This window comes from Notolepis coatsorum (genome assembly GCF_963971535.1).
Source record: "Notolepis coatsorum genome assembly, chromosome: 12".
Taxonomy (NCBI): domain Eukaryota; kingdom Metazoa; phylum Chordata; class Actinopteri; order Aulopiformes; family Paralepididae; genus Notolepis; species Notolepis coatsorum.
This window is the reverse complement of record NC_140176.1, coordinates 101,311,291-101,383,379: the sequence shown is the minus strand read 5'-3', so window position 1 is coordinate 101,383,379 and position 72,089 is coordinate 101,311,291. Positions and strand designations below refer to the sequence as shown.

Below are 72,089 nucleotides of genomic sequence, written 5' to 3'. Positions count from 1 at the left end.
GTAAAATTGTTATTTAAAAATTTGACCCTAAAAAAATATGTTTTGCCCCTAGATTTCTCATTTAGGGGCAAGTGTGCCCCTAGTGAAAAAGCTTAGCGTACAGCCCTGTATATAGGCCTATTCGTTCAACATGTTACTTTCCTGGCAAGAGTGTAGTGTTTGTTACTTTCAAAAGTAATGGTTACAACAAATTACATTTAACATGCATTCTTCTTTCTAGACTCCGTTGCCTTACAACTCTTTATCTGTGAAGAGGAGGTTCCCCCTGAGCAGCAGGAGAGGAGCCCCAGTCTGGACCAGGAGGAGCCAGAGCCCCTACAGATGAAAGAGGAACAGGAGGAACTCTGGATCAGTCAGGAGGGAGAGCAGCTTCAAGGTCTGCAGGAGGCTGATATCATGAAGGTCACATTCAATCCTGTCTCTGTGAAGAGTGAACACGATGAAGAGAAACCTCAGTCCTTGTGGTTTAATCAAATCCAGGACCCAGATCCCCTACAGATTAAAGAGGAACAGGAGGAACTATGTCAAGATCTAGAGGAGGCTGATGGGTGCAAGATGATCTTGCATCCTGTGAAATATGAAGAATATAGTGAGAATACTCTGTCCTCACAACTCAGCCAAACCCAGGACCCAGAGCTCCTACAGATTAAAGTTGAACTACATCAAGGGCTGGAAGAAGCTGATCGCTCCAAGATCACAGTAGACCCAGTGAAATGTGAAGATGGTGACAAGAATGATCAGCCTCTTCAAACCCAAAGGGAGAGAAACGGAGAAGCATACTCTTTACCCAGCACTTCAACTGAACAGATGAAAACAGAACCTGATGCTGAGGACTGTGGAGTATCAGAACCAGCCAGTAACATAGATCCAGCTGGTGATTTAGAACCAACTAGAGATAGCCAGCCTCTCTCTTCAGACTGTTCAGGAAATGAGACTGATGACAGCGATGATGACAGTTCTGAAACTAAGACTGATGACAGCAATGATGACAGTTTTGAAACTGAGACCAATGACGGCGATGATGACGGTCCTGAAACTGAGACCAATGACGGTGATGAATGGAAGGAGACTGCAGGGCCAGATTTCATGACTCTGAAACCAAAGAAGACACAGAAAATACAAAGTTTGTCTAACATCAGTCCTTGGTTCAGAAAGAAGGGAAATCTGAAGATACACATAAATAAGCATATTGGAGAGAAACCATTTAGTTGTTCGGTTTGTGGGAAAGGGTTCAGTATGAAAGGAAATCTTAAGACACACATGATAACTCATACAGGAGAGAAACCATTTAGTTGTTCAGTTTGTGGGAAAGGGTTCAGTATGCAAGGAAATCTTAAGACACACATGATAACTCATACAGGAGAGAAACCATTTAGTTGTTCAGTTTGTGGGAAATGGTGCACTTCAAAACAATATCTGAAGATGCACGCAATGACTCATACTGGAGAGAACCCATTTAGTTGTTCAGTTTGTGGGAAAGGGTTCAGTATGAAAGGAAATCTTAAGACACACATGATAACTCATACAGGAGAGAAACCATTTAGTTGTTCAGTTTGTGGGAAATGGTGCACTTCAAAACAATATCTGAAGATGCACGCAATGACTCATACTGGAGAGAACCCATTTAGTTGTTCAGTTTGTGGGAAAGGGTTCATTATGAAAGCAAATCTTAAGACACACATGATAATTCATACAGGAGAGAAACCATTTAGTTGTTCAGTTTGTGGAAAAGCGTTCAATAGGAAAGACCATCTGAAGATGCATGCAATAACTCATACTGTAGAGAAACCATTTAGTTGTTCAGTTTGTGGGAAAGGGTTCAATATGAAGGGATATCTGAAGAGACACATGATGACTCATACAGGAGAGAAACTATTTAGTTGTTCAGTTTGTGGGAAAGGGTTCAATATGAAGGGAGATCTGAAGACACACATGATAACTGAAAAAATAAATACTGAAAAAAGAAACATTCTGTTAAATTTAAGCTGGGATTAGACTTGAAAAGAGAGAACAGGTCCCAAAACACAGTCTGCAGTTTGCATAATAGTAACCTATTCTAAGCAGTATACTCAATAGGATCCCCATGTACTTATTTTAAGCAGTATACTCAATAGAATCCCCATGTAATCATACTATCATTAAAATCTTAAAAGGGACATGCATTATAAATGGCTTTGTGTTTAGCATGGTTTTATAGTAATAGGGGTTAGTATCAATGGGTCTGTCTCTAATTACCATATTGACTCATCAGTCTAGTCTCGAGTTCACGAGATCTTCCCTCATTCAACTAAGCGGTTTATGATTTGACGGTTTTGCTGACGTGAATATAGCACTGATTTGCATAACTAACTATGGTTGACAGCGACAGCAGAGCGAGTTTGCCTCCTCAAACAGAGCGGGGAGCTTCTGTTGGGGAAACAAAACCGCGCGCGGGGAAGCAGCAGTAGCACATACCCATTTACACACAACCTGGACATCGCGGGGAAGCAGCAGTAGCACATACCCATTTACACACAACCTGGACCTCGCGGGGAAGCAGCAGTAGCACACACTCATTTACACACAACCTGGACCTCGCGGGGAAGCAGCAGTAGCACACACTCATTACACACAACCTGGACCTCGCAGGGAAGCAGCAGTAGCACACACTCATTTACACACAACCTGGACCTCGCGGGGAAGCAGTGGAGAGATAACTTTATGCTCTGTGTCCCTCTCTTCCTCCCTCCCTCTCTCTATCTCTCTCTCTGTGCCAGTCGCAGACTGTGTGGATGACTGTCACTCAAAGTGCTTATGGGCGGAGCCAGGCCAACACAGCCTGAACTCCAAAGGGAGAACAATTTGGCTTTTGAGTACTTGATTAGAAATATCAAAACAATGATAAAAAAAAACTTACAGATGTGTACAATAGACTCACAGGAATTGTGTAAAGTTGCCCAAATAGTGCTAGGAATAGCAATGCATGTCTCCTTTAAATTGTACCATATGTCCCCCTTTAGACAACAGACCTAACGCTAGTGTTGCACCTTTGTTATGCTAATTTGTTAGCCAATCTCGGCCACTGTATTCAGGTGACGTCTCCTCACCTTTAATCCGGTGCTGACCCCTGGACTTGGGATTTGTAGTTCTGACATACATGACCTTTTCTGACATAACGTTTCACCTTTTAAACCAATCTACTGGACTACAGAAAAGTACTGTATGTAAGTTGATTTGTAAATAAAGGCACCCGCAGGCCATTTTCAGTTCAAAACCCAAATGTATATGTTTTTTTAATGACTTATTTTGGTTTCAATAAAAAAAAATTAATGGTAAATGTTTTATATTCATCACTGCTAACACTGAATGAACTACAACAACAGTACTGTCATTTATATTTACTAACAAACAAATACTAATCACAATCACTTGTCACTTGTTTTGAAAAATATGACACCTGACACAACAGTCAGCACATTTTATAAACAAACATAAACAATTGAAAACAATATAAACAATTTACAACACAATACACCATACATACATTTATTCATTCATTCTCATTCATCCAAACACCAATAGCACCAAAAGTGCTAGCTTGGTGCTATTGACCAGACCTGGGCTATTTACGGCCCGCAGGCCACGTCCGGCCCTTTGGGCATCCATGTCCGGCCCACGGTCAATCAGAACGGTGTACCCAACTTCTTTGAATCAGGAGCAAGTCCGCACTCCGGAAATCACCGGAATGCGTTCCGCTCGACACCTGGCTACTTTGCATAACAACAAGTGTTGGAGCCTCTGAGGGGTGTGGTCTGCGTGCGCGAGCGTCTGTCAGCTCAGTGTGTCTCTCTCTATCGTAGCTCTGAGCAGACAACAGCACACAACACAACACAGCGTTGGCAGCAGCTATCAATCGTATTGGAGAATTCTGTGTTCACGGCGAAGAGGACGGATATTAGGCCATTATTATTATTATTTTGTCTCTGTCTCAATGAAGACTGAGCCGGCGAGCGAGAGTGAATCCAATGATGACTTTGCCTAGCTAACCCGCACAGCACATTGTGCTAAGCTAGGCTAATAATAATAACTGGACTTTGGAGAAGTCAGCCAGTCTGAGCCAGATGGCTTTCTACAGAACGAGTCAATGAATGAATCACGAATCACGATAGAAATAAATAACGCCTACATCAGGGGCGGAGCTAGGGGGTGGCTACCTGGGCTCAAGCCCCGGATGTATTCTGAAAAGCCCCGAATCTATTTAAATTTTTTTTTTTTTTTTTACAATTCATCATTGTTACATGAAAATATGTTTGCACCAGATTTAGCAGAAGCTAATTTCCATCTGTGGTCTATCCAGCTGCTAACTGTATTTGAGTGAGTTAAGTCTTGGTGTTATGGTAGACTCAGACCTAAGCTTTAAATCACAATCAACAACTTGACAAAAACTTAATTCTTCCACCTTAGAAACATAGCTAAAGTACGGCCATTTATAAATCAAAAGGACGCTGAAAACCAGATCCATGCCTTTATCTCAAGCCAACTCGACTACTGTAATGCACTCCTTACCGGTCTCCCGAACAAATACGATGATAACTATTTTATTGCAATGCACTATTGCATTATTCTATTCTATTTTACTAACTATTTTATTGCACTGCACTATTTTACTTTGTATCAGTGAATCATAGACGCCTGGCCATAAGAGCATTCGGAGCATCTCTGCTCTCCCACTATTGAACTTGGGGGAGCAAAGGTATGATCTTGCTCCACCACTTTTTGATTATATGAAAAATATGATATATCCCCCCCCAATATATAAATCTAACCATAACTACGTTATGGTTAACTGAGTTTTATAGTGAAAAGAGCAGCTTTATTGGTCATGATTGAAGGCTCTATATTGCAGGAAATTGCACATACAGGTTCATTAAATTCAAAAAAAAATCTGTCCCTTGCCTGCCCAAAAAAAAAAAATTATAAAAAGATAAAAAATGGGGGGGGGGGGGCCCATCTGGGCTAAGCCCCGGATCTCCTACAATCCTAAATCCGCCCCTGGCCTACATGCTGGCTGTGTGTGTGTGTGTCTGCATTCAGTGCTATCTGGTTGCACGTTATTAGCCTAGCTCAGTGGTTCCCAAAGTCGGGGTCGCGACCCAAAGGTGGGCCGCGAGCAGCCACGAGAGGGCCGCGAGATAATTTAAAAAAAATAAAAATTTAAAAAATAAAAAAATTTTTTTTTTTTTATTTTTAAGGCCACTGAACTTAGAAGCAGGCCAGGACAGTGTTTCTAGTTGTATTCTAAAATTCTATTCTATTGTATTCTAAAATGTGACTATATGGTTTTATATTAACTTAATAAATAAACAAAAATTAAAAATCTACTTATTTCAACGAACATTTCAAACTAAATATCAGATTATGCACATAAAACGCTGAAAACAACCGAAGCAACAATAGTATTTTAATGAGGCTATTATTATTATCATTATTATTTTGCAACAAGTTAGCCCTCTCATAAATAGCACATATAAATGAATAACTAACTTGAATTAACTTAATAGGATTGAAGTGATATTTGGCTTAAAAAATCGGTCGCCTGGCAAAAAAAAAAAAAAAAAAAAGCCTGACGATGTGCATTGGGCCGCGGCTCTCTGACGCCTTATTTTCTGGGTCCCGGCCTGAAAAGTTTGGGAACCCCTGCTAACCGGCACTATCCGCTTCCATTCATTGTGCTAAGCTAGGCTAAAGTGATAAAGCCCAAGACAACACACAACTACTGTATTGCTTTTTGTATAAAGTTGTTCAATTGCATGTCTTTTAACATACTGCAAAACATCTCTTCAGTGTTTGTGAAGATCAACAAGTTGAAAATAATATGGAACACTGATGTAATGATTTTTTGTTTGTTTTTACTGTTTATTATTTCTATATGTTTATTATTCTGATTACCACTGCCCGTAGCAGCTCGTCAAAATATACAATCCCTCCTATAGTTACACATACACCGTCCTCATATCCCTCCTACTGTAGTTAGTTACTCATACAAGTAAAAATAACAAACAAATCTAAAGCATGTATTGCTTTTTTGTATAAAGTTGATCAATTGCATGTCTTTTAACATGCTGCAAAACATCTCTTCAGTGTTTGTGAAGATTAACAAGTTGAAAATAAAATGGAACACTGATGTAATGATTGTTTTAGTTTTTACTGTTTATTACTTCTATATTTCTATGTTTATTCTTCGATTACCAGTAGCAGCTAATCAAAATATATAATTTACTACTTTTTACAATGGGAGATAATGAATATTGAGCATAATTAAGGTCAAGTTATCATTGGTTCGGCTCTCCAACACAGTTCAGGTTTCTTATGTGGCCCCTTCTAAAAATGTATTGCCCACCCCTGCTTTAGACTCACGTAGACTAGAGGGCAGTTGGCCTGCTTGTTTGCCACAGGGGGGCAGACGCAGAACACCCACCTCCAAACGCGATTAAATATTGTTTAAAATAAAAAGCGAAATACTATTATTTTGTGTCATGTTTCCAAATAAGATTGGTCACAACGAAATGCTTTCTACTTCAATTTGTTGGTTAGAATAGATGACCTCCGTTGAAACTTCACTGACTAACACAGTCTATTTGTGCACTCCCGCACAGACGTGATGAAATTCAAGTTTGCGTTTTTATTGATCACATAGGCAGGCTACACATGGCGTATATAGGCAGGCTATACATGGCAGTGAGATTCATTGTTCTTGTATGCTCTTGTATTATTGTTATAGTATATGCTATTGTCAAGAAAGGAAGTACATTATTTTCAATCGCGGCTTTAATTTGTAGCCGAGAAGCAGTCTAGTCCTAGCAGCTTCATTAATCCCAACCCGTCTCAGCCACAGCATAACTGAGACGGGCTATGGAAACAAATCATAAATAGAGTACTGTAAATAAAATAGCCTATAACATTATAAAGGATAGGCTATATAGCAGGGGTTCCCAACCTTTCTTCCCCAGAGCCCCACGATTCCTTGGAGACTTATAGGAATATGATATGATATAAGGTATACTGGTCCGTCAGCGAGGAGATAGCCGGATAGCCATTAAATGCCATTTGAGAATAGGCAAAACGACGGCCTATAGCCTATACATATTATTTAATGTTTTCATAAGCGTAAAGATACAACAGCTAGATTAACGATCAAGTTAGTTTACTGTATGCAGGCTGTGCCATGTGTTATATATGTGAAAGTTACTGTTGCATAATGTAGGCTATGCTATTATACAGGGGCGGAGCTTCAGGGGGGGCTGTAGGGGCGGGGCTCCCCGGGCCCACGACGGTCGGGACCCAATGGGGGGCCCGGGCCTGTCGCGAGGCAGCAGGCTCCGCCCCTGAGATATCCCGGCGGGCCCCACCACTGAGTGCACTGACGTTTGTGGTCATATTAGGTGTAGACTTGATTACGTCACTTACCACAGCCAGCCGCCTGGCTATTGCTAACTTTCAGTCTCAGTTTACGTTGGGTGCAAGCTGACGGGTGTACTCACCCATATACCACTCCTGGGGATATCGTATTATTTATTATCACTACATTATATGCGCCGAATTGGCTGCAGGCTTGCGATTTATCTTTGTCATACTTATTCAAGTTAGCCATAGCTATATACGTGGTGTGTGTGTCAGGGCGGTGATCAACTGGCCCCCGCCCCTGTGTGTGTGTGTGTGTTAGTTATATGGAAAAGACAGGTTTGGTGCCACTATTCACCCTTATAAAATAACATACCCCATGGCCCAAATATTTGGCGTAGAACTCTAACCAAAGACAGATATCTTACATTCTACTGGTCTAAATAGGTAGTACCTGTCTCTTGAGGGGGTAGACTACAATGAGATTCCAAACAGGGGTTTAGGTGTATACACTGTTAGAAACCTGTCTTGTCTAACCAAGCTAGTTACATATATATGGCCACGTGTCGAGCATTTATTTATTTATTTTTGAATTATTATTATTATTACTATTATTATTTAAAAAAAAGATATATATATATATTTTTTTCTCTTCTCTCTTTTAATTTTTTTTGGTTCTTGCCATGTGTAATTAAGAATTATAGTTCTCACGGGGTGCTCGTTTAGAGCACAGGGTGCACAAGGTTAGCTGTAATGCTAGGCACAGTCAGTGTTACTATGGCTGTGAGTAGTCACGCCCCACAGGGACGTGAGAGGGCGTTCTATGTTTGTTTGTTTTTCATTGCTAATATTCACAGTGAATATTTTTGTCTATTTTTGTTTATTGTTTTTTGTTTCTATTCTTATGACTTTTTCTCATCTTTAATTGTAAGCACCCTGGACCACCACTCTGCCATCTCAAATGTCATGAATATATTTTCACTTTGTTATGCCAGTGTTTAATCCTAATAAGGGGTCAGGGGGCAATACCAACATAATTAGTTGGAATGTGAAGGGTGTAAATAACCCCTTGAAACGTACTAGGATCCTTACTCACTTACAGCAGCTTGGGGTTGGCATCGCCTTTCTGCAAGAAACTCACCTCCGGCGAGTAGATCACCGTCGAATACACAGAGCTTGGGTAGGTCAAGTGTTCCACTCTGGTTTTCAGAGCAAAGCCAGAGGAACAGCCATTCTGATTAACAAAAACACACCCTTTACTCCATCTGATGTGATCTCTGACCCCAATGGCAGATTCATTATAGTTTCAGGAACTCTCTATTCCACAAAGGTAGTCCTAGTCAACGTATATGCTCCCAATTTTGGTGACACGCATTTCATCAATAAACGTATCTCTTCACTCCCCGACCTGAACTCTAATCAACTGATTATGGGAGGTGACTTTAATTGTGCTCTTAACCCAGCCTTAGATCGATCATCATCTAATCCAGCTCCACAATCTCAGACTGCTAGAGCCATAGTGTCCTTCCTGAAGCAATACGGTATTTCAGATGTCTGGCGCTTCCTTCACCCCACCGCCAAACAGTACTCTTTCTTTTCACCAGTTCATCATACATATTCTCGAATTGATTATTTGTTTATCGACAACACATTTCTATCTCAAGTGCATTCTTGCTCTTACGATAGCATTGTTATTTCAGACCATGCAGCAATAGTCTTAGAGCTAGCCTTCCCGGATAAATGTCCATCATTCAGGCCGTGGAGACTTAATCCACTATTGCTATCTGAGGACTCATTCTCGTCGTTCCTGTCCACTAAAATCACATTTTTTATTGAGGTAAATTCTACCCCTGGCATGTCTATGTCCATCATTTGGGAAGCTCTTAAAGCTTTTCTCCGTGGATAAATTATTTCTAACTGTGCTCGACATAATAAACAACAGCAGTCGCGCTGAACTTTCAGACCAAATTCTTAAATTGGATTATTCATATTCAGTCTCTCCGACACCTTCACTTTATAATGAAAGAGTGACTCTACAGACGGAATTTAACCTCCTCTCCACCAGTCATGCTGAGCAGCTTCTTCTCAAATCACGCCAGTCCTTTTTTGAATTTGGTGACAAACCTAGTAAAGTGCTGGCACTACAGCTAAAACACCGCACCGCTCAGAACTTGATCACGCAAATTAACTCTGCCACTGGAGAGATCTATACAGACCCATTGGAAATAAATGGTCAATTCAAAAAAAATTATTCTTCACTATAATTCCCCTAAAGACCCCTCTCTCATGAATAGAGATTTGCATATACCAGTCATAGACAATGATTCAATGATGCTTTTGGAAGAGCCCATTAGCGCTGATGAAATTCAACAGGCTTTAACTATGATGCAGAGTGGGAAAAGCCCAGGCCTAGATGGGTTCCCAGTGGAATTCTTAAAAAAATATTCTACCCAGTTATGTCCCATTATGGCTTCAATGTTTGAGGAATCATTTCAATCCCGCTCGCTTCCTCCGACTCTCTACCAAGCCTCAATATCCCTGCTCTTAAAAAAAGATAAGGACCCGAAAGACTGTGGCTCATATCGTCCTATTTCTCTCCTCAACAATGAAGCAAAGATATTGGCAAAGGTACTCGCTCGACGACTGGAATCTGTTATACCAAGTATTATCCATCCAGATCAGTCTGGTTTTGTGAAGGATAGAATGGCTTCTTTCAACCAGCGGCGCCTTATGAATATAATTTACTCTTCCACCGAGTCTCCCGTTGCAGAGGTCGTTGTTGTGCTAGACGCAGAGAAGGCCTTTGACCGGGTTGAATGGGACTACTTATTCTATACTCTGCAGAAATTCGGTTTTGGCGAGAAATTTGTGTCCTGGGTCAAACTTTTATACTCCTCTCCAGTGGCATCAGTTCGAACAAATGATGTGACTTCGGAATATTTCCCCCTACAATGCGGTACAAGACAGGGTTGCCCTCTCTCCCCGCTACTATTTGCGCTAGCGATCGAGCCACTAGCTATTACCTTTCGCATGGACCGCCATGTCCAAGGCATCATTAGAAATGGACAGGAACAAAGAATCTCGCTATATGCGGACGATGTCCTGCTGTATATCGCGGATTCAGCGGCCACACTTCCACGTGTACTTCAGATACTACACGAGTTTGGTGTCTTTTCTGGATATAAATTAAACTTAAACAAGAGTGAACTTTTCCCCATAAACTCCTTAGCTAGAAATATCCCCCCCTCTATGTTCCCCTTCAAGCTTTCCCCAAGCAGCTTCCGTTACCTTGGCATAACGATAACACAACCATTCTAATCTCATAGCGTCCAACTTCACCCCTCTACTGGAGCGCACCAAGCAGGATTTTATCAGATGGTCATCACTTCCTTTATCACTTGTTGGCAGAGTGAACACTGTGAAAATGAACACATTACCGACATTTCTGTACTTATTTCAAAATATTCCAACCTTCATTCCAAAGTCATTTTTCAAAGCCCTCGACGAGGCAATATCAGATTTTATTTGGAATAAACGCCCAGTCCGAATAAATAAAATGGCCCTCCAGAAGCCTAAATCGCAGGGAGGCTTTGCACTACCCAATTTTTTGGTCTACTATTGGGCTGCAAATATTCATAGCATTCTCTATTGGAGTCATTCCCATTACGGACTCTGTCAGTGGGTACCGGCATGGGTGGACATGGAAAGGGCATCTTGTTCTAGAACATCTTTGCAATCCTTAGTTTGCTCTTCGCTCCCAGTCACAACCGCCCAGTACACCAACAACCTCTTAGTACAACACTCCCTCCGGATCTTGTCCCAGTTTAGAAAACACTTTGGTCTCCACGCCATGTCACCGGCGTCACCTGTCCACAAAAACTTCCTTTTCCCTCCCTCTATGGTGGATGAAACCTTCAGCAACTGGTTTAAGAATGGCATTCTGAACATTTATGATTTGTACCAAGACAGTTAATTTATGTCTTTCACACAACTGTCCCTAAAGTTTAATTTACCAAAAACAAATTTTTTCAGATATCTACAGATACGTGATTTTGTTAAGAGCAAATTTGCCCAGTTCCCCCATACACCTCCAAAAACTGTGATCGACCGCATCTTGGAGGTGAAGGTTGTAATCAAAGGCTCAATATCTAAACTATATAACATCATATCCCTACCCTCCTCAGTATTGGCTATAAGACAAAACTGGTAGTCCGATCTAAATCATCAATTTACAGAAAGAATGGGAAAATGCTCTTGCCCGAATACACTCTTCTTCAATATGTGCCCGCCATTCACTGATACAGTTCAAGCTCCTCCACCGTCTATATTGGTCAAAGACTAGACTTGCGAATATAAATCCTGGCATGGATCCCACATGCGACCGGTGCCACCAAGCCCCTGGCTCACTTATTCATATGTTTTGGCATTGTCCAGTACTGGCCCCTTTCTGGACTTCCATTTTTAAATCTTATTCAGACATATTTTTTATGAATATTGACCCATGCCCTCTTATTGCATTATTTGGTCTGACACCGGAGAACGCTGCAATATCTATTGGGCAATCCAATGACATGGCCTTTGCCTCACTCATTGCCAGACGCCTCATCCTATTCAACTGGAAGGCAGCCACTCCCCCTTCACACTTACACTGGATGAGGGATGTCATGTCTCTTATACATATAGAGAAAATCAGATTTACAACACAAGGCCACACAGATACCTTCCACAAAACATGGCAGCCCTTCCTATCTCATTTCAAAACCCATATGACTCCTTCCAAACTTGGGACCCCATGACCCCCCTCCTCCCCCTATCTACCTTCCTGACACTGCTAGCCCACGTATGGCTGGGGAGATGACATTGTGGTGGTCTGCTAAGGGTGTTAAATTTACTTTCCATTTTATTTGTTTTACCATCTGGAAATCACGCTACTAAAATGGAGAGTATTACTTATATTATATAATATTATTACGGTCTTTCCTATATATACATATATATATATATATATTATATATTATTATTACGGTCTTTCCTATATATATATATTATTTTTTCTCTTTTGTTTTCTTTTAATTTTACTTCATTTCTTTTTGCGTAGCTTTGTCTGCCACATCTGTACTTATGTTTAATTATTTAAATTTCTTAATTTAAAATTTTTATTTTATTTTATTTCTTATTTTTACATGTATGTTTGTCGTCGCCCTCACTGGGTGGGATGGGGTGGGATTAGGGGATAGGAATGGGGAAGGAAATGGAAGTTGTATAATTTGGATAACTGAAATGTATAAATATGTACTAATTCTTCAAATAAAAAAAAGATAAACCTAAAAATATTAGGTGTATAATAAACCATTGTAGCTTATAATATGAGTTGAACTTGTGCTGCTATTTTCACACTCACATTTAACATTAAAACATATATATATAAAAAAAAAAAAAGTGAATCCAAATGTATTTTGGGTAAAATCGTCATCACGTAAACCAACGTCATCATCAATCACTCGTCATTCAACAGAGCGTCTGACGGTCTGCCACTGCCTAAGCATGAGTACTTATAAACACAAGAGTGGAGCGACAAAACGCAAAGAAAAGGAGAAAAAGGACCAGGGAAAAGCTACATTGTCTAAGTTAGATGGATATTTTTTTCGCCCTACTCCTCCTCCCACGGGAGATGAGCCTGAAGTTGCCAGCCGTGTTTCATCCCCGAGGCCCGGGGATGAAACAGCGTTAGTGGGAGTGACGAGCCAGATTTACAGGTAGGCTACAATCACGGACACACACTCAACAAGAAAATGTGAGTTTGTAAGTGTTGATATCATATGGTTGTTGTTACTTCGTGTAGCTCGGCCGCCTAGCTTATTATTTCCTTCTCCGTCTCTCGGCTGTCTGTAGTGATGATGGCAATAGGGACGAGTCAGCAGCTGCTGCTAGCTGCTTGGGAGAGCCAGGCCTGACGCCTGACCAGCCACACCCCTCCCCCTCCGGCTCCTTACCTGCTGCGGCACAAGGTGAAGAAGTACCGTCGGAGTTGGACACTGGAAATGAAACCAGCAACAGGTCTCCTCCTCACGCTACGGGTGAAACTACCACGGATCATGATGTGTCCTGCAATTATAATCTGGGGCGTTTTCCGACTGATCGGGCAAACTACTTGGAAAATATTAAGGATGCCAATATCAAAAGGTATATCCTTAAAATGGGCCCATGCAAACCAAAAGGTCCATTTCCCAAAGACAATGATAATTGTTGCTTTTCAGAAACGTATTACACCTCCACAACTAAAGTTGGGATGAAGTTTCCACGCAGCTGGATGTGCTATTCACCAAAATTGGACTGCTGCTATTGTGAGCCTTGCTGGCTTTTTGCCCACCGAAACGCACCGTTCTACAACAATGCATGGGTCAATGGAATAAAAGACTGGAAACATCTTTCTACTAAAATTGAGAGACATGAATCCACTCAAATTCACCTGGTGCATGCATAGTATACGAGCAGTGGAAAAACAACGGCACAATAGACGCTGACGTGGAGAGGAATGTGCGTAATGCTGCCCAATTTTGGAGAAAGGTCGTGGAGCGCATTGTTAATGTAACCCTGACTCTAGCGTCAAGCAACTTGGCATTCAGGGAGCATCGAGAGGTCCTAGGTCAGGGCAAAGCTGGCAACTTTTTGTCAATAATCGAATTATTGGCTCGCTACGACCCTGTTTTGAAAGAGCTAATCAACCGACCAGAAGGGTCAGTGAAATACCTTAGTCACCAGATTCAAGATGAGATTATTTACATATTATCTCAACGTGTGAAAGCTGACATCATTGATGAAATAAACGAAGCCCCATTTTATTCCGTCATCATGGACACAACGCAAGATGTGTCAAAGATAGATCAGTTGAGTCAGGTTTACCATTACATAACTGTTGTTAAGAACGACATGGATATTGCAACCGATATACAGATCAATGAAGTCTTTTGGGGTTTTGAAGTGCCTGAAGGTTCATCAGCTTCAGAGCTTGAAAACAAAATCCTTGGTTCTATAGAGAAAAACGGATTAGATCTGTCTAAATGCCGCGGACAGGGCTATGATGGCGCAGCTAATATGAGTGGTGTGTATTCAGGCGTGCAAGCAAGAATAGCAGAGAAGGAGCCCCTTGCCCACTATGTTCATTGCGCTGCTCATAATCTCAATTTAGCACTCAACGACTGTTAAAAATTTCCCTGGAGTAAAGCAGTTCTATGACACTGTAGAGACGCTCTACAACTTTTTTGGTCACAGTATCAAACGATGGGCATTGCTCAGTGAGTTAATGATGCCAGAGAGTAGAACTATCACATTAAAACGCTTGTGTCCCACTCGCTGGTCATCTCGCCACGATGCGCTTGTTGCGTTAAGGCACCGATATGGAGACATTATAAAAGCCCTCGTCAAAATATCCCTTACCAGTGACAAAAATGATGAGCGAAATGAAGCAAGCGCACTCAAGAATGCTATAAGCTAATTTCGCTTTCTTTTTTTGGTCAACATGCAGACCAAGATTTTGGAAAGCATAAATTGTGCTTCACAGTCACTCCAAGCAAAATACGCGGATATTCTGAAAGCATCTAGTCTACTGCAAAATGCCATCACTGTTTTGGTGGAGTATAGGGGACAATTTGACAATGCGAAGTGCGCCACTCTTGCCCTGGCTACTAAATGGGGAAGTACAACGCAGTTTGAAACAACCAGGGCCAGAAAAGTGAAGCGTCACTTTGATGAACTTGCTGAAGACAGACTGACGCAGAGAGCAACTTTCGGGTGAATGTTTTCAATGCTTGTCTCGATATCATCATCCAGCAACTGTCCCAAAGATTCAGCAAAGGACGAGGAGTTACACCAAGCTGCCCAGCGGCTTAGAGAGCACTATAGTCGGGACATCGCCGCCAGCTTCCCTGGCCAGCTGCTCTCTTTCAGAACCTGTTTCAGGGAACAGATACAAAAACTGAAATCTGTTGTGGATCTCGTCAAAATGCTCATTGTTTCCAACCCAGCAGTAACCTCTACATTTAGTGAGGTTTGCACAGCCTTGATCTTATTTCTGACTCTTCCTGTCACCGTGGCAACCGCCGAGCGCTCTTTCTCCAAATTAAAACTCATCAAAAACTATTTGAGGAGCACGATGGGACAGGAGAGACTGAGTGGACTGGCCTTGCTGTCCATCGAAAGTGACCGAGCCAAGGATTGTGGACGAGTTTGCGGAGCGCAAGGCTCGCCAAGTAGCCTTCAAGTAGTGGTGAGTACACTTTATTTACTCCGTGCCTATTTTAATGTGTGGGACCGCTGTGCCAATTTTAATGTGTGGGGCCGCCGTGCCTATTTTAATGTGTGGCCTGTGCCGATTTTAATGTGTGGGGCCGCCGTGCCTATTTTAATGTGTGGGACCGCTGTGCCAAATTTAATGTGTGGGACCGCTGTGCCAATTTTAATGTGTGGCCTGTGCCGATTTTAATGTGTGGGGCCGCTGTGCCGATTTGACTATACTGCTCTGAGCTCTGGTGGTGGCTATCCATGGTGCTGAATGGTGTGTCCGAAATTTTGTAATTTTATTAGGCTATGTTTTCGTCCTTGTGGTTTGTTGGACTTTATATTATGTTATATCATTATCTGATATATATATTCATTTCTATACACTTTGTAGAAACGAAATCTTAAATATTACACTTTTTCGTTAGTTACTTTTCTTTCAAACATTGTTTTAAATTGTAATCTATACTGACTGAGCGATTTTTAAAGGGCCCGGTCATGTGGCCCCGCCCCCCGGCCCGGGTCTGATACGCGCCGCCACTGCTATTATATATAATTTATATAGGCTACCTAATACCGACATCAAAATAGACTGTACCTCTACAAATCATATTAAACCATGCAGGTTTAATTGACGGAAAATCCGTCACGATTTGGAATCAAATTTGGATCCCAAAAAATGTATCCAAAACTTTAATCCCTGGGTATTAATCGAACTTTAAAAGAACGAAACGGAAAAAGGCATTCATATTCCAGCATGGTTATTAATGACACCAACGGCAAACAGTGGTTAACGGTCTTTATTAGTGTTTTGCGGTGCCCAGGCAGCAATGGTCTTTAGGAAGTTAATAGATATCATATCCGACATCACTGTGTACACGTCTGTAAGCTCGGCTTAGTCCATTTTTCCACATTCCATGGGGGTGTTTCATTACCGTATATGGTTAATTATGGGCGCTTCAGTATGCAAATACTTAAAATCGTGCACGAGCGCGGAGCGTAGAACAAGTGGCATTTATCAACACAGCGTACTTGCAGGTGTGCGTAGGACCTGTGTACGCATGTTTGATAAATCCCGATTTTTCTGTGCGTAGAGACATTCTAAATTCCATTCTTAGGAACAAAAATAGAACACTTTCTACGCCCAGGCCTATAAATGACCTTATTATAGCCAACTCGCACATCTATGGATCGGGCCAAATATCCTGTTTCAAATGCCAGAGTTCAATTTGGATTTAGTATCTCCAGGCGTGGAGCAAGAACCGTGAATGAAATCTACTGTATGTACAGTTCCATTCTTATAACCGATATGGCTCCGCCATTTTGGATCGGATTGCAACGCAGATTGGTGCTAAACGTTCACATAAGGTACACACTAACTGCGCTCCAATCTATGCCAATAACGTTCAGTTTTGTGTAGATAATCCAGAGAAATAAAATAGAAATTCATATACAAGTAATTTGCTTGCAGGAAGCTAGAATCGGCTGGGTAATGTAGTTTTCTTTTTTATTTCAATGCCCTCTCCTCATATGCAGGGCTCGAAATTAACATTTTTACTTGGTAGCACTGGTGCTCCCAACTTCAAAAAATGGGAGCACCCACCAAAATGTAAGGAGCACCAACATTATGTAATATATATTTTTTTATTGATAAAAAAACGACAATATAACAGTACTGTAATGCAGTAAAACAGTGAAAATAGCCTTAAACTATAGTATAGTGTAGACCTAGTAGTGTAGCCTATAGTGTAACTAGGCATGTGCCGGTATGACATTTTGAGGGTACAATAACCTTGGGCAAAAATACCACGGTTTCACGGTATTCTGTACTTAAAAGAATCCCCCATTGACCAAAACGTATTACAGTGCACAATAAGCTTTTCTGTAAGTGTTATTTATGAATGTGTGAAGACTGTCTGTATTACACACAGAGGGAACTGTCTGACAACTTTAAAACTAAGTACAGAATATAAAATACTTCCAAATAAACTTTCATGAGGAATATGTAGGCTACATGTCAAAGGGGCATTTTGCTAATGTAATCTACTTGCAAAGATGTGTTATAATATAGCCTAGTACTATTCTTACTAGATTAAACTTTGGATTCATCTTTTGTGGTGGCTCAACGTTATTCACACACGGAACTATGTGTTGGTGATAAGGGTTCCGCACAGACCATATTGTTGTTACATTTCTGTCGGCAAACAAGCTCAGAGTGTCAACAGAGTGTTGACGTTGAGTTGATGTTAGCTGCTAGCTGGCTACCCGAATCCACAACAGCCAGGCAGCCAACCGTACAAAATACAGTCTCAGCCAATCGCATCGATTTGTACAGTTAGTTAGCTCCACTCCATTGCGAATTAAAAGGTAGCCACTAGCCAGCCAGCACAGCCCGTATTAGCAAGCTACAGTTGCTAGGTCACTAACGTTAGCCACCCGAATAACGGTAGCTAGCTAACGTTAGCCACAGCTGCAAAACGAATTTCAATTATGTTATGAGCTAGCCAGCTAGATAATGTTAGACAACGCCTTGTGTATTAAACTAAAGCGAATAGTTTCCTGGGCCATTGTTTAATGCTTCAGTGATGTTAAAAGAGGAGCTGCACGCTTGCCATCTCCGGTGCAAATGAGACGGTCTGTGAGGGCTGAGGGGGAGGGGCAACGAGGGCACTGCATGCAGCGTGTGTGTGAGTCAACAAGAGGAGGGGGGGGGGGGGGGGTCGCACGAATGCTCCCAATTATATTTTGAGGTCGCACAGATAAAACTTTCGAGCCCTGCCTCATATGACTACAATCTGCGACACAAATTCAAAATGGCGGATATTCGCTAAATTATGAAGACATTCCATGAACTAAAATCTCAATAATAACACTTTAGACTATTGGTAAACAAACGTATTGTTGAAAATATACACTAAGACTGCTGTTGTGACATGGTTAGGGTCTTTACTCTTGTATATATAAAAAAAAAAAAAAAAAAACGCTACTTATACAGTCTGTAGACATTGATTTATGACGTGATGTCATTTTGGGTCTGGTACCGGACCCGTCGGGCTTAATAGGTTAAGGTCTTCGGCTGTGTATAGGCTTGGTGAAAAAAGTAGGGAGTTCACTATGTCGGGATAGGCAATAGAAGGCAGAATTGTTGGGTCGTAATTCCAAGAGAAGGAGCCAGCTCGTATGAATCTTCACCACCTATTAACCTGAGTTTATCAAAATATTGCGCCCTTTTCTGCTGACTAAGTGCTTCTCTGTAAGTTTTAGCAGCTTCCACATGTTTTCCTAAACTTTACCGTAGTTTAGACATCCATACTATATTGTAAAATAAACACTTCTTGTGAAAGTAAAAAACATGTCCTACTAGGAATGTTGACAATATGTGTGACATTAGTTAACTAAATCACTAGTGTCCACATAAAAATATAAAAGTCCATACCAGAAGCAGTTTTCCCCTCCAGTGTGTACACCACATGTTTGTTAACTAGCTTGGCTTTTTGGCTGGTCACCCCATACTGAGGTCAGAAAGTTCCTATGATCCCAGTATTTAAAACACTAGAACAATGTGTGTTCACTCTTACCAATGACACATTGTCCCAGGAACATCCACACCGTCTGTCTCTCCTCAGAGCGACAGAAACACAACTGTTGTTGCAGGGCTCTACGCTAACCTTTTTCCCAAGGAGCACAAGTAGCCAGCGGCTACTAACGTTAGCCAGTTGATCAATTCAATTCATGTCTCCTCCTCGACTTCCACTGTTTGTTGATAACTGTGACGCGGCTCTCGCCTTCTGTAGTAGCGAATAGGGCTGCACGATTTTAGGAAATAATCTAATTGCGATTTTTCTCATAGATATTGCGATTACATTTGCAAAAAAAAAAAAAAGCAGCCCCACAGAGGTTTATTGTCAAATGCGGCTTGCATCTGGCCTACGCGGTGGGTCTTTTCGGGACACCGAGCCTGAAAATGTTTCTTTTTTCCTGGGAATCGATACTGGTACCCAACAGTACCTTTTTTTCTGTACTTTACTCTCCCTCTCTGAAGTCTAAACTTCACAACACACAATCTAAAACCCCTTACCTCCCTCTCCCAAACCGATCTTGTATCTCAATTAGAGCTGCCGCGATTACCGCATTACCGCGGTATCGCTGTTACATCACGGCCACCGCAGAGTAGGCTGAATACCGCGTCACTGCTGTTTTTTATAATAATAATAATAAATTATCCTCCTCTCGTTGGGCTTGCGGCTCTGCAGATATACCCTACTTCTCTATCGAGGTTCCAAGCGACCCTATTGGGTACCAGAAAAGTCACGTGAAACATTGCAGACCACAGATTGGTCAGAAGAGAGACGCGTCACACGTTTTTTACGTCCTGAATGTCAGATCATCACAACACGGCTAATAACGTTAGCTTTAACTCTCCGCCGGAGTGGACTACCATCGCTCTTCAGGAGTACTAAACGAGACAATGATTTTACTGTCTGCAACGAATGTTATAATAAAAGCCCTTCGTTCTATACACTTGTCTGATTGAAAACTTTATTAACAGACCGCAGAATGGGACAACTCAGCACGCTCTGAGCAAAGAAAGGAACTGAGATATGAATAGAGTATTGCTTGCCTTGCTATCGTCCGGTAAATACGCTCAGTGATGTTATTGAACGTATAACTATATAATGTTAATGCCACAAAAGGAATGCCTTTATTATAAAGTAGTAACTTTATAGTAATAATAATAAGAAAGGGTCGGGGGGGGGGTAACCAGCCCTGCCCGCGACACCGAGTGAACTGCGCACGACCAGAGGGTAAACTTCGAATCCGTGTTTCACTTTCAATAACTAATGCGTGCTTGCCGAATCCCAAACAATATTCATGCTGCAAAGTCATCCTCTAAAGATAGACATTTAGACTAGAGGCAGGCTATATGCTATAAAGAGTAGACTACTACTAAAAAAAAATGCATTCAAACTTTTTTTTTTAAATACCGCAGCGGTAGGAAATATTTTGCAAATTTGTGCGGTAAGGAAAACAGCAATACCGCGGCAGCTCTAATCTCAATGGGACTTCCTGGTTAAATAATGAAAAAAAAAAAAAAATATATATATATTATTTTTTTTGTAATTGCAGGCCTGGCGATTTGATAATTGCATCATTCCAAATCGCAATTTCGATTAAAAATCGATTAATCGTGCAGCCCTAGTAGCGAAGCAAAGATAGTATCAGCTGTGTGCAGTGCACTGCTGACAGAAGTGGATGAGAGGAAATTATATCGGTTTTGACCGATGCAAAGACGCTAACAACAGATGCATCGCGAGTTCACCCTGAATTCTAGCCGATGCATCTGTGCACATCTGTGCAATAGCACATACCACCAAAGTCACTGGCCCACTGTGTGCATGTGTGTGTATCTGCGTGTGCAAACAGGAATGGGACACAGACATTTGAACTATTAAGTGATTAATGCCTACTGTGGCAAAGTTGTAGCCAACAACTAGGCAAAAAAGGCAGTGACATTGAACTACTGCTACAAAAGTAACAGTCACTTAACTTTAGCTTTTGCCCCTTTTATGCATAGAATGCCTATGTTTTGGCTAGTGTTGCTCTTCTAGAAAAATAATCCTTTCAGGGTTGCCTATTGAAATACTGTACACCTCCAGTACAGAAACATTGTTTGAGTTTGCGTGTCAGGTAGACCATTGATTGACAGTCGATTCTGCCAATCAAATCACACCGCTTGCACCCACCTCTGCTGTTGATAACGCTAGCCAAGTTAGCACACACACAGATACACACACGCACAGTGGACCAGTGACTTTGGTGTAGGGCAGATATGGCTCTGGTGTAGGGGTGTAACAATGCATCGCAATGCATCGATCCTAAGGGGAAAATCCAACTGCATCGATTTGAAAATGTTAGAATCGATTATCGCAATTTTAATGTGTACACACAGTGTTGTTATTCTCATGTCCGTTACAGCCAACACAACGACATACGCTACTGCATCAACGTTATGATTAAGTTGCATTAGTTGCATTAACCAGCGTTTCCGTTAGCCGGTAATTACCGGTATTTGACCGGCAAAATATGTTGAAGTCCGAATATTTAAATATCTCCGGTCATAATGTCCGGTGGAAATAATTCCTCTAAGCACAATTTTATTATTTGAATTGTATTAAAATAGGCTAAAATTAAATAGCCTATGCGATGAACGAAACAATCATTACATTTGTTTCATTGTGCTTCGCTCTAATAAAGCGCGGATGGCGCCGCTCGGATGTGAATCTTTTTTTTTCTTTTTTTGAGCCTGTCTGGCCACCATAATAACGACAAACAGCTATACGAGCGAGAGAGAGAGAGATGGCCAAACAAGCTAAACTTAACAAATATTTCATGAAACCAAGCACAAGCAGGTCTAATAATAATGACATTGACAACGAAGATGAGTCTTCTGAAGTCACAGAGACCGCCGATGCTCCCGCGGAAAATAAACAAATGTCGAGCGTTCAGGCGGCGGCCCGAGTGGAAAGTTAAATTCTCCTGGCTGAGGTACGACATTATAGTCTAGTAGTCTAGCGTCTATGATGTACGAGAGATAACATTGATTGAACGTACACAAAGTACACTTTATTGATTGAACCACAAAGAGCATCCCCAGTCTGCTGCTACCGTTGCGAGCCTCGCAGAAGTCCACCTGTTCCAATGCAATGGGGATCTAGTCGCAGGTACAAAACGGATAGGCAGAACGAGACGGGGTGAGTAAGTGTTGACATTTTTTAATCATAATGCAACTGTTGGTTGACTGCCGTGTCACATAGTAATGCATATAATTGATTATAACTAAATGTAGGCTATAATGAAATCAACAAACGCATTACGAGCATGTGACTCGTCCTCTCGCTCTCTGCATGCAAACGAGGCAATGTGATGATCAACTACAGTTTGCTGTGTGTGAAGTTGAACATTATGATATGCGTGACGTGTCTGATACAACGAGGTGAAGCGATGTCGACTCAAGATTCATTTGGGGGTGCGTGTGACAGAGCTGCTGCAGTGCGAGCCTGCGGCGCGGGAGCTTGATGCTGGATCAGCGTATCGCACTAACTTGGGAGGCGAGAGATAGTAATTTGATTCTGCAAATCAATTTCTCATTCTTCGCTTGATGTAATTAATACAAATGTCCAATATAACGGAATTCGTTAGCTCATAAAAATGTGATTATAACAGACTGCTGTTTAAAACTCTGACCGGAATTTCAGGAATATGTCCGGGGATAGAAATCTTGCAGGACACTCAGACCGGCACGAATATGTTCTAACGGAAACGCTGGCATTAACGTTATATTACTATTGCTATCGATAAATCTAGGTGTTCTAAAATCTATTGCTATTGGCAAGAGTAGAATAAGTTACATTAATTTAATGTTACTGTCTCGGAAAACTCTCGCATAGCGCAATGGCGGACGTTCCGGAAGTAAAAAAGCAAATGAAAGCTTCCGATTGGTCATTTTCTTTCTTTCCCTTGAAACCAGTCACGTCACTCTACTGTGATTGGACCGTTGGCTTGAGTGCAATGTGGGACTTGTAGTTTAGCAGCGGAGAGAAAAAAGCACGACTGAGGTTGTAATCTTCACTCGCACACTGTGTGAGTAATTGATTTTTCCGGTTCGCACACATTTCTAGAGGCAAATGCGAGTAATATGGTTGCACTGTAGAGCCCTGTGTTGTCAATGAAAACTGTGTCTATGCTAGTACTGCTTCTCTCACAGATGCTTCTGTGCAGGTCAAACGCTCTTGGTAGTAGTTTTTCATTTAAAAAGAACGGTCAAATATTACTACCACCATTATTCTCGATGGTATGTTAGCTGTAATGACGTACTGTGTTTTCAACACTGGGCCACACATTCATTATAAGTGGAACTCTTCTAACACTGGCTAAAGCAGTAGGGTTTCTCTCCTATAAGAATGTAGGTGAATTAACAGGTTTGACATTTCACTGAATCTTCTCTCTCAAGTGAATTTGCTCATGTTTGCTCCGAACTAATTTGTGGTAACCTCTAATAATAATAAAGCCACACGACACGCTTGTGATCCCTTTGGTTTAGTAGTTTAGTGGAAACGGGAGCAATGGAAGGTTGTACAATACAGGTGCGTCTTACTCTCAGCGCACGTTAGTCATACAGGTAAGAACTCAGGTACCGATACGGAGAATACCTCACGTATATATCTGTAGTCACAAAATAATATCCCTTGAGCGATAACTCCCTCTAGTGGGGAAACATAGATACTGCATCAATATTAATCATAGATATATATAAGGCTGACATTATAACACAATTATTCACGGTGTGAACGCACCGGCCGGTTCGAGATTACGTTCGGGAACCGGCTCCGGCACGATGATGTGGCTTCTCTCCTGTGTGAATTCTCTGGTGTTTTTTCAGATTAGACAGTTGACTAAAACTCTTCTCACACTGGTCACAGGAGTAGGGTTTTTCTCCTGTGTGAATTCTCTGGTGTAATTTCAGATTAGGCAGTTGACTAAAACTCTTCTCACACTGGTCACAGCAGTAGGGTTTTTCTCCTGTGTGAATTCTCTGGTGTTTTTTCAGATTACCCAGATCACGAAAGCTCTTCCCACACTGGTCACAGCAGTAGGGCTTCTCTCCTGTGTGAATTCTCTGGTGTGATTTCAGATGAGGCATTTGACTAAAACTCTTCTCACACTGGTCACAGCAGTAGGGCTTCTCTCCTGTGTGAATTCTCTGGTGTAATTTCAGGTTAGACAGTTGACTAAAACTCTTCTCACACTGGTCACAGGAGTAGGGTTTTTCTCCAGTGTGAATTCTCTGGTGTAATTGCAGATTAGACAGTTGACTAAAACTCTTCTCACACTGACCACAGGAGTAGGGCTTCTCTCCTGTGTGAATACTCTGGTGTTTTTTCAGTTTAGACAGTTGACTAAAGCTCTTCTCACACTGGTCACAGGAGTAGGGTTTTTCTCCTGTGTGAATACTCTGGTGTAATTTCAGTTTAGACAGTTGACTAAAGCTCTTCTCACACTGGTCACAGCAGTAGGGCTTCTCTCCTGTGTGAATTCTCTGGTGTAATTTCAGACTACCCAGTTGACTAAAACTCTTCCCACACTTGTCACAGCAGTAGGGCTTCTCTCCTGTGTGAATTCTCTGGTGTTTTTTCAGATTACCCAGATCACTAAAGCTCTTCTCACACTGGTCACAGGAGTAGGGCTTCTCTCCTGTGTGAATTCTCTGGTGTGATTGCAGACTACCCAGTTGACTAAAACTCTTCTCACACTGGGCACATGAGTAGGGTTTTTCTCCAGTGTGAATTCTCTGGTGTAATTGCAGATTAGACAGTCGACTAAAACTCTTCTCACACTGGTCACAGGAGTAGGGTTTTTCTCCTGTGTGAATTCTCTGGTGTAATTGCAGATTACCCAGATCACTAAAGCTCTTCCCACACTGGCCACAGCAGTAGGGCTTCTCTCCTGTGTGAATTCTCTGGTGTTTTTTCAGATTACCCAGATCACTAAAGCGCTTCCCACACTGGTCACAGGAGTAGGGCTTCTCTCCTGTGTGAATTCTCTGGTGTAATTTCAGACGAGACAGTTCACTAAAACTCTTCTCACACTGGTCACAGGAGTAGGGTTTTTCTCCTGTGTGAATTCTCTGATGTCTTTGCAGATGAGGCAGTCGACTAAAACTCTTCTCACACTGGTCACATGAGTAGGGTTTTTCTCCTGTGTGAATCCTCTGATGTCTTTGCAGATTACCCAGATGACTAAAGCTCTTCCCACACTGGTCACAGCAGTAGGGTTTTTCTCCTGTGTGAATTCTCTGGTGTTTTTTCAGATTACCCAGATCACTAAAGCTCTTCTCACACTGGTCACAGGAGTAGGGTTTTTCATATTGTTTCTCTCTATGTATGTGCTGGTGTCGCTCTAATTTCTCTCTATGTATGTGCTGGTGTCGCTCTAATTCATATGACTTTCTGAAGCACTTTCCACACTTGTCACAGCAGTATTGTACACAGTAAGGTACTGGCACCGAGTAAGGTATGTGATTTCTCTCTGTAGTAACGTTGGTGCCATATTGGTCAAACCATTGCCTTGGTTTGTCAATGTTCATCTGTTTGTTAGTGGAGGGAAGGCCAGGGAAGATATCTGTTGGAGAAAAGAGGGAAGAAAAAAGAGATTTAACTAAAACAACTAAGAGAACATAGAGGGTCAAGCATGAACAGGGATGACTAAAAAGGTCAAATCAAAGTTGTTAAATCCACAAAATGTAAGCACTTTACTTTTAGATGGGAAAATAAGCTTTGTGGTTAGTTCATCATAACTCAAAATACTATTATTTTGTACTCCGATGTTTACAAACATGACAAAAGATACATTCATTTAGAAACTGTTGCGTTTAAGCTTTTGTGTGGTCAGTGGTATCAGTATATTGTAAACAGAACATGTTAGCATTTGTTAGAAGGCCCTGGTCAATGGCAAGTTGGTCCTCCCTGGTGGAGAGAAGTAATTTTCACTGGCATCTGTTCGTATAAAAGGCCATTATTGGTGATCTTCCATCTGATATCTCCACACTGATGAAATGGTCCTGTGGATTTTACTCGTTCCAGTGACTGGCTTGTACTTCAGGTACCTAAAATTAACTCTTTATCTTCTCTGCCCCCAACACATGGAACATCTTACAATTCACTCTGAAACTCAATACACTGGTATCCAATAGTCAGTCTGCAGCTGTTTCAAAATATTTCTATTATAATTGTATTGTTTTAATTGTTTATATTGTTTTTATTACTCTTATTGTTGTTTTTATATTGTGTGATGTACTTGCTCTCAATGGACCTCATGCACCAACATTCTCGTAAGTTTCCTTGTAAATAACCTAGTAGGAAGTTTGTTAGAGAACCTACGATAGTCCCCCTGGAGTCATCAACGCGTGGTGACTCGCCAGTCCTCGTGATGTAGTGGCAAGTGACAGTAACATAGCGTTCGGTCATCATGAGAGTCCAGCTGTCTGTCGTCAATGCAACCTTGCGAGCAGCGGTAACGTTAGCTAGCTGCGCAAACAACTCCTAACTTTGCAAGCTCTCCTTGCCGTCAACCATATAGATCGTTTTTGATAAATGTAGACTGACTTTGGTTACTTTTTTCAAAATCAACACTTCTCTTAGCCTGCTTAATTTTGCAAGTTGCTGTCGCTCTTGTTTTTTCCCCTCACTTATTTTCCAGACACAGATGTAGTTGCCTCCTCGTCAGTTATATTGCACCCTCTATCTGTTCATTGAAACATGCTTTGAAAATACACCATTCTACTGATGGCTACAATGTAATAAGAGACAGACAACATTGTAACATATCATTGTTTGATAGTAGATTGAGAAAATGTCATGTGTTCGAGTAAATCCTTAACAATCAATCAATCGATCTTTGATAATTAATTTTTGTATCCACTTTTTCTCCTCATTTTCTATTTTTCTCCCATCCCAATTTCGTATTGCCAATTCTCCCCTACCCTGTCTTGAACGTTGCTAGACTATGCCCCCCACTGGTTGGTTGTAGTGAGGATAGAAGCCTTGCATCACGTGTCCCCTCCGGTACACGAGGAGGCAGCCTGTCGCATCTTTTCACCAGACAGCGTGGACTCTGTGGCGAGGAGTAACGCGTGGGAGGCTCACGCTGCCCCCGATACTTCCTGTCTCTGCTGTGCAGGCATCACCCAACCGACCTGTAGGAGTCGCTGTCCACAACGTCCAATCCCCACCCATCGACTTCCACCCGCTGACTCTGCCAAATGAGCCAGTACGACGGCCGGCCCAAGTCGAAGGCAATGCTTAGACTGGGATTCGATACCGGAGTCTCTTAGAATAGATCTTTATTGTCATTGTTACAGTTGTTACAACAACATTTTAAATGCAGCCCTAGGTGCTAGTAAAAATATAAAAACAGTCCTAAACACAGTATTAAATATAAAAACAGGAGTAAGGCATAAATAACATTAACCCTTTATTCGCCAATAACGTGTTACCACGTCATTCTCCACCATGCGTAATCTGCCAATGACGCCGTAAGGCGTCTTTGAGATCAATATTTCAAAAATCTGTCATGTCAATCATATTTTACCCACGGAGACTTGAGACTTGCTGTTGATCTCCTCTCAACTCTCCAACGGTTCAAGACCGCCATCTGGTGGCCAATCGGCGAATCGGCCAAACCGGAAGTGACGCGGCAGGAAGTGGTGCTCAACCATATTTCGTCCGGCCACGCGCTATTGCTCCCGGGACTCGAGCTTGATACACTGGATAGCGATCCGTTGCTAATAACTCGATAAACAACATGATTTGGACGTATATACTATTATACAACCTGGAAATGGATCGCATATATCGACATCCCATAATCGTGAACTTTCTGCTCCACGCTGATCACCCAACGGTCAGAGGAAGCTGCGGTAAGTTTCAGCGTGTTTGATTATTATGATCTATATAAACTGCTGTGATCTATGTATCGCCCATACTACATGAATGATTTAACGTCGACCACGGACTTATAACCCCCCCCCCCCCCCCCTCCGGTCACCAGCAGATGATGAGGCATGACGTTTAGGACCTTGTACAATTGACATTTTTAATCTGACGTCAATCGGTATCAAACTACATTTGATGATGTAATATATGTATTTAGGGCTATAACTTGCGTTCTGCAGAATGCTGCAGAAAACGATAAAAACATATTTATACTTTAGACCGTATTTTAGTATAAATATGTGAATGAAAAAGTAGAACGTTGCTACATCCTAAACGATAGATACTTGACATTGAATGGGCCATAGTAATGTCAATTTAGCAATACAATTTAAAAAGTTATAGCCCTGCAAAGAAGGGGAACATCTCCATAGACTTACAGTACTGACAGACAGTGGATTAAGATCAGAATAATCCCTGGCAGATAAAGGGTTAACATAAACAGGGGGGTGTAAAAGATAATTGCACTATCCCTTAATGTTGTGTGTGCGTGGGGGGGGGGGTTTGGGGGGGGGTGCAAGGGAGACTGTTTTAAATTTTAGCTGAGTTTAGTGCACATATGGCACTAGGATAAAAACTAAACAACTTCAGTCTGTTAGTCCGGGTGGGCATGACGCTGAAACACCTGCCTGAGCGCAGCCGTATGAGGTGTTTGTTGCCCGGGTGGTGTGGGTCTTTCAGTATTTTGACTGCCTTCTTAAGACAGTGGGAGTTGTATAGTCCTTCCAGTGAGGGGAGAGGGCAGCCGATAATTTTCTGGGCCGAGTTGACGACCCTCTGGAGCGCCTTCCTCTCTGCGGCTGTGCAGCTGAGGAACCACACGTTGATGCAGTAGGTGAGGATGCTTTCCACGGAGCAGCGGTAAAAGGACACAAGCAGGTCTTGTCTGAGGTGGTAATTTCTCAGTATTCTCAGGAAGTAGAGTCTCTGCTGTGCCTTTTTCACAATCGCCGTGGTGTTGATTCTCCAGGTCAGGTCATCCTCCAGGTGGACACCCAGGAACTTGATGACCGAGACTCTCTCCACACATCCCCCGTCGATGTACAGGTCATGTTGTTGTCATGTTGTATGTTGCATTGGTGACGAGCGCAATCTCCGCTACGCCACCCAGCCGCCCGATCTTTGATTAATTGTTAACCTCCCTAGTAGAAAGAGAAAGTAACATACCGATATCCTGGTCTGTGTCGCCCTCCTTCATCTGAAAGGAAATATCCCCGGGTGGGTCAAGTGTGTCCTCGTCCTCTTCTGTTTTAATAATCAGTAGGTCGCTGGCTGAACCTGGGGCAGAGGGAGACATTTATAGTATGTATAGTCCAGTACTTTGTAAAGCATTTTAAAACCAAAAAGAAAATAATCTATTCAAAACGACATTACAAATTTCTTGGAAGGAGCAGCTTGATAAGACTCACAATATGCAAGCTTTGCAAAACAACAATTAAGTATTTTGTGAATATTACAAACAAGAGGACTCACATCACATTTAGCCTAAAGGCAGCATGTTGTCATAATTAATCTAGTCAACTTCCTCTTATAGATTGGACTGATAGGGCTGAAACGATACCTTGAGAAACTTGAGAAAACGCACTGTGTTTTGCAGATGATTATTAAAAGGGGACATATTTTAGTCCTTTTCAACAAGTTAATATAAGTCTTTGAGGTCCCATAAATATGTTTTTGATGTTTTTTGCTAAACAAAAAACACTCAGATTATGCATTCTAGCAGCCTCTATACCCCTCTGTTGTCATGTTCTCAACAGGCTGTTTCTGTACCTGTAACGCAGTGTTTCTCAAAGGGGGGGGCGCGCCCCCCAGGGGGGGGCGCAGAGGCATGACAGGGGGGGCCTTGAGATTTATAAAAAAAAAAAAAAAAAATTGGATTCCAGATAATTATCACTAAAGTGCTATCTGTTGCAGCTGCACTGTTCTCCATGAAAATACCATTTCTCAAAATCTGAAAATCATTATTTAATAAAACACAGAAAAGGATCACCAAGTTACTCTGGATAAAAAAAAAACTTTACAGACAACATTGAGACAAAGCTTCCTGACACATCTCCATCCAAACTCTTGGAAGAACTCTTTGAAATCTCATCTGATACCACCTAGAGAGCTAGTTTCAGAGTGTGGTGCTGAGTACCAAGTATATCATCTCATGATGCAGCAGTTAAGGTGTTGATACCATTCAGCACCACATACAGTATCTGTGTGAAGCTGGCTTTTCATCCATGACAGCTCTGAAAACAAAATATAGGGCCAATTTGAAAGGTCACGATATTGGTGTTATTTCAATAAATTTAAACATGGCCCATTTCATGACTATTTTGTTGGGGCGAGGGGGGGGGGGGGGGGGCCCAAAATATTTTGGTCCGCCAAAGGGGGGCCTGACAGAAAAAGTTTGAGAAGCACTGCACTAGAGGATGGCTGAACAGCGTACCGCCCTCAAGGCCCATGTGACAGGAGGATATAGCCGCGGCGTATACCCTCACCGTCGATGCCGACAGTCTATCCAGGATAGACTGGAGGAAGGAAAGAACAGAGTCCAGGGAGCAAGACACTGGGTCCAGGCCCCCAACCTCACACCACTCTTGAAAAATACGCCACTTCCCAGCATAAACCGTGGTAGTGGACGGAGCGCGCGAGTTCCGGATGGTGTTAACCACAGTAGGGTTCAGACACATCTCCTCCAGATTCACCCTTTCAGCAGCCAAACCATCAATGGCTGCCCCAGAACAGGACGCAGAAACAGCGTCCTGTGAGCCTGGGAGAGGGCCCGCGATGACTCCGGAACAGGCCACGCCGGGGCCACCAAGAACTGAATCAGGGCCGGGAACCACACAGCCGTGGCCCGGTCCGCCGCGACCAGGATCAAAGTCCTGCGCTCCCGACGTACCCGCTCCAACAGCTGAGCTATCAGGTGTATGGGGGGGAACGCGTACAGAATCCCGGGCGGCCACGGATACATCGAGAAGGCATCCACCCCCAGAGAACGCTCCACAGGCTTGAGACGCCGAGCGCCAAGCAGGAAACGTTTCACTAGAGCAGTGTTTCTCAAAGTGGGGGGCGCAGAGGCATGACAGGGGGGGCCTTGAGATTTATAAAAAAGAAAAAAAAAAAAAATTGGATTCCAGATAATTATCACTAAAGTGCTATCTGTTGCAGCTGCACTGTTCTCCATGAAAATACCATTTCTCAAAATCTGAAAATCATTATTTAATAAAACACAGAAAAGGATCACCAAGTTACTCTGGATAAAAAAAAACTTTACAGACAACATTGAGACAAAGCTTCCTGACACATCTCCATCCAAACTCTTGGAAGAACTCTTTGAAATCTCATCTGATACCACCTAGAGAGCTAGTTTCAGAGTGTGGTGCTGAGTACCAAGTATATCATCTCATGATGCAGCAGTTAAGGTGTTGATACCATTCAGCACCACATACAGTATCTGTGTGAAGTTGGCTTTTCATCCATGACAGCTCTGAAAACAAAATATAGGGCCAATTTGAAAGGTCACGATATTGGTGTTATTTCAATAAATTTAAACATGGCCCATTTCATGACTATTTTGTTGGGGGGGGGGGGGGGCCAAAATATTTTGGTCCGCCAAAGGGCGGCCTGACAGAAAAAGTTTGAGAAGCACTGCTGTAACGAGTGAGCTGCTCCATTAACCCATTGAAACCAGGAAACACATTTGTGTCTATATGCAGGCTATAAAATGCATTATTAGCAGGAGTTTTAGGTCTAAATGGGGTTAACATTTACATTTAGCCAACGCTTTTATCCAAAGCGACTTACAAATTGTGTACAACAAGTCAGCAGGAGGGGTACACCTCTGGCGGCTAAGGGTAAGTGGTATTGTTTGTGCCAAACTTCAGTGCTTCCCTCTGAATGCATAGTATAGGATTCCAGCAGTAACATAGTAGGCATAAGCATATAAGCATAGCAGTGGTGCACGAGCCTGTACCGTCGAATTAAATTCAGAACAAACCTGTCAGACTAGGCATTGCAGATCAAATACTCAAGATCCAGCAATAGCATATCAAACTTACCGTTAACATTTTTAAATATGGCATTTTTTGGTTCAACTTTAGGCAGAAAAGATAAGATTTATGAGCGGGCTGCCATCTTGTACATGCACATTTTCCCAAGGTCTCTTCACACGCACACACACACACACAAGGTGCTACTAACTAGGTCGATTGAAGATGAAATTCTGAATGGCTCATTTCAAGATGAATAAAACTAGGAAAGGTAAATGATTCCAGCAGCAGCCCATACTGTATGCAAGCGATGCTACAGAAGAGTGCCATGGAAGGGTCCTAGCGAAACAAATTTAGCAAAGCAGCTAACGTTAAAGCACTCACACGCCATTCTCTATACATTAAATATTTTGGAGAGGTTGATTTAATAAACAATTAAGATTATTAACTGTTGTTGATAGGTGTATTGCTCAATAGCCATTTTTATGCTCTCATGCGAAGCAAACCCCCCTCAGAGCTATCAGGCCTGAGAAATCATGCAGCTGGGTTTCAATTGATAAGAACAATACTTTGACTATGGTCAATAGTAAAGTAACTCAGAACATGCAGACAGCTGCACCAGGGGCTAGTTGCATAAACTTAGTTTAAGCCAGTCTGTTGCATAGACTTTAAGACTTATTTTGAGGTAGAAAGGTTAGCCAAGTTAGTTAGTTAAGACTGCTGTTGCCTTGGTATCAGCTAAGCAGCCAAACTAGAATTGTTTCCATTTCTCAAACCAGTTTTTCTTATGTCAGTAACAACATTTAATATTATGTTATGTTCCTTTAGTTAATATATTTATAACATTTTGTTATTCATTTAGAATGCTGCTAGCTAGCTGCTAGCAAGCTAACCTAGGGTGACCAAACGTCTCTTTTTCCCGGACATGTCCTCTTTTCACGCCCTGTCCGGGGCGTCGTTTTTTTTTTTTATAAATTCATGAAAATCTCCGGGTTTCATTGTTTTTCACGGCACTTTGCGAGCGTCTGAAGGCTCGGGCTACATTTTACACCGAACATATAAATTACAGAATTAAAGCTCTATTTGTTGCCGGTCGATTGCCACCTCACTCGACAAAATCCGTGCCTCGGTTCTCGAGTTACATGCTGATAGGTCAGGCGTGCAACTTTTTACACACTCACGTCAGATTACCACCCCGGACTCCCGAGGCTCTAGAACTGTCAATCATCCGCCGATTACGAAAATGATTGGTCAGCGTTGTAGCGAATGAGTGTAGCTTTCCAATGATATCAGGGATCTAGGTGAAAATTGACAAGCGAATACAGGAAGTGAAACAAATTTTTTATTAATCGACTTGGATGAGGAAATGGAGAGCTTTTTTCTTGGCACACGGGCTGTGCGATATGGCCTAAAAATTAAATCCCAGATTTTTTTTTTAAATCCGATTTATGATTTTAATATTTTTTTTTCTCTTGAGCTAAAAAAAATTAAATAAAAAATAAACGTTTTTATTTGACACAAAAAAAGTTTCAAACCAAGATGAATCTCCCTATTGGGATTGAAGTACAAACCTAACTTTCACCAATCCTCACTTAATACTTCACTTAAAACAAATAAAAGGTGCCTCTTGATCATCAAACAAGAATGAATTTCCCTATTGGGATTAATAAAGTGCAAATCTAACTTTCACCAAACATCACTCTTTGTAAAATAAAAGGTGACTCTTGAGAAAAAGAAAAAAAAATCGATTTTTTTCAAAATCGTCCCAAATCATTCATTCGAATTATCGATAATATCGATTAATCGCCCAGACCTAGCACACGGTTTACCTGGATCTCCACAGTGGTTCTCAACCTTTTTACACCAAGTACCACCTGAGAACATAGCTGGCTCTCCAAGTGCCACCATATGACCGTTAAAATACAGTCTATTCAGCTATGCACAGTTCACGCAGGAGGCAAATGTATTCCTAATAACATTATTTATTGTTAACTTGTGTCAGACACAGCCACAATATACAAAGGGGTAGCACTAGAACTAGCAAACTCTTCCACACAATTATCATACAATGCAAGGGGCATTGAGAACATAACTAACATTCTCACATAGCAAGTGAGAAAATTAAGAACAACTGTATTTCATAGGGATGCACCGAATGGGAAATTCTTGGCCGAAACCGATACCGAAAATAGGAAACAGTTGGCCGAAAACCGAATGCCGAAAGGCCGAAAATGATTAATATAAATATATATATATGTTTTCTTTTTAGCTACCTGATTATGGCAAAAGACATGATTATGGCTAAACTTAACTTAAATAATATTAATAATCACTATTATGGGCCCATAAAACATTTATTCAGCACTTTTGAATGCATACATTAATTCCAGACTGTTAAGACTAAAAGACTACAACGATTGATGACGACTTCCTGTCCTCGCATTTCCATTTGCGGTTTAACGATACATTTTCAACAACAGATTGCTGCTAATTAAACACTCCATTTAAACGGAGTAACGTTAACGTTATGTCGAGTTCATACGTGTAGTGTAGTATGAACTCGTCATAACGTTAACATTACTCAGTGTCCACTGTTGCTGCCACCGTTGCGTCGCAGATGGATGGTACACTGTTAGCTCCGTAGCTAATCCGCTCCTAGACTACTGATAGCAGTACCGTTAACGTCGGAGCTGATCAATACTCCGGTTTTTTCTAATTTACTTTAGAACCGGGTTTCGGGGGGCATCCCTACTCCCAAGAGGAGTTAGTTATCACAGGCTGTAGAATGCAGGAAGAGCTGCCAAGCTGCTCATGTTACATGTTGCGCATGCTACTGGATAGTACCGGTATGTCTGTAGTCGCGTTTTGATGACGTCATCACAACAACACGTTATTTGACTTTCGGTCATATATTTTCGGTGCTAAAACCCTTTCGGCCGAAAGCCGAAAGAGCCGTTTTAACCATTTTCGGCCGATAATTTTCGGTAGCCGAATTTTCGGTGCATCCCTAGTATTTCAGCAAATGTCTCTCTCGCTCTCTCTCTCTCTCTCTCTCTCTCACACACAGCATGTTGTTGTCCATTGACAACTCACATAAGCAGGGCCGGACTGGGTAAATAATTCAGGCTGGGAAATATAGTGTGAAATATAGCCCCAGTCAGGCCACTTTTTAAGCTGGGGGTCTGGGGGTCCTCCACCAGTTTTTTTTTGTTTGTTACAAAGACTTAATTTGCTGCATTCTGGTGCAGGAATTTTTTAAATGTTACCATTTAAATGCCAGTGTTTGTGATGGGCATCATCACAAATTATTGTAAAAAAGAAAATATTTAAAAAACACAAAAAGGTAAATATCTTCAATATATCAAATGCAAAGTGGATTTTTCTTGGGGGGGGGGGGGGATTATTACAGCCTAGCCCTAGCATAATGTTAATTTTGTAATGTCAGATTGAAAAAATACTCACTCTTACCATTAGATAACTAAATTCTCCTCTTCAAAAACACCATACAAATATTATATGCTGAACATTTCTTCCACTTTTTCTTTCATAAATATTTTATTAAACTTCAGCCCATGATCATAACCACCACATATTCAATACATTTTCGAATTGTAACCCTTTAAATGCCAGTTTGTGTGATGGCATCACAAATTATTGTTAAAAAAAACACAAAAAGTTAAATATTTTCAATATATCAAATGCAAAGTAGATTTTTCTGGGGGGGATTATTACATTGTGTCAATGATTAGCAACAAACGTATTCAAGAGTAAACATCATAACCATGTCACAACAGCAGTCATAGTGTATATTTTCAGCAATATGTTTGTTTACCAATAGGTAAAAGTGTAGGGTGCTCCAGTAGCACACCATGTTACCGCGCTGCGTCGCGGGACTCCGTGCTGCGTCACGGATCTGGTTGACTCCGAGTTCGATTCCCGGACTCGCCGTATGTCTCCCCCTGCTCTCTCTCCCGCTTCACCCTGCAACTGTCGGTCATGCTTGACCAGGAAAGCGATAAACGCTAAAAAATAAAGTTTAAAAAAAAAAAGTGTTATTAGTGAGATTTTCGTTTTTGAAATGTGTTTTTGTGATCACGGATATCCGCCATCTTGAATTTGCGGCCGTCGCTGAATGATGGAAATGTAGTAATTTTGAGAAGAGGACATCCAGAGCTTTCAACTACACTTCCCAAATGCTTCTAGCTCCCTTCAAGCTAATTACTTGCTTATGAATTTTCTTTAATTCTCTTATTACTCTGGATTATATACCACAAAACTGAATGTTATTGGCATTATATTAGAGCACAGTCTCCCCTATTTTGAGCATTTAGCAACCATCCGATTTGAAATCAGTTTAAAAATGGCAGAGCTGTTGCAAGAATAAAAAACCTATTGTACATACAGTGGATTTCATTCTCTGTTCTTCATGCACGCCTGGTGATACTAAATCCAAATTGAACTCTGCCATTGGAAAAAGTAGATTTGGCCCGATCCATAGTGTGCAAGTTGGCTATAATAAGGTCATTTATAGGCCTCATATTCTATATTCTATAATAATATTTCAAATTGCATGGGTCCGGGTAGCAGAATTCAGTACTGTATCTACAAAACCTTCTGTTTAATCATCTTCCCTTTATTCATTTCCTTAGATCTTTTGTACACGTGATCTCAAGAAGGTACTGACAGAGCTCAGTGGCAGTTTCTTATGTCTGGTCATTTCTAGCATGGTGTTATTCACTGTCAAAGATGCAAAGAAAAATCATAATTCATATTCTCCTTTGTTTCATCACAAGTTAAGCAAGCCTAGTAATAGACACAATATTTCTGACACTGCGAATACATTCACTGAGGTCCATAGATGTCCCTAGTGAAGGAATCCTTGTTATTTAATGTGTATATAATGTAAATATCTGCAGATGACGGCATCTACTCATAGATATTAGTTGTAAGAGGACAGTATCAGTCACTATGTCTGGCTCCAGTGAGGCTGCAGACGAGGGCCTGTTATCAGCTGAGCTCTCAAGCGAGCCAAGGTCATTGTATGCAGCGGCACTGGGCTCTCACATGGTGGTGTGTGGCCACATCGTTTAGTGTGTCAAAGACTACACTGCTGTTGCCATGGTAGCGTGTCACGTAGTAACGAGAAAAGGGGGCGGGCCCCGTTGCTAGGGGGAAAACGTTATGAGAGGTGAGTTCCTTCCGGGGTAAGTTAGATCGAGACACAACGCGGAGGCGAGCAGACGTGTTGATCAGAGACTTTGAAAGGATCCCTCCTCCCCTTGCGGGGAGGAATTGAATATGCCACGGCATCGCTAGCTTCGGCTAACGGGAGGTTTTGGCTGACGATGAGGCCTCAGAACCATTGGACTAATAGCATAAGAGACGGTAGAGAATAATGAATTCAGTTTTTCTTCAAAGACTGTTCAACGACATTACAGAATGGGTTACATCTTGTACAAAGCTATGTTTATGAAAATAAACATCAGGAAAGAGATCACGTTGCCAGTGTCTAATTCTTCTGATTTACGGATGTACCAACGGGGTTGATACAGTGTGAGACAGCTAATGAGATAACCGAGTATGAAACAAACACAATGCAGATTGGGGAGGAAAGTCACGGAGCAGCAGGTGATGAGTGGATTAAATTATCAAAGGCTAGAAACACTGTTATCTTTCAGTTGGTGCCTTACGCCGGATTTTGATTAAAGACAACAACAACGGAAAAGACAACAATGGGGCGACGACAGTGAACAGAGTGTGGGAGAGAAGAGAGAGAGGCCGACCGAGAGCCATGGGGTCGAGTCGAGTCAAGCGGTCATGGACCACAGCCAAACAGCGCCGTGGAACCCCAGCCATGGAACCAGATGCGAGTTTGAGCCTTTAAGCCAAATAATGAATGGTGCATCCATGAAAGAATTTAACAACACACACACCTAGGCCAGCTGTAATCATATGTGTTTTGAACATCAAACAGAGATATGAATATTGGTCAGGCTGGAGAGTGTGATGTGTGTATTATCTGGAAAGTGGAATAGAGAACAGCAGAGCAGCTGTCTGGGTTTTTGTTTTGAAGAGCGAAGCCATTTTATCACAAAGGAATGTAAACATAGCAGGAGAAGCAGAATGAGAGAGTAGACCGTTATGAGCGAGAAGGCATTAAAGGGACAGTGCTACAAAAATGAGATATGGGAGCGAGGTGACAACACGTGTGTGTATGAAGTTTAAAGGTCAAGTTTCACTTGAATAGGGACGCCTTGATCAAGGGAAATTAATGCATGAGTCTGCCGCCCTCGGGTGGTGGGGGGGGTATTGCATGGAAAATTCCATAAATGCATGACACGTCGGCTGAAAATTACTCCAGCCTTATTTATTGTTTAAAAGGATCCCCATTAGCTGTCACCTAAGTGGCGAGCTAGTCTTCCTGGGGTCCACACAGAAAGACAACAGAAAACACAAAACATAACAACATGAGTTACATATTATACGATAAACAACAGTCCTCTTTAAAGCATTTGATTTTGGACATGGCAACATAATCTGTCCATCATCAGCTGACCTAGTAAAATAAGAATGAACCTGACTGCATCTGACAAGAAAACAGGTTGAGACGAGAAGACAGTATTCCTGCCTTAGAGAATGAGTCTGCCGCCCTCTAGTGGTGTGGAGGGGTATTGCATGGGAAAATTCCATAAATGCATTGACACATCGGCTGAGATGACTCCAGCCTTAGAGAACGAGTCTGCCGCCCTCTAGTGGTGGGAGGGGGTATTGCATGAAAGTTTCCATCTAGAGCAGACCTGGGCATTGTACGGCCCGCGGGCCGGATCCGGCCCGCGGGATGATTCTGACCGGCCCGCGAAAGATTACATGATAATAAAAAAAAATTAAAAAAAAATTAAAAAAAATATTTTTTTTTAATATATTTTTTTTTTTTACTTTTTTTTTTTCATGTCAACGTTCACACGCACAGTATACGCTTAGGAGACATGCTCAGAAGATGTTGGTTCTCTTTGGATCCACCTACATATGTGAACAGACATTCTCAGTCATGACGTTTACCAAGTCCAGGTACAGATCCTCTCTCACTGATGAACATCTGGCAGCTGTGCTTCGCATCTCCACCTCAGACATGCAACCTGACTTTGATGGACTTGTTAAAGCTCAACAGAGACTGGATTTCTCACACTGAATGAAAAAAAAAAGAACTGAAGAACACTAAAATGTGGAAATATAACAAGTGAAATGGGACACTTGATATTTTCTTTTCTTTTTTTTGCACAGTTCTGAAAACATTAAATGTTTAATATAGGCATGTAAAGTAAAAAAGGCTACAAAACGGGGACACTTTTCTTTACACAGTTCAGTGACATGTCTTGTTTATTTTTGCTATAAGATGATGTGATGTCTTTAGAAAGCTAAGAAAATCCTTGTTTCAATAGTATATGAAACTCAAAATGCCCTTTGTTATTAATGTTTCACATTTTGTTTATCATTTTGGAAATAAATTCTATTTGAATAAATTATATTTTTGAAAGCTAACCTCACCTTTTAATTGCCAAATAATAACATACACTCTTACCAGGGGTCAAAACAATGCCATTTACTGCTTTTTATATAGAAATAAAATTTATATTATGCATAATTGAGTTTGGAATTTTGGCCCGGCCCCCCAACATATTTTCAGTTGCTCATTCGGCCCCCCGGGAAAAATAATTGCCCACCCCTGATCTAGAGGATGAGTAGGTCGCCACCTAGTGGCAGAGTGGGGTAGTGCTGGGAAGTTGCCCATATGTTGTAGGTCTCTGCTACCATCTAGTGGCGTAGTTTGGTGATGCAGGGAAATATTTAAATATAGGTATCTGCTACTATCTAGTGGCGTAGTTTGGTGATGCGGGGAAGTATTTAAATATAGGTATCTGCTGCCATCTAGAGGCATAGTTTGGTGAGGCAGGGAGGTGTTGATTTAGGACGGAGCTGAGGAATCCAGCGTTCATTTTTTACTATTGCTGAGACACAGTAATTGGTCGTGGGAGAGTCATAAGTCATTGGTAAACCGAGACACAGTGATTATGACGTGTACGAGTGTGTTGGGAACCGAGAGACAACACGTGTATGAGTGTGTTGGGAACCAGAGAGATAACACAGGGTTAGGGGCAGGAAACCGAGAAACTGCTCAGGTGTGTATACACGGTGTAAGGAACAGGGAACCAGGAAGAAACTGTTTGTGTGTGTATACACAGTGTTAAGAACAGGGAACCAGGAAGAAACTGTTCGTGTGTGTACACGGGGTTTAGGAACAGGCAACCGAGAAACTGTTTGTGTGTGTAAACGGGGTTTAGGAACAGGCAACCGAGAAACTGTTGGTGTGTGTACACGGGGTTTAGGAACAGGCAACCGAGAAACTGTTCGTGTGTAGGTATTAATTACTGTGGTCTCACAACACCCAACAGATAATAAAAAAATCCAACGAACGACTGTACTTCCTAAGAAGGCTGAGAAAATTTGGCATGCCACCCAATATTCTCAGCAACTTCTATAGAAGTACGGTTGAGAGTGTCCTTACCAGCTCAATCACAGTCTGGTATGGAAACTGCACTGCTAAGGAGAGGAAGGCACTCCAGCGAGTGATTAAAACTGCTCAGTACATCTCTGGAGCAGCCTTCCCCTCACTACAGGACATTTACTCTACCAGGGCCACCAGGAGAGCACACAACATCATTAAGGACAGCACACACCCCCAACACACTCTTCAACCTCCTGCCATCAGGCAGGCGATATAGGAGTCTGAAAGCCAGAACCACGAGACTGACAAACAGTTTCTACCCACAGGCCATCAGACTATTGAATGCCTAGCCCCCCCCCCCCCCCCCCCCCCACCTCCACACACACCATCTACTATGAACTATGAATCAGAATCACTAAAGACACTTTTAACTGCTGCTATGACCCACTGTCACCTCCATTCACATGATCGGAACGTGCAATGTAACTCACTGTGCCTTGTTGTATTGTATATATATATATATATATATATATATATTTTTTTTTTTTACTTTTTTTTTTTGCGTTTATCGCTTTTCTGGTCAAGCATGACCGACAGAAACAGGTTGAAATGGGATGTAGAGCAGGGGCAGACACTGAGAAAATACGGCGGGTCCGGGAATCGAACTCGTGTACCCCAGATCCGTGACGAGCACGGTTTTCCCCGACGCAGAAATAGCGCCGAGATATGCGGTGAGCTACGGGAGCTCCCCTTGTATATATATTTTTATCTATTTTATCTTATTTTCTAGCACTCGCTTGTATTTAAATATGTTTAAGTTAAGTACTGTGTGATTTTTGTGAAGGGTGGACTAGCAAAGTAAGATTTTTCATTGTATGGCAAACTGTCGTTTTAACTGTGCATATGACAATAAACAATCTTAAATTAACGGAGCATGTAGAGGGAATATTAATATATAATAATAATATTGATATACAGGTTAATTAAATAGAGTTGAATTATACAATGGATTAAATAAGAATTTCACAGAGATAAGGTGCAGTTAATTAAAGAGTTTAATTATAGAATGGAATAAATAATATCTTCACTATGTCATCGGAGACATAGTTTGAAATGAAGAGGGATTTAATTTCCAGCTGTTTTATCTCACACCTTAAAAAGGTAGGGCCAGGGAGTACACAGTCACCAGAAGAACTAGCGTGCGGGCGCTGGGGGCCAACCGGGGAGGAAGAGTAGCGCGGAGATGGTATCGGAGGGCTGAGTGTTGCGACGGGAAAAATGACAGGGAACCGCCCTGTAGGGACAGACATGAGTGTTGAGAAGGTGGTGGAATAGTGATAACGATAGCGCCACGTGCTGTAAGACACTCACAACGTCTACACAGCATAAAGAGCGTGGGCATGGGAGGGGCTTGCAGGAAAAATATATATAGCGAACCTGAAATGACAGTATGGAATGAACTGCAAGTCAAATGCCATAGTATAAGGAGCTTTCGGGAAAACCCAAAGGGAAGGCCTGTGTACAGAAGACTCCTGGTTTCCCTTCTCTTCTTTCAGAGTCCGGAGACCACCGACAGCGAGCAGGGAAGACCACCGACAGCGAGCGGGGGAGACCACCGGCAGCGAGCTGGGGAGACGGCCAACGGGGCGGAGAACGGCAGTCGCAGGCGGTGTTGCTCAGGGAAGGACGAGGCAGACAGGACGGGGCTTTCCTACAGAGACACTGTTTTGAGGCATTTGAAACAGAGATCATGGGCGTGTTTATTGTTGAATCATGGACAAACAGGGACTTTCTTTCAGAGTCAATCAAGAGATCGAGAGACAAGACGACAGCGTGAAGTCCTGTGTGTTCATTGATAATAATTTACAGAAGTATGAGACGTGTTGAAAACCTTATTGAGGATTTATATATAGCTATATACGATATAGATATATAAGGTATATATAGGGGGGGGATTTATGACAATTTCCTGTAGTATGTTAATATAGTCCTCTCGGGACAGATAAACCATTTCTCTAGCAGGATCAAGGGAGATGTGAGTTTATTTTGGGGAAGGGCCCCAAAGACAACAAGGGGTGGCCAAGGGAGGAGCTCCCCCAGGGAGCGCTAAGTGGCTGTGGGTTTCCTCTGGGTGTCCTTATGTTGATGGACTGCTGTGTGTTCCCTGGTGCCCCGGGGGAGGCACGGTAGGCATCGACCGACGAGATCACAGTTTTGACGAGACGCTGTCTTCTTTCCTTGGGCACGAAGGAGGGGGGCAGTGTACGTTAAAACGACAGCAGAGTAAATTGAAAAACCAAGTAGTTTGTTGATTCTGAAGGTTGATTAAGAATCAAAGGGAGGATTGAAGGAATCCTTGTTTTTCAATGTGTATATAATGTAAATATCTGCAGATGACGTCATCTACTCATAGATATTAGTTGTAAGAGGACAGTATCAGTCACTATGTCTGGCTCCAGTGAGGCTGCAGACGAGGGCCTGTTATCAGCTGAGCTCTCAAGCGAGCCAAGGTCATTGTATGCAGCGGCACTGGGTTCTCACATGGTGGTGTGGCCATATCGTTTAGTGTGTCAAAGACTAGACTGCTGTTGCCATGGTAGCGTCTCATGTAGTAACGAGAAAAGGGGGCGGGCCCCTGTTGCTAGGGGGAAAACGTTATGAGAGGTGAGTTCCTTCCGGGTTGGATTGAGACACGACGCGGAGGCGAGCAGACGCGTTGATCAGATACTTTGAAAGGATCCCTCCTCCCCTCGCAGGGAGGAAGGGAATATGCCATGTCATCGCTAGCTTCGGCTAACAGGGGAGGTTTTGTCTGACGATGAGGCCTCAGAACCATTGGACTAATAGCATAAGAGACGGTAGAGAATAATGAATTCAGTTTTTCTTCAAAGACTGTTCAAGGACATTACAGAATGGGTTACATCTTGTACGAAGTTATGTTTATGAAAATAAACATCAGGAAAGAGATCACGTTGCCAGTGTCGAATTCTTCTGATTACGGATGTACCAACAGGGTTGATACAGTGTGAGACAGCTAATGAGATAACCGAGTATGAAACAAACACAACGCAGATTGGGGAGAAAAGTCACGGAGCAGCAGGTGACGAGTGGATTAAATGATCAAAGGCTAGAAACACTGTTATCTTTCACTAGATACCAAGAACATGCAAATGGACCTTGTAGAAGTGGAGCAATATTCCATTTACTAAGGTATGTATTTTAGGCAGATTTTCAGAAAATAAGGCTCCGGGCTTAAGAGGTTAAAACAATAAGGCATCTTTGAGTAAACTTTGAGTAACATTAAGTATCTCGAGGCTGGGGCCAGCATGTCCTCTTTTTTGGAAATCAAAATATGGTCACCCTATGTTAGCTCACCAGTAGCCTGCATTACTTTTAGAGAACACACAGCGTAGCTGCTAGTTAACCAGCTCACCAGCAGTGTTGGGACTAACGCGTTACAAAGTAACGCGTTACAGAAACGAAGTTACTTTTTGCCGCAACTAGTACTCTAACGCATTACTTTTGAAATTCAGTAACGCTACTTACGTTACTGAATGGTTTGTTAGTTCGTTACTGCGTTCTTTTTATGTAGATTCATAGCGAGCGTCCTTATTTCGCCTGCGTTTGTTTTGTTTACTGTAGACTGAAAGGCGCTATATAAAACGAAGTATTATTATTATTATTATTTCTTTCCGTAGCCTCATTCTGGTTTCGCACTTCTGATTGGCCACTGACGTTCTGAAAGAAATAGGCGCTCTCTACAGTAAACAACAAGAGGACGCTCGCTATGAATCTACATAATAAGAACGCAGTAATAATAACGAACTAACAAACCATTTAGCAACTACTTGGAGAGATAATTAATATACAACATGGAAACGAGATAAAGAACATGTTTGAAGGGCTGCTGGAGTCAACTGGACTAACGTTACATCTCGACCACCGCAGACTGGTGACGGTGAGTGCAATGTGTTCACTGAAACTCAAGATCAACGGATTTTGACTGTACGAAATCTGCCAGGGAATCTCATAATACTAATCAAACAATATAAATATAGTCCTTTCATGCACAATTGATATCCTAACTATTCTAACGTTGCAATGCTTTGATAACAACGCTGCAAGATGGTTATGAATGAATTAATGAATGGATGAATGAATGAATGAATGAAAACTTTATTTAACAGATTGCAGAATGGGTACAATACAGTACGGCTCAATACATACAATTGTTAAGGGGATGCAGACCTGAGAAAGACGTTTGTCTTGTTTCCATCAGGGTCCCCCATTTTCAATTCATATAGACATTTATGACATACACAACATACATGACATTTATGGCATAGGGACATATAGGTATTTAGTACTGATACATTTGTGACATAAGCGGTATTCAAATATACAGTACTGTTACCCCTAGATCCTAACAGAGTATATACATATGATGGGGAGGGGACTGTACATTAGGAGGGGGTGGGTGGGTGGGAGAGAAATATACATACAGCGGGGAGGGAATATATAATGAAACGCTCTAGACCACATTGCTTAGCAGAGTTCGGTGATGTGAATGGAAACTGTCAAGTTGATCAACCGATTTTGAGTATATGGGGCATGGGACTTGAGCAATTTATTTTTTTTTATTTTTTTTTAAATAACTAAATAGTTACTTTTCACAGTAACTCATTACTTTTGGGTGTAAGTAACTAGTACAGTAACGAAGTTACTTTGAAATGAAGTAACTAGTAAAGTAACTGAGTTACTATTTTTCAGTAACTAGCACAACACTGCTCACCAGTAGCCTGCATTACTACTGGTAGCTGCTAGTTATATAGTCGTACTGGCGAATCGCGTCCTGCTCTTCGCCATCGAGATATACCTCATCTCCAGTACCTAGTGTACTCCATCACCGAATAAAAACAAATACACCCAGCACCTGACATACTATATAGCACTAGGCGTGGTCACCACTCGCTCTTCCTCTATTTTTGTTTCCATCATGGCGGATGCTTGCACCCTGTGAAACTAGTTGTAATGAAAAGTTTAGAGAAATTACGCAATGTTGAGTGCTTACCGGAGATTTGCCTACCCCTGGAATCTTCGCGGCATGTTCTGACGGCGCTCGTATGGGTTCTGCGACGTTCAAAACCGCTCTTAAAGAGCACCTACGGGAGGCTGCAATTCGAAACTGGCCACCGTAAATGCCCAAAACCCCCACCACCTCCTAATAGACAGTCTCCTCCCCACCGCATGTATATATTCCCTCCCCGTCGTATGTATATTTCTCTCCCACCCACCCACCCCCTCCTAATGTACAGTCCCCTCCCCATCATATGTATATACTCTGTCAGGATCTAGGGGTAACAGTACTGTATATTTGAATACCGTTTATGTCACAAATGTATCAGTACTAAATACCTATATGTCCCTATGCCATAAATGTCATGTATGTTGTGTATGTCATAAATGTCTATATGAATTGAAAATGGGGGACCGTGATGGAAACAAGACAAACGTCTTTCTCAGGTCTGCATCCCCTTAACAATTGTATGTATTGAGCCGTACTGTATTGTACCCATTCTGCAATCTGTTAAATAAAGTTTTCATTCATTCATGCATTGCGATGCATCTCAGCGTCGAGTCTGTAGTCTCCTCGTCTTGTTGACAGCAGACAGAGGGACGGCGTGTGAGGTGTAGCTATCGAGCTACCTCACACAAGGTAGGATCTGCGCCACTAGGCATTAACGCTGGTGTTAGTAATGCTGCTTGTTGTTTTGTTAGACAACCGAGTTATTTTCTCTGGCTCCCCGCATCTTCACCAAGTGTGTGGAGGCCGCACTGGGGCCTCTGCGTCGTCAGAGGTTACGAAGTGTATTCTGCCCTGACAACGTTCTGGTCCTTGGCGGTCAAGGTGGATCGTCAGGTTTCATACCAGGCAGGTTTCCTACCAGCCTGGGGTTTGCTGTAGACTGGAAGTAGAGTACTCCTCTTCCCAGTCAACGGGTGGAGTGCTATGGGCATCCCTCTCAGAGAGTGTTGTCGACACGCTCGGGAGGTTCCGTCCTAGGACGGTTACGGAGCTATCCGTGATACGCCTGCTCGGTATGATGGGATCTGCTCATTCCGTGGTCCCTCTTGGCCTCCTCTTCACACCAGGAGAAGGTTACGGAGGTGGTTCTTTTCCAGTATGGAAATGGACCCGGTGAGAGGCAAGTGGAAGCGGCTAAGGTTCCCGTGTCAGTACTGGGGGACCTCGCCCCCTGGGGAGGGCCTGGGGTCCTCACCAGGGGGGTCCCCATGGGCAGTAGGCTGTCACACGTCACGTTTTTCACCGACGCCTCCCTCGCTGGAGACACGTCGGGCCAACGCAGTAGGGGGCAGCTGGCAAGCCATGCTGCCCGGTCTGCGCTATGTTCAATGTGTTGGTATTGAAAGCGGTCCTTCTGGTCCTCAAACGGTGTTTGATCAGGACGGACAATACGACGTCAGCGTCGTATATAGACAGACAGGGAGGAGTACGCTCCCCCAGTCTGCACCGGGCGGCGGGCGGCTGGCTATGGGCATTCTCCATCTGCGCGGCCTGAGGGCTCTCCACATCCCCGGCAGGGTGAATGTGGGTACAGGCAGGGGGCGAAATTAAAGCCTGCCACCCGCCATTGGCGCTCAGTTTTTACGTTTGGCGCCTCCCACTGAGAGGTCTGCCCGCCGTGTGGCGGGCACCTTATCGCCATGTAAAAAAAAAAAAAATCTGCGGTGTGTTTTGGTTTTACGACAGTCGCAGTTTTTGGCAACCCCGTCTCTCACGGCACGTCATCTCGTTGGCTTGTTTACCAACATGACATCAGCTGCACGCTCTTCTTCTGCTCTGTAGGGAGCTCAGCTAACGTTACGCCCACCAAGCTAACGCAAAATGTAATAACGTTAAATAACGTTACTCACTGATACAGTATGTGGAACCATATTAAAGGAGTAAGCCGGCCGGTAAAAAGACAACTCACCGCGGAAGAAGTGGCAGCGAGAGCGGGACCACCTAATAAAAGAAAGTTTCGAGACGAGTGTAAATTTGGAGATGCAGTTAGTGGTGCCTCAAGAGACTGGCTCCAGTATGATGCTGGGGCTGGAGTGATGACTTGTTCGGTGTGCCGCAAGTATGCAAAAAACAAAAACAGAAACAACACTTTTGTTATTGGGAGCACATCTATGAAGCTGGAAGCAATTTGTGACCATGAACAGAGCCAGTGTCACATTGGCTCCATGTCTGCGTCGCGGATTGCATCGGAGCCTCTCCTTTCAAGACCCTCTGTGGCCAGGCTAACAGCCATGTCAGAACAGACCAGCACAAAAATGAAGATTATGTTTCGGACTGTACATGCCATTGGAAAGAATGCAAGACCCTTTACGGACTTCGAGTGGATGTGCAAGTAAGTGAACATGTTTATTCTCTTAAATTAGTATCACTAGTATCATGACTACTATATGAAACCTGTTAATGAAGCACAAATGCATGTAGAGTATTCTTGTAATAACGTGAGACTCACAACTGTGAACTGATCTGGTCATTTATTTAGCATAGCCTTGTTTATGTTGTGTTTTCAATAAAATAACTCATTATACAGTATACTGTTATTATGTACTGAAATGTTTGAGAAGTTCCAGGCAGCTATACAGTGTAGATTAGATAACCTTATTCATTGTATTGAATTAATTTATTTGTTTGTTGGATTTTTGCAGTTTGGATGAAAAGAAAGGCATTGCTGTGGGCTCAACATATAGGAATGAGAAGCAGGCCAGAGAGTTCATGCACCATGTTGCAGAGGCTGAGAGAAACCACGCCAGAGAGAATTTAAAAAACAGAAAATGTCTCTCCATCTTGTCAGACGGCTCCACAGACAGTTCTGTGAAAGAGGAGGAATTAGTGTATGTCAGATTCTGTCACAACGGCAAGATTGAGACAACATTTGTTGGCATCAAGTCAGTGGAGAAGGCAGACGCGGCACACATAACCAATGCCATCACTGTCATCATGGATGGAGTGTGTGAGGAGTGGGGGAGCAAGTTGGTTGCTCTGGCAACAGATGGAGCGGCTGTGATGACCGGAGCCAGGAACGGTGTGGTCAGCCGGCTGAAGGGGGACAAGGCCTACATCATCGGGATCCACTGTATGGCACACCGCCTTGAACTGGCCTTTGCCGATTCCATCCGCTCCAATGTGATGTTCCAGAAAGTAGAAGAAGACCTCATCAGTGGGCTCTACACCTTCTACCACACCAGTCCACTGAACAGGGCCAACCTGCTAAACAGCTTCCAGGCTCTTGGGCACACAGCACTGGTCCCCACCAGAATTGGCGGGACCCGATGGGTAGGACACCTACTGCGTGCCCTGGACCATTTCCTGCGTGGTTACCAGGGGCTTGTCCAGCACTTGGAACAGGTAGTGGCTCTAGATTTCTATGCTAAGTAGTACTCCAAAAGTTAACATATGTAATGTAGTAGTAGTAGTAGTTTATTCAGTCATCATCTCACACAATGCAATATACACCATCATTTAACAATATTTGATTTACAGTGACTGAAAAGGTACAGACTGAAGCATAATGCTGTCCTATATTCTTAACAAAAATTAATACTCAAACAGTATTCTAAAATAAATATAAATAAAGTAAATAACAACAAACATGCTTAGAATTAGTAACATGTTTCAATGTTTTATGCATTGATCAAATCTGCCATACCACCAGCTTAGCTTCATCACTGGAAGTGAGGCAGGACAGTAGCCTTACAGTGCCTTACAGTGTATTGCAAGGTCTGACATTGACCAGACTTGATATGCATGACCTTGGTGGGCTCTAGGTCAACTCCTGAAAAGGGGGTCAATGTCAGACTTTGCAATCAAAAGTTAGGGGGCTAATAACCCTTGCCATAATTTCAGTGCGCCCCCTAACTTTTGATTGCAAGGTCTGACATTGACCCCCTTTTCAGGAGTTGACCTAGAGCCCACCAAGGTCATGCATATCAAGTTTGGTCAATGTCAGACCTTGCAATACACTGTAAGGCACTGTAAGGCTACTGTCCTGCCTCACTTCCAGTGATGAAGCTAAGCTATGCTAACGGAGCATCTATTCCCAAAGCTAAAATGCACGCACAGAGACAAAAAAGGTATGTATCTTCTTGTCTAACTCCAGGGAAGATGTTAAATAAGCTAATTTCCCAAAATGTTGGAGTTCCCCTTTAAGTTTTATTTATTTGTTATTTATTTTACACATTTTATTATGTTCTTTTTTTTTTTATAACAACCAGGACCCACCCACCAGCTTTCCCACCCCTAACACTGCCAATTGTGTTAGTATGAACGACCAGCCAGGCTGGTAGCAATGCCGAGAGCTGGGCTCAAACCCAGCATCTCCTGCACTAGTGGCGAGCACCTTGCCCATTGCGCCACTTTATTATGTTCTGTTATGTTTGAGAACCCAGCATCTCCTGCACTAGTGGCGAGCACCTTGCCCACTGCGCCACTTTATTATGTTCCGTTATGTTTGAGAACCCAGCATCTCCTGCACTAGTGGCGAGCACCTTGCCCACTGCGCCACTTTATTATGTTCTGTTATGTTTGAGAACCCAGCATCTCCTGCACTAGTGGCGAGCACCTTGCCCACTGCGCCACTTTATTATGTTCCGTTATGTTTGAGAACCCAGCATCTCCTGCACTAGTGGCGAGCACCTTGCCCACTGCGCCACTTTATTATGTTCTTTTATGTTTGAGAACCCAGCATATCCTGCACTAGTGGCGAGCACCTTGCCCACTGCGCCACTTTATTATGTTCTGTTATGTTTGATGTTAACATTAGGTTACAATTTAAGTTTAAGATTGACATCTTGTATTGATTAAGTAATCAATCAATATATTAAAATAATTTGCTTCAAATTTTACTCTGGCCTCTTATTTAAGTGTATTATTCAACATAATACCTTATCTACTTGAAATGTACTGAATTTTTTTTATATGTGACAAAAAAATGCGTTTTTTTTGGCTGGTAAGAAATATGCTTGGCGGGTAGATTTTTCCCATCTACCAGCCACTGGCCGGTGAGTCAAAAAGTTAATTTCTCTCCCTGGGTACAGGTGTGATGTCGCGGGGCGGTCCTCACCCTGACGGGTGGGGATTACGTCCGGACATAGTCAGGCAGGTCTGGGACCGATGCCGTGCCGCCTGGGATTCTTTCCCCCATACATCTGTTAGGTCAGTTGTTGGGGCGGGTACGTTGAGGAGCGCAGGTCCTTGATCCTGATTGCGCCGGACCGGGGCGCAGCCGTTTGGTTCCCGGTCCTGATCCAGCTCTTGGTATCCCCTTCATGGCCTGTTCCTTGGTCATCGCGGGCCCTCTCTCAAGCGCACGGGTCTCTGTGTTAGTTCCCTGTGCTGGGCCAGCCGCGGATGGGTTGGCTGGTGAGAGGGTGAGTCTGGAGAGGATGGATCCTTCTGTGGTTGGTACCATCCGGAATGCGCATGCTCCCTCCACTATCGCGGGTTACACGGGTAGGTGGCGTTTTTTCCAAGAGTGGTGTAAGGCCACCCTCTTGTGAAGCGTTTACTGCTTGGCGCTCTGCGCCTTAAGCCGGTGAAACATTCTCTGGCTCAGAGTTGAGATCTTCAATTGGTCCTCGGTCGGTTGTCCGAGGCCCCGTTTGAGCCTCTTGAGCAAGGCCTTTGGGACTGCGTTCCTGCTGGCCGTCACCTCCGCTAAGCGCGTGGGTGAGCTCTGTGCTCTCTCGGTGTGGCCTGAGTGTCTGTCTATTCGTTTCGATAGCGGTGCCACTCTGAGGCCTAATCCAGTCTTCGTGCCAAAGAATATCCGGAGCTCTACCGCTCCAGGGATATTATGGTTCAGGCGTTCATCCGCCTCCTCACGCTATCAGGAGGATGCTCAGAAACGGACAGATGTAAAAATTTACAGAGAAGCTGTGGGTAGCCTCATTTATTTAACAACATGTACCCGCCCTGACCTATGTTTTATAGTGAGTAAACTGTCACAGCATTTTGCTGACCCCACAGAGGAGCATTGGATTACAGCAAAACATGTCTTTTGTTATCTTAAAAGGTACAGCAGATAAACAATTGTGTTTCAGAAAGAGAAGCGAGGGTCTAGGACTTAAAGCCCACAGTGATGCAGACTGGGCAGCTGACACCACAGATAGAAGGAGTACCACAGGATATTGTGTGAGTTTGAACACAGACAGCTCACTGGTTTCGTGGAAAACAAAGAAGCAGCCCACAGTGGCACTATCAACTTGTGAAGCCGAATATATGGCTCTAGCTATGACCATACAGGCGTGTATTTATCCAGAACAACTGCTCGAAGTGATGGAGATAAGATTATGAGTATATTGCTTAATATGTAATAGGAAATTGGAATGTATCCTATATACCGAATATGGTGGTTTTGAAGATGAGGGGCGTTTTGTCAACATCATTTAAAATGATGGACACTGTGTATGTATATGAAGACTGTTGTTTATGAGGGCAACCAGGGAACCATTGTGAGTGCTAGGAACCCAGTGTGTCGACATAGATGTAAACATGTCGATATAGAAAATATCATCTCATCAGATCTGTCATCAAAGAAAGAATGACACTGGTTTACTGTCCAACGGACAACAGGGTAGCAGACACTATGAGGGAACCTGTTCCAAATTAAAAATTGAAGGGATTTGCTAAGGTCATGTTTAATGTGCAAATATTGACTGCCATACTCTGTTGATGTTTTGGATTATATTATTTCCTTTGTAAAATGTTTTTCGGAGAAGTTATCCAGTATGTTAATACAACCCTAAGTGGGAGTGTTGAAGTCAGAGGATCTATGTAGGATTGTTAGTAACTGTATAACTGCATATATAACTGTTTCCACTAGAGGGCGCTCTAGGCGGAGCCACTCAAGAACACCACCAGGTGGCGAGTATAAATAGAGATGTCTCCTCCTACTCTACCTCTTTCCCCCCAGCCTCTCAGTGAGAGGAGAACTCTAGAACTGCTGCTCATACCATGTGAATAAATAAACCACGCCAGTTAAAGGCTAAAGATAGAAACCATGCCTCTTGACCACATTATTGTCGCCCTATAGCCGGATTCTGTCAACACATCTGTGACACACACTTAATTGTTGATTTTTTTTTCTAAAATAAAAAGTTGAAATCGATCGTGGATTTGGAGAATCATGACACCGCTAATAAATAAATATATATATAATGTGTGTAGTGATGCACCGATGTGAAAATTGTGGCCGATACCGATCTTAATATTGCTGTTCTGGCCGATACCGATATTTACCGATGTCAATATCTCTGTATAGAAAACACTTTATGATAATCAAATAAAGAGCTATTTTCCTAAACGCATTTTTTTTTTTTTTTTTTAACTTATTTTCAGAAATGACTGATATTTTTAAACTTTTTAAGGCCAAAACATGTACATTTTTTTTTTAAATGCCCATATCGACCCTATCTTGATATCGGACCGATGTGTAAAAAAACTGCCATATTATTATATATATATTATATTATTATATATTATATTATATCGGCGGCCGATATATCGTGCATCACTATATGTGTGTGTATATATTTAGTTTAGTCTCCATACTTGTTTCCATGCAGTCCAAAAGGCTCTGGTCCTGGTCCAGCTGTGATGGTTTCATGCAGTCCAACAAACAAACAGACCATTCTCTCAAACCAAGGTGTGAGAGGCTGTGAGGGGAGGCCATATTCAGAGGAATCTCTGGGGGAAACACGGAAGATAATGTTGTTTAATTATACATCCATCCATACAGACAAAGAAGTGGTCAAAATTCAAAACCTGGAAAAATATGTTATTTCTACAACCTTATATTTGTGTCTCCTCAAAGATAGAAGACAGCGAGCCAAGACTTTATTCTGTAATGCCATTAACAACCCTCTCTGGGATAGCTATGTGTATGATGAAAGAGAGAATAACTGGACAGTGCGACAGTTGCTGCTTCTGAATTAATTGAACAGTACATAAAGTATGTACATCATACTACATTCTGTTGGAACTTACTGTTAAGTACATGGAGTGCAGTATGTGTGACATACTACAGTACATACAGTGCATGGAGGACCTGCACACCCAGGTGGAAGTGGCCGTTCATAACAGCAGAAGAAGAAAAGATAATAATAATAATAATAATAATAATAATAATAATAATAATAATAATAATAATAATAATAATAATAATAATAATAATAATAATAATAATAATAATACAGTCACAGCTGTTTCCACTTGCTATCTAAATCAATCAGGGGGACATACTGTCAGTTTAGACAAATTATGCTTCTGTAGCTAGGAGGCCTATGTTGTTTTTTACATTTGTTTGCAAAATGTTCACCCTAAATTACCAGGCGCAAAGAATTGTGGGATTTAAATGATTGTGTAGATTGTCCACTCCATACTTCAAATGTTAGGTGCTTTTGATATCATCTCTGTCGCATACTGCAAGTTAGGGCTGGGCGATATGGCCTAAATATGATATCACGATATTTTCTGACCTTTCGGTGATACACGATACACATCACGATGTTTTTCTTTTTTTCCCCAAACAATTCATTATGAGGCTTACCAAGACAGTATTTGAGTTTGCAAGCTAACATTAAAGACTAAATAAAATACCCATGCATTTAGCATTTTTATATTATATATTAGATTTAGATTATTGGATTATTAATTTAGCAATGAGATATTATATGATTTAGATATGAAATATGATTAATTGAAAATGGGGGACCCTGATGTAAACAAGACGAAAGACTTTCTCTGGTCTGCATCCCCTTAACAATTGTATGTATTGAGCTGTACTGTACCCATTCTGCAATATGTTAATAAAGTTTTAAATCAATCAATCAATCAATAAATAGCATTTTAGCATTTTTATGAAACTACTGTATATTTGTATGTCTCTAAATGTTTTGATGAATTGAAAATGGAGGACCCTTATGTAAAAAAGCCGAAAGTCTTTTTCTGGTCTTCATCCCCCAGTCCACTGTTGTTGTATTGAGCTGTACTGTATTGTACCCATTCTGCAATCGTTAATAACCTTTTCATTCATTCGATCATTCAGCCGGCAACAGAATAATTTTGATTGACAGTCGAGTCTGCCAATTACGTCACACCGATTGAACCCGCCCTGCTGTTCTTAGCACCAATCGGCAAGCTCTATGCGTTTTTTACTTCCGCAATTGATTTTGACGAGAGCTGAGCTCAGCTCAACGACAACAACAGCTCCCTGCGGCAGACGAGTGATTACCAGCGCACCGCAGCATGACTAAACAAGCCATAATGATTTTATTGCAACGAATGTTATAAAAAAAGCCTTTCCATACATCTGTCTGATTGAAAACTTTATTAACAGACCGCAGAATGGGCATGCACAACTCCGCACGGGCTGAGATATGAACAGTAACGCTTGCTATCTATGTCGTCATCGGACATTGCTATGTTTGGGTAAATACGCTAATGTTATTGAACGTGTAACTATATAACGTTAATGCCACAAAACGAATGCCTTTGTTAATAATAATTAGTAACTTTGATGCAGTAGTGTGTGTGGGGGCGGCGTTGTTCAAAAGTTTGAACGGGTGTGGACCAGATTGACGCGACACAATCCTCTTGGGCAAAACATCACGATATCCACAATACGTTAAAAAAGTGTATCGTTAATGAACTGTACCCGATATTTATATAATATCGTCATATCGCCCAGCCCTACTGCAAGTAGGGCTGGGCGATATGGCTTTTTTTTTTTAATCCGATTTACGATTTTCATCGATTTTTTTCTCTTGAGCTAAAAAAAAAACAAAAAAAAATGTTTTTATTTGACACAAAAAAGTATCAAACCAAGAGGAATGTCCCTATTGGGATTGAAGTGCAAACCTAACTTTCACCAATCTTCACTTAAAAGAAATTGTATAATATATATAATATATTTTATATATATATAAAAGGTTACTCTTGATCAAACAAAGATGAATGTCCCTATTGGGATTAATAGTGCAATAACTAGCTTTTTCACCATACTTCACTTAAAACAAATAAAAGGTGCCTCTTGATCATCAAACAAGAATGAATTTCCCTATTGGGATTAATAAAGTGCAAATCGAACTTTCACCAAACATCACCTTTTGTAAAATAAAAGGCGACTCTTAAAAAATATATATATATATATTTTTTTGAAAATCAATTTAAATTTTTCAAAATCATCCTAAATCATTCATTTGAATTAATCGATAATACCGATTAGGCCTGCCACGATAACACATTTTGCTGGGCGATTAATTGCCACCGAAAATATCGCGATAAGCGATATTATTGCGACCGGTTAGATAATTTTTTTTTGAGAAATTTATTTCCCAAAACTTTTATTTTGAAGCCCACCGCTCCGTCTTTTCCGGTGTTTTAGACTTTTATTTTGAAGCCCACCGACCGGACCGGAAGTATTGTTGTAATTATCAGGTACTTTTTTAGTCCCTGCTCTGTCGTGGTTCCAAGCGAGTGAGATGCATGCATCTTATTGGTAGAAGTGGTACCAGAAAAGTCACGTGAAACACTGCAGACCACTGATTGGTCAGAATAGAGACGCGTCGCTCGTTGGATAGTCTGAGGGAGTCTGAACCAAAACAGAACGCCGCATAGGATTTCATAATCATTATGTTTGCAGCAGGCACAAGTGCAATAAACAAAGGATACAGTCACTGTGTATTCTGCCTCATTTATTGATTAAACAAAACCGACATCAACACAATTTGCCACCGAGCGGAGAGTTTAGTCTCTCGCAAAGATCGCTGACTTGTTAAGGCTTGTTGTTAGGTTAGGTGCTAATGTTGTGCTAGCGTTTTAGCATGGCTATCGTACATAGCGTGATCAATATAACTCGCTATTGATTGTTTGTATGAGTAACGTTAATGCTAGTAGAATAGACACAATGAGGGGTAACGTTAGCCCCACGGAGCAGCCGTACTGTATTGTACCCATTCTGCAATCTGTTAAATAAAGTTTTCATTCATTAATTCATCCTGTGCTGTGCTCTGTAGTAAAGCCAGCGGCCCGCCTCCCAACACGGACAGTGACTGAGAAGGGGCACTGGTTCCGCCTCAAACAAACGCGCAAATACAGTAGCAATTAATCGCGCCCGTCAAAATCATTGCATTCATTTTAATTATCGCGGCAATTAATCGATTTATTGCTTATCGCGGCAGGCCTAATACCGATTAATCGCAGAGCCCTAACTGCAAGATACAAGATACATGACAGATCATAGAATAGACTGTTAATTGTCATTGCACACAAGTATACAACGAAATGTCAGGGGAGCTCCCACAGACCGTAGTACAATATATACATACATGTAACACATAACACTGTACATATAACAGAATATTTTAAATAATAAAGTGCATTATGAGCGGTAACATAGTGGTTATCAAGTCCAGGTAAGTGCATGGTGCACGTGAGGGGACAGTCAAGAGTTTAACAGTCTGACTGCTTGGGGGAAAAAGCTGTTCATAAATCTTGAACTCTTCGCATGTATGGACCAGCATGGCCGCCTAGTTATAGTTGAAAGTGGGGGTGCAAGTTTTTTTTTTATTTTTTTTTTTTGGAAGGGGTGGCAGATTTTTTTACATTTAATGAACACCTGTATGTGCAATTTCCTGCAATATAGAGCCTTCAATCTTGACCAAAATAAAGCTGCTCTTTTCACTATAAAACTCAGTTTATATTGCAGTATGATAGCTATAATAATAATAACTTCACTGCGAGGGCTCTTTTAGCTAACGCTAGCTAGGCACGTATGATAGCCAATTACTATTATAATAATAATAATAACTTTCCCATCCTCCCAAAGCCCCTCCGGCCCCGTTCACATCCGCAGCGGCAGTACCAACAACAACAACAACAATTAATTGACGCTATCAATAGCCCCAGTGAGCGGGGCGGTTGAATGAATGAATTAATGAAAACTTTATTTAACAGATTGCAGAATGGGTACAATACAGTACGGCTCAATACACACAATTGTTAAGGGGATGCAGACCAGAGAAAGACGTTTGTCTTGTTTACATCAGGGTCCATACTAGCCCCTTTCGTGACTGTGCTGCACAGAGTGAATCCACAGTCACTTGCTCCTCACGCAGGGGCATTTTCATAGGCACAGGGGGAAGCAGTATAAAAAAAATTTTAAATAAAATTGCTTTGAAATATTATACTGAAATATTTTGCACTCTTGTCGCATTTATCTTGTTGAAATCCTCCCACAGGTTCTTTTTACTACCACATATTTAATTGAGACCCTTTATTTGTTTATTATTTTAATTTAGCTGGAAATACATTGCTACATCATTCAGTAACATTGGCAGAGCCTTATAACAAAAACATTATTACGGTCACCATTGTGACCAGTGGGATTAATCAACACATTTTATTATTTATTTTTCTATTTCATTGAACATTGCACATGTTAAAAGCAATTTTTTTTTACTCAAAATGTGAGTATTACCAAGTCAACTTGTGTTCTTAATGACAATAAACATAGTACACATATTTGGTTGAAATAATGTGGTTGTGTACTTATTTTTCTGTAAACTTATTATGGATTGAAAACTGAAAACCTTAATGCACAGTAACTGAACTAAATATTTTTAAGTTCTGGTAACTTATTATTATTATTTTCTTTACAGTGTAGTATTGCGATCAATCAAAACTTATTTACACGATATACCTCACATTCACCCTCCATTCACATCCTGGTGTTATCCTGGTGTTCTCCATTAGGCCTGTAGGTGGAGCTATGATGTGTCCAAAAATGAATGGGCAAATGTGAGTGAAATGGTCGTCTGCATTGCATTCCCCCCCCCCCCCCCCCCCCCCCCAACTCAGATTTGGGGTTGATACAACCATCATAATAATATTGTTAATAATAACAATAACAATAATGATGTAATAATGTAAAAATTATCATTAAAAAGACCTGATTATGAGAAAAAAAAATTACGATGCATGGAATATTGTTGAGGCACACTAGTTACAACTATATTTCAAACAGGCACTCCATGTTAAAAAGGTTGCTGACCCCTGCCTTAGACTGTGGCTTGGAACCTTCAATAGACCAGTAGTAGATGATCGCAATGTTCTAGGAGGCACATAGTTGACTACAGAATTTGCAATGTAGCTTGGTCCTGTTCCATTTAGTGCTTTGTATATAAGGAGGAGGACCTTGATATCAATTCTAAATGTTACCGGAAGCCATATGGGGCTGGGACCTCCTCCGCGGCTCACTGCTAAGGCTTCGCTGGCGGAGTCAGGGTTCGGAACCCTGACCCCACGAGACGCCTCGCGGGCAGAGTCGGGGTTCAACAACGCCGACCGCACGAGGTGTGGGAGCGGTAACACGAGCTTATGCTTGCGTACGTTTCCCTTGTAGCGAGTGGGACGCGCGGTGGGGTAGACGCAGGTCCTTTTTTCCCGCGGTCTACTCGCCTTGTGCATTTTTTGGGTGCCGTCACCTTTTTTCGCACAGTCGGTGTCCTGTCCCCCCGACAACCCCTCACTAGGAAGGGTGGGGGGGCCCGGACTCTCCCCAGTGCTCCGATGGTTGTAAAGGGGACCTCAGCGGGTACATTTGTCGGGCTCTCCGCGTCCTGCTCCGCTCCTGTGTCCCAGCAGAGCAGAACGTGAGGCAAGAACGAAATGTAACGAAGCTAGCAACAACAAAAAGAGTTCCGGTCAGAATCTTTCTAAATAAAAGCTGCAACAAATATGTATTTTCCACTTTTTCTGGATAATATAATTCATTGTTGTTTTTCTTAAAGCAATGTCGTCAGTAGAGTAATTTAAATCAATAAACCTACATTGTCTCACAGCGGGTACAGCGGAAATTCTTTTTAATAAAGTAAGCATGCTAAGTTGTTGCATGAGAACACAGTTTGATACAAAAAAGATTATAGGAGAGAAGGTTATATACAAATATACTGGAGCAAAGGAAGGAGAACGAGAGAAAATAAAGATATGAAAGAGAAAGTAACATACTGATATCCTGATGGTCTGTGGGCTCCTCCTTCAGCACAGTGGAAATATCCTGATGGTCTGTGGGCTCCTCCTTCAGCACAGTGGAAATATCCTGATGGTCTGTGGGCTCCTCCTTCAGCACAGTGGAAATATCCTGATAGTCTGTGGGCTCCTCCTTCAGCACAGTGGAAATATCCTGATGGTCTGTGGGCTCCTCCTTCAGCACAGTGGAAATATCCTGATGGTCTGTGGGCTCCTCCTTCAGCACAGTGGAAATATCCTGATGGTCTGTGGGCTCCTCCTTCAGCACAGTGGAAATATCCTGATTGTCTGTGGGCTCCTCCTTGGGTGGGTCTAGCGGGTACTGAGCCTCTTCCTTTTTAATCATCAGTAGGTTGCTGGGTGGATCTGGGACAGAGGAAGACAGACACTAAGTATTTATATTGTGCCAGGATTATTAACTACATATATTCATACTCCAGTGGTCCAGGGTTTTCCTGCATAGATCAATTCCTGGGCAGCCTCCATACAAATAAAATAAAATAAAGTGTAATCCTTACTATCAGAAAAGCCCAGTCCTCAGTGCCTGAGAGCAGCGGTCTAATGTACATTCATGAAAGACAATGTAGTTGCTTTGATGAAAAATATACAAAAGCAAATTATAATAAATAAATAAAACTTCAAATGAGGCAAGTTTATATATCATGTTAAAACTTGCATTTTGTGGAGATTTACACAATGCTTTCTTTCTCTCTCTTTCTAACACACATGGCCAAACACACCATTTGTCCCTCTCCTTCTCTCTTGCCATCACACACAATTGCGTACACATAGCCTTCACTAGGTACACACTACCCCCCTCGCTCTCTCTCTACACACATGCACACACAAAGCTGTCTCATAAGTACATCATTATACAGATATCTCTGTACACTCGCATATCTACAATTCATATTATGTATGTGAATGCTCCACTTGTTTTTTCTACTCTCCTGTATAAATACTTTGTTAGCTCACCGTTCTTCAGAGATCTAGGGCCTGTAACCCAGGTATCTCCACGTTGCTGTAACCAGGTATCCATGTTGCTGCATTCTGTCAGTAAACTCTATTCCTTAATCAAAGACTCTGTTGTCCGCCTCAGTGACTAATATCTGGTCAAATTAGCCTATTCCACAACAATATCAAATACTTCCATATGTTTACCTAAAGGATAATTCCAGTTTTTCCCCTCATTTGACATTATAGCAAAGAGATTGAAAAGCTAGACGGGCCAGTTCCTATCTACCCAGTGCTGCCAATGTGTTCCACATAACAAGGACGGCAGCTTCAGAGAGTAGGGTATATCTGCAGAGCCGCAAGCCCAACGTCTGGGCGGGGCATCTGGGCTTGTACTCTGTGTGACTGTGCGTGGGCGGGGCAACTGGGCTTGTACTCTGTGTTGTTTCCTGTAAAACCCGGAAGTAGTCAGTTTGTGCTGTTTATTTTTAACCCTAACTGTGGGAGCTATTGACTATTACTTACTTACTTACTTACTATTTTCACATTTATTTAATATATTTATTTGAATTAATTTGTTTACAGCCATATTATTTAAGTTGTTACGAGTTGCAGCTAAATGCTTTTACTTTGAAGGGGTTTTGGGCAATTGGGAAGCACAGCTGGGTGTAATTAGAGGACAACAGCACAGTGGGCACCAGGGAAGGTATCTGTTTTTTTACCAGCGTCAGGAGATCATATAGTTTCATATAGTCATATAGTTTCAAACATCTTTTTTCTGTATTCTTTGATTAATTTACAATAAATGCCACGAAACTGTCAAATGCCGCCTGGACAATGGACTTCCTGATCTGCGTAAGATTCGCTGCCCTGGTGCTTCAGTGGCTTTTCGTTTTTATTAGTCGTTGTTGACAAATAGCCACTACATAAAGTAAAACACTGTCCTCATTGAAGCGGACACTTTTATTGTTGTTTTGGATTTTAGCCGTTGGACGTTTGGACATGGAAACACCACGCTCAAACGGAGGATCATTCAGATCACATGGATGCCGGCGCTCCAGCGTTTGGTCTGGAAATCGAAGACGATGATCAGTGACTTTTGTGAAGCTTGAATTGCCTTCAGGATCAACCTGTTAAAGACACGATCGGAGAACGGAGGACCACACGGTCTAATGGACGTCGCACTCGAACAAAACAGCCTCATTGGTATGTGAAGAATAATCAGTCAGCTTTATTGGAAAAAGGCAAACTTATTAGAGTGACTGAATTATTGTCTCGCTAAATGATGTTGATGAATATTGGGAGTTGTTGGACTTCATTGTAAAGACATTCATTCATAAATCTCCGATGTGAAGTTGGCTGTGTGAACCAATCAGACAATATGGAGCAGCTGGTTGGGACAAATGAGACAACGCCTGTGGTTGGTTCAAACGTTGCAAGTGTGGAGAATGTTGCTCCGCCCGAGCCCTCTGTAAAACGGGGCATCAAGTTTACCGCAAAAGGGTTGGCGTTTTACATGCAAACATGCCAAGAAAAGAGGTCTGCAAAAATCAAACGGGCCAAGAAATACATTGAACCAATACGTGCCTTGCTGAAATCTGCTGACAATGTGAACTATGTGCAAGCTCATTTGTGTAACTTCATCAAGTTTTATGAGGACGCTAAGGACATGCATGAGGCTTTCATAAATATGGATTTGACTGAGGAAGAGGTTAAAAGGCTAAATACATATTTCAATGCAACAATGATGACATTTTGTCATTTCACAGAGGATGTAAAGGGTTGGTTGTCTGCTGCTGGGCACCCTCATGTGGAATCAAATGCAAATATTGACAATGAAACTAATGGTGTTGTTGAAACAAATGATGATGATATCAATCCGGAGGACAGTGCCTCTAACATTTCATGTACAAATGAAAAGCAACAAAAAACACTCCAGTGTATCAAAGACATCATCCACCGCGTCTACCAGGCTAAAGGCAGAGGCTGACAAAGCATCACTAGTGGAGCGGATGAAAGCTTTAAAAAGGAAACATGAGTTGGAAGAAAAGCAGGAGGAACTAAGAAAGGAAAATGAACAGTTTGCTCTGGAAACTGACCTAGCTGCAGCCAATGCAAAAATCAATGTGCTGGAAACCAATTAAAATGTAACTAAAAGATCGGATGGAATGAACTCGTATCTGGACAGGAATATAGCTCAAAGAAGGACAAACCAACTCAATCCTCAAGCTGGTCAATTTGTCCCACAGGGAAATAACATGCTAAATGAATTTCATCCTGAGGCGAAGGTGGTCACTGTAAGGCCCAAAGAACCATCACGGACCATCGGGTTTAAAGACGCATCACAGACACAGTCAGGCCTAAACAAATGGCAGTATTACAGACGGACCTCAGACCACTATACACTCGAGCACCAACACAAGTGGTCCATGATGCTCAACAGACAGGACGAGCATCCTCCCTGAATATGGCACGCAATAATGACACCCAAAATGACAGTGAATATCATGCAACGCCAAACTGACATCACTACAGTACAATGTTGGTACAGCAAAATGTTGCATCTTCCCTACCAGTGAGAAATATACCCATATTTGATGGTGATCCTCTTCAGTATCATTCCTTCGTCAGATCCTTTGAAAATTGTATTGAGGTTAAAACTGACAATGCAAGTGATTGTTTACACTTCTTAGAGCAGTACACCAGGGGACAACCAAGAGACCTGGTGAAAAGCTGTCGGCATCTACCCTCTGTTCAGGGATATAAAAGCGCTAAATCCCTGCTTGCTGAACATTTTGGAAATTAATACAAAATTGCTTCTGCTTATATGGACAAAATTGATAGCTGGTTAACACTTGAGTGCCACGGACGTTTTTTGTCGTTAGTTCATGCCGCCAGTTGAATGCCAGCAACGCTATATAGCGTTTGTTTGTCGTATTTTTTTTATTAGCGATTTGGGGGGGTCCAGTTTCCTCATTTTACTTTTCCATCAAGCCATCTGAAGAGACCGAAGTGATTGGCGAGCCGCAAAACAATGTGGAATACATATTTACAGTACCCAGCGCTGAATCAATAAACGCAATCGATATTTGGAATGGCGATCAGGAATTGGAATAATCTTTTTGGAGAGCATCTGATCTGAGGTAAGCAATTTATTTTACCAGTCTTGGGGTAATCAGATCTGTTTTCACCTATATATCAGCGTTTGCCCCATGTGTGTGTGTGTGTGTGCTGATCAGGAAATAATATATTTTTCAGCTCGCTTCTCTAGCGTGCATAAGTACACATATACTATCGATAATCTAGAGTTTATTTGAAAACTATTCATAAATAGGCCGAAAAATTTCAACGTTTTGTGTATTCCAGAATATTCCAGTAAATGCCGTTTCACGGAATCTATATATTTTCCTGAAACTTGAAAACGAGGGCTTTTCAAAATGCTATAAAACGGAAATGAACCAATTAAAAGATAATCCGTTTCGACAATGTTGACTGCAAACAAGTCATTGATAAGCGACGGGCAGATTAGACACATAGCCATAATTTAAGATATATATGCGTTTAGAACGCTATTATTGAAGTGGGTGGTGGCATTCAACGATAAATAGTGCACGCCACGCTGGCAACCAAAGTGTTAAAGATGAAGATGTAAAATCACTACAATCATTTTCTCTGTTCTTGCGAGAATGTTCTAATTTAACAGAGAATCACGCAAATGAATGAGTTGGACATGCCATCAAACCTCAGGAACATTGTGATGAAGCTTCCTTATAAGCTGAGGGAGAAATGGAGGAACGTTGCATGTGATTTGGAGGAGCAACGTGGTTGCAGAGCACTATTTATTGACCTTGTGAACTTCGTTGAAAAACAAGTTAGAATTGCCTCTGATCCACTGTTTGGAAATATTCAGGATTCAAAATGTACCAGCCGCAACAAACTCAACCAAGGCAGAGGAAACAGGGCACCTTTGCCACCAGTGTCACTGCAATGAAAGAACGAAACAACAAAAGGTACATGGATAATAAGATCAAGTTCTTCTCTGCCCAAAGTCACATCAAATGCTGTTTATTCTGCCAACAAACAAGCCACTCACTTGAAAAATGCTCACAGTTTAAGTCAGGGGTCTCAAACTCGCGGCCCAATTGCGGCCCGCGGGATGATATTTTGCGGCCCCCTACTGGACATCAATGTTTAGTGTTAATGCGGCCCGCGCGCAACTGTTTGCCGAGTCGTTGCGCGAGAGTTGGACGTTTTATTTATTTGATCACTTGTAGGCTACCATAGCGCAGGCTCATGTCAGCAACGTTATGTTAGTGACTTGGTTGAAACGTGATTCCGGAGTGATATCAAGTAAAGTGGAAGCAAATGCATCCTCGCTATCTCTCTCCTCTGCGAGCAGTGCTCTCATGCTCTGCATGTCCGGCAGCACTGCCACTGTCTGTCTGTGTGTACGGGTCTGGTCCAATCACATACGCGTCCCGTCAGCGTTTTTCCCCCTCACCCACAGTCTGCGAATCAGAGGCAGAGTAGGGGAGTAGGGCGGGTCTTCACGGACTGCATGTCGTCTCTCTCTTTCAGTTCAAGTCGGAGCAGAGTTGAAAGCGCATCTACAGTAAACTCGCTCCCAGTTTTATCTCTGTGAGATGGGTGGGACAATACATCGATCCAGATCGATATATCGATCTATTATCAATAATCAAATAGGATCGATGCCACGTAAAAAGATCGATTCATATTGCGATACTCTTATTTTGAAAATCCGGCGACGGCGACGTCATCGCCCCGCGCCCAGTGTTGTGAAACTCAAACTCCGTTAACATCAACAGCAGTAGCGTCTCTAGAGCGTCACTAGTGTGCCTATTCTGTGACCCAAAACATGTCCCTGCTGTTTTATTCCACAACGGGTCCAATGCATCTAACCTGCTTTGCAATCCTCGTCACTCCATTATGCCCACGTCGCGTTAAAGATCGAAGATAACGTTACTTTAGCGTGAGCTAACAAGCTAACCCAGCGCCATAGGCAGAGAGAAGTGGGGACTGGGAGGGTGCATTCTCGGGGATAGCCCCACTAACAGGATCTGGCCGGTACTGCACCTTGGGACTCCCAATATGCTTTTCCAGCCAAAATACAGCTCTGTGACAGTGAATAGGATATTAATATCGAGAGAAAAAAAAGAAAAATGAACCAAAAACAGTGAACAGGAGGTCTATTTGTATTAAAAACAATAGATTGTTTTTCATTTAAATGTCTGGAAGAGCTCAAAAATAAAAATTTCATGATATTTCCATTGCCTTTTTTTTTGTTGATTTAAATGTTACTGATTGTATTAAATGGGCACATAATATCGTCTCATATCGATCGCAGGCACCTGAATCGAATCGTATCATATCGTATCGTGGCAGACTGTGATATCGGATAATATCGTATCGTTGTCCAAAGAATCGATATCGTATCGTATCGTGATTAAACTGGTGATTCCCACCCCTATGTGAGATAAATGTAGCTATTAGCCTATTTTCGCCAGCAGGCAGCCAGCAGAAAAATATGGCATTTTCAAAGATGATCAGTAAAAGAAAAGTCGACTGCAATTCAAAGGTGAATGGACGGGAAAATATGCGTTCAGCCTGAGTCCCAGCCAGGGGCGTAGCTGGAGATTCTGGGCCCCATGAAAGAATCAATTTGTGGGCCCCCAATCTATAAAAAAAAATGTGGGGCCCCCAATCTATAAAAAAATTTGGGGCATTTATTTATTGATGAAAACGCATAATATGGTTTTTACCTATTTTTTTTATAATACAGGCAATTACACTTTTGAGTCATCTACATTAACTTACTTTAGGATAATAATAAAACCATATTAATAAAAAGATAGTGTTCTCACAGCTTTGCGATAGAATAAAAAAAATGCACAGTGCATTTCCATAGCTGTGGATGAGTCCACTGACACCACTGAGAAGCCTGAAGAACCATTCATGTTCTGAAATGTTATTGCTAAAAATTGAGAAGATTGGATCAGTTGTACTTTTTTTTTGAATACTTGAAACCCTTTTTTTGTGGAATATTTGATGCGGCCCAGCCTCACCCAGACTCTACCTCCAGCGGCCCCCAGGTAAATTGAGTTTGAGACCCCTGGTTTAAGTTAAAGATACAAAAGGACAAAATACATTTCATAAAGGAGCAGGGAATTTGTTTTGGTTGCTTGAAAGTGGGACACATAAGCAAAGACTGCAGGAGTCAATTGGATTGCAGTGTGTGTCAGCAAAAGCATCCATCAGTCCTTCATATTGAGCAGAAGGGTATAAGTACACCTTTTAATGAAGCACAAGAACCTGTGAGCCATCCAAGTGTAACATCTGGTCAGTCTCACATGTGGCCATATAGGGGCCGGGGATGAGGACAATGCTGTGTTTTCAATTGTTGCAGTTCAAGTGAAAAGCCAAATGACTGACAGAGTTGTGCAGACATATGCATTTTTGGATCCAGGGAGTTCTGGTACTTTTTGCACTCATAACCTGGCAAAGAGACTGGGGCTAAGTGGCAAGCCAGCCAATATTCTATTACGAACAATCGGGCAAGAGAAAATTGTGAGCGCCAATGTATTGTCTCACTTGGAAGTGTCTGGCATGGATAAGGAGGATTTTATTGAATTGCCCAATGTCTTAACCCCAAGAGCTATTAGTATGCCAGTGTCACGTGTGAACATTCCACAACAGGATGATGTGGAAAAATGGCCTTACTTGAGTAACATAAAGCTGCACGACTTTAATGCAGATGTGGATTTGCTCATCGGAACTGATGCAGCAAAAGTAATGGAACCATGGGAGCTGATCAACAGCCAAGGTGAAGGACCATTATGCAGTCAGAACAAGGGTCGGCTGGGTCATCAATGGACCACTTAGGAGTGGAAGTAACAGCAGAGTTAAGACTGGCTGCTCTGTTGTCACAACAAATCGAATATGTGTGGACCATCTGGAAGAATTGCTCATGAAGCAATACAACCATGATTTTAATGAAAAAACATCAGAGGGGCAATTGGAAATGTCAAGGGAGGACATTAAATTCATGAAGATAATGAGAAGAACAACAGAGTTGAAAGATGGACATTATTACATTGACTTACCTTTCAGAGAAGAGGAACCGGTCTTGCCAAATTACCGCTGTGTTGCAGAGCAGCGACTTCAAGGCCTGAAGAGGACATTTGAAAAGAACATCAAGTTTAAAGAGGAGTTCACCTCATCCATCAATGACATGCTGGTTCAAGGTTACGCTGAAGTTGTACCCATTGAACAGCTGGAACAAGATGAGGGAAAAGTGTGGTACATTCCCCACCATGGAGTACATCACCCCACCAAAGGAAAGCTGAGGGTTGTATATGACTGTGGAGCCTCATTTAAAAAAGGAACATCTCTGAACTGTCAGCTCTTGCAGGGCCCCGATCTCACCAACACTCTTATGGGGGTCCTCATTCACTTCAGGAAAGAGCCTGTCGCAATCATGGCTGACATCCAGGCCATGTTTCATCAGGTGCGGGCGGGTGCCTGATAAACATGTGAACTTTCTTCGCTTTCTTTGGTGGCCTCAGGGCAACACTGACCAGGAACCAGGGGTATATCGAATGAGGGTACACTTGTTTGGAACCATTTCGTCCCCCAGTTGTGCCAATTACGCCTTGAGGCGAACTGCAGAGGACAATGCAACTCACTTCGCTCCTGAAGTGATCAAAACAGTCAATCACAACTTTTATGTAGACGACTGCCTGAAGTCTACATCCTCGGAGGGAGATGCAATTAAGCTTGTAAAGGATTTTACTCTGCTCTGTAGTTGGGGAGGATTCAGCCTCCAAACATGGGTGACAACCAGCCGTTATGTTTTGACATCAATCCCAGGTGACATCAGAGCAGCAGAGATGAAAGAGCTGGATTTGGACACAGATCACCTGCCTATGGAAAGAGCACTTGGACTGCAATGGTGCGTTGAGTCCGACCAGTTCAGCTTTAGGACTTAATTACAACCACGCCCACAAACCAGGAGAGGTATCTTGTCGGTGGTCAGCTCTCTGTATGACCCTATAGGATTTTTGGCTCCTTTTACAATGCCAGCCAAGTTACTGTTGCAGGAGCTTTGCCGGCAAAATCTGAAGTGGGATGAACACATTTCCCCCTCCTTCTCCAAACAGTGGTCTGATTGGCTGAGCGACCTCCAAAGGATGAGTGTATTCAAGGTGGAACGCTGTATCAAAACCCTGAACTTTGAAACATATGCGACAGCACAAATTCCTAATTTTGCTGATGCCAGTGAAGCTGGTTATGGTACAGTGTCGTACCTGAGACTGAAAGATAAAGATAAAGGCGATAAGGTGCATGTTTCATTTCTTGCTGGAAAGGCCAGAGTTGCACCTCTGAAGCACATCACCATTCCTCGTTTGGAACTCACAGCAGCAGTCCTTGCTGTCCGAATGGATGGCATGCTTCAAAGGGATCTACAGTGGCAAGTGGAGAAGTCAGTGTTTTGGACCGATAGCACGACGGTCATCAAATGCATCTCCAATGAAACCAGATGTTTTCATACGTTTGTTGCTAACAGAGTCACTGTAATCAGAGAAGCTACAGATGTTGACCAGTGGAAGTATGTGGGCTCCAAGGTCAATCCTGCTGATGAAGCATCACGTGGATTGAGAGCTGAAGAATTTCTCACACATGGAAAAAGGATTAAAGGCCCAGATTTCCTGTATTTGCCTGAAAATGAGTGGCCGAAACTGGAAATGGATTAAGTGATTCCCATTGATGACCCGGAGGTCAAAAGAGAAGCAGCAGTGAATGCCATTGTTAAGGATTCAGAAAATCCAACAGGCCATCTCATCAACTACTTCTCATCTTGGAAGAAGCTTAAAACGTCTGTTGCCTGGTTCCTTGAACTTAAGACTTCTGTTGCTTCAGAGTCAAAAAAGAAAGGAACTTAAAACTACCGAAGATGACAAAGATGCTGGAGTGAAAAGTACAGTTGAACAGAAACGTAAGAGCTGCAAAGCCACACTCTGTGGAAAACATTCGACTCCAGAAGATTGTGATGAAGCAGAAAAGGCAATAATTTGTTTTGTTCAGAAACACAGGTTCAAGAGTGAAATTGCCTCCCTCAAACATGGCTTGGATATCGTCTCCAAGGACAGCCCACTGTACAAGCTAGAGCCCATACTGGAGGACGACATCCTCAGAGTTGGTGGTCGTTTGAACAGGTCTGCATTACCATCAGAAACCAAGCACCCTGTTATTCTTTCCAAAGACCTGCATGTCTCCCAGCTCATTTTACGTCATATCCATCAACAACTAGCACACGCTGGGAGGAACCACATGTTGTACAGACTTCGACAGAGGTATTGGATAATCAATGCCAATTCAGCTGCAAGGAAGACTATTACAGAGTGCATGGTGTGTAGACAGCACAGAGGAAAACTTGGGGAACAGAAAATGGCAGACCTGCCTGAAGAGCGAGTTGTGCCAGACAAGGCTCCTTTTACTAAAGTGGGAGTTGATTATTTTGGGCCCATAGAAGTGAAAAGAGGAAGAAGCCTTCTAAAAAGGTATAGAGTGATTTTCACTTGTCTGACCAGCCGTGCAATACACCTGGAGGTGGCACATTCACTTGACACAGACTCTTGCATTAATGCCTTGCGGAGATTCATATGCAGAAGAGGCCCTGTGTCAAATTTAAGATCTGATAACGGCACACATTTTGTTGGAGCAAACAAAGAATTGAAGCAAAGTCTTGCTGCTTTGAATAATGCAAAGATCCAGGATGCCTTAATCAGGGCTCTACAGTGCGACCATATTGCTCGCATATGCCCCTAAAAATATACTTGTGCGAACCTGCAAAATCAAGTACTCGCACGGCGTGCGAGTGGGGCCGGCGAGTGCAGAGTACAGCCACCGGTTCCTGACAGGCAGCGAGCGAGCGAACTGGAGATTAAATTGCGCGCGACACTGTCCTGATATGACGCGGCGCGTGTCCGAGTGTGTGTGTGTGTGTTTACCTGGAAGCACACAGGGGGAAAGCAGCGTGCAATTCTTGACCAACAAAAAGCGTTTAGGGGCGGGACTCGGCCGCGTAATCGCTCAACTAGAGACACAGCGAGCGAATATTTGATGGGGGGACGACATCGCCGCTCAGTTCGCTGTCGCTCGCGGCAGGTCAGGATAGTCACACCCCTTCCTGACAGGGAGCGACACGAGCGAGCGTGATTGCGAAAATGATTAAAATGTATTCGTTTCAATCAGACTATCCTGACCTGCCGCGAGCGACAGTGAACTGAGCAGCGATGTCATCCACCCCTCAGATATTCGCTCGCTGTGTCTCTAGTTGAGCGATTACGAGGCCGAGTCCCGCCCCTAAACGCTTTTTATTGGTCAAGAATCGCAGGCTGCTTTGCCCCCCCCCCCCCCCCCCACGTGTGCTTCCAGGTAACACACTCGGACACGCGCCGCCTCATATCAGGACAGTGTCGCGCGCGATTTCGTCTCTAGTTCGCTCGCTCGCTCCCTGTCAGGAACCGGTGTCATTCGTCCTTTTTTTTATCCGCTGCGAGAATAGTTAAAAAACTACAAGTCCCACAGTTCACAGCCGCATAAACGTTCCAATCACAGTAGAGTTTCCTGTGGTCACGCGACTGGAAACAGAAAGTAACGATCAGCGTCACTGTCTGAGTCAGACAATACAGCCATGTCGAAGCCCATTCATTTTTATTTTGCGCGAAAGATACCGGAGAATGATAAGTCAGGCGAGGCAGCTCATGTTACAGAGGTGATGGTTAACGTTAACCAAGATACTGACGCTAGCCAGCATGCTAGCGAAGTTGGCCAAGCTAGCGAGGCTACACCCACTGTAGCACCCAATGTCGAAGCTACACCCACTGGAGCCGGAGGGAAGACATACAAATTTAACGTGAATTGGCTAAACATTTCCCCATGGCTAGAGTTAGAAAACAATGTCATGTTTTGTAAATATTGCAAAGTAGGATCGATGCATTGCGATGCATTGCGATGCATTGTTACACCCCTACAACTGGCCCACTGTGTATGTGTGTACAACTAACTTGGCTAGCGTTATCAACCGCAGAGGTGGGCACCGGACGGCCAGAGTGCAAGCGGTGTGGCAATAGGGTCTAGCTGCAGCGCCGGACGGCCAGAGTGCAACGGTGTGACGTCGTAATTGGCAGAATCGACTGTCAATCAATGCAGGGCTCCAGACTAACTTTTTTCACCACCGTCCCAGAACCGTCCCGAAATACAGTTTTAACCGTCCCAAAGTGAATGTAAACCGTCCCAATTTTTTTTTATATATATAA

General features: G+C 42.3%; 1 protein-coding gene across 1 annotated transcript; it reads right to left on the bottom strand.

The window, feature by feature from the left end:
- Positions 1-23,857: 23,857 nt before the first annotated feature.
- Positions 23,858-60,835, bottom strand: LOC311237992 (uncharacterized protein; the record flags this gene model as incomplete). Its single annotated transcript, XM_084325963.1, has 6 exons — positions 23,858-25,836; positions 29,373-29,483; positions 53,320-53,454; positions 59,776-59,929; positions 60,065-60,162; positions 60,772-60,835. The coding sequence occupies 6 exons, from the start codon at positions 60,833-60,835 to the stop codon at positions 24,026-24,028; spliced, it is 2,373 nt and encodes a 790-aa protein (XP_084182089.1). The 3' UTR covers positions 23,858-24,025.
- Positions 60,836-72,089: the final 11,254 nt, after the last annotated feature.